Raw genomic sequence first — 50,471 nt, forward strand, 5'->3', positions numbered from 1 at the left:
GTGTTTGGCACCTGGGGGTGTGAATAAACTTCAATCCAAAAGTACTTATTTACGGCATATTTATATTTACTGGAGTTTGAATTTAGTTACTAAATCAACTTTAGTATCTCTAATTAGTTAGATATGTTATTTTTGACACAATGGTTATGATAAGCATGCTGAAATCTATGTTTTGCCCAAAAATGATGAAATTCCTAGTCTAGGATGGGCCACAAGTACAAGATCATGTCTAAGTGACTAACCAATGATTTTTAACCATTGATTTACATGGACAATGTTTGGATGGTGCTGATATCATTAGTGGGCCATGTGCCTAATAGAATGACATGCCAAAATTGTGGAAACCACTGTAATAAAATCACAAGCTAAAATCATATTGGTTGAAGAATCTTAACCTCTGATTCGTGGGTACTTGTTTGTTGAAATGGGATCGTTGGATAAGTTTCATTTTTGAGACCGTCCAATAAATGTCCATCAATCTGATTGTTAGATATAAGTAAAGAACTGTAATTTATTGTTTATGATATATCTAAACTTTGACCTTTAAATTGAACGGTTCAATTAGAATTTGAATGCCAGTTGTTCAATATCATAGTGCCTACGTATCTCCGTCACTTTCCCCGTGAGTATCAAAACTTTCCTCTTTAAGACACGTGAACGTCAACGGTCAATTTATCAATCTGTACCGTCAATCAGGCTCGACCCAGTTTCATGGGACGTGGTTTGTCTGGTGAACCCAACACGACGCAGTTAGCTGGTGTCAAAGCTCTGTAGCCCCACCATAATGTATGTGTTTTATCCCTGAGGTCCATCCATTTTGTCCGCTTATTTTCAGGCATGAACCCTAAAATAAGGCAGATCCAAATATCAAGTGGACCATACCACAACAAACAGTAGAAATTTAATGCTTACCATTAAAAACTTTGAGGGTCGCAAGTTTTGAATTATGATATTTGTATGTTTCCTTTATTCAGGTTTGTTTGACATTTCATCAGGTTAAATGGCAAATACACGTTACAGGATGCCTTGGGAAGTTTTTAAAAGTGAACATACGGTGAACAGGATTTACCGGAGCCTATCATGCCCTAAAATGAACTAAAAAAAATAAAATAAATGGTGTGGATAAAAAAAATACATCATGGTAGGGCCCACAGAGAACTTTGACAGCAGCTACTTTAGTTGGCTGATGTTGGGTTGACCAGCCAAACCACGTCCGTTGTCATGGGTCTCTACAAAAAATATATATTGATCGGAGGACGCTTGCGTAATGGGCCTTTTTGTTTCAAGGGAGCACAGACTAGGTGGGGCCCTGACCGTGGGCCCACCTTAATGCATGTTAGGTATATCGCACCATGTTTTTTCAAATCATTTATTGGCATGAGACAAAAAATGAACGGTACAAATTTAAGGTGGTGCTGTGAGATAAAAATTTCAGGGCATGAGAAAAAAAAAAAAAAAAAAGCAGATATAAATTTATGGTGGGCCATGAGATAAAAATATTGAATCAAATCCAAATTATTTAAGATATACCACACTACAAGAAATGGCGATAAGTGATCGGTAAAAGCCTATAGTGGGCCACAAAAGTTTCAGATCAACCTAATATTTGCTTTTTCCCTCCTTACCTTATCAACGGGTTGGATGGCATATTACCATTGAGGAAGCTTTTAACGGTTGGGATCATCTGCTAAACGGATGGACTGCGTGAATAAAATACACATACAAAAAGGTGGGCCCGGCAGGGTCGCGGTTTGCTCGGTGATGCCGGTTCGCGCTTAATCTGCTACCTCATTTCAAACCACGTTTGCATGACATTGATTGGAGGGAGTCCCTCCAATCAGCGGACGCGGATTGCGTCCTACCCCCAGCCATCTGCAGCTGGGAACGAATAGAAGCATTGAGTGGCCACCGTGATGTGTTGGTCTTATCCACACCGTCTATCCAATTTTTGGTATCATTTTAGGCAGAAATTAAAAATTAAAAATTGAGGCAGATCCAAGGCTAAAGTGGACCACACCACAGGAAGCAGTGGTGATAATGATAATCACTATTGAAACTTTTCTAGGGTAAACGGTGATGTTTATTTGCCATCTAACCTATTCATAAAGTTACTTGGACTTGGACCGAAAAAAAAAAAAAAAAACACAAATATCAGCTCCATCTAAAACTTTGGTAGGAGCCCTGAAGTATTTAATGGTAAGAGTTTAATCTCCATTTTATAGTACACTTGAGCGTCAGATTTGCCTATTTTTTGTCTCATAGCTTAAAATGATAAGTAAAAATGAATGGACGGTGTGGATAAGACCCATAAATCACGGTGGCCACTCAAAGCTCCTGCCCGTTCCCAGCTAGAGCCGGACTTTTCACATGGCCAATGAAAAGTTGTGATAATCCAATGGGTGGTCCAGCTCGGTGATTTGACCGTCCACGTGGCAAAAAGCATCGGCCTCACTGAGAGCGTCATTGTCACGTCCTATAAGAAGATCTGTTTCCATTTTGGAAAGCAAAAATTCTGCACCGTTATCTGTTGTATTGTAACTCGAGAAATGCAGTAGTATTTTCGATAATTACTCGTCCTCATCAATGGCCAAGATCAAAATATTGAATAGAATGGTCAGGGTCCACTTGATCAGATCGCCCGGGTAGGCTGATGGTAATTGTCCATTCGTCGAGAATGTTGGATTCGCGGGCCAAATCTTACCTACCAGATGATCCAAACCAACCAGATTTTGTGAACCAACCAAAGGCGAGTTGTTGATCGGATGGTTCTGAACATCCAATGAAGCGGACATTTGGGTGTGGTGATCCCAATACCACGTAGCTACAGGCCCACCGTAATGTATGCATTTTATCCATGCCATACATTCTTTTTGCCACCTCAGTTTAGACCATGAGCCCAAACTTGAAGCAGATCCAAATCCCAAGTGGACCATAGCATAGAAAACAGTGGGTATTAAATGCTTACAGTTAAAAACTTCCTGGGGCTATAGAAATTTTGGATCCAGCATATATTTGTGTTTCCCTCTATCCAGGTCCGTGAGCTTATGAGCAGGTTGGATGACAAATAAACATCACCGTGGGCCTAATGAAGATTTCGATTTGCTTTGAATCAACGGTTGATGTTACTATCCCCACCTTTTCCTGTAGTGTGGTCCACTTAAGATTTAGATTTACTTCAATTTTGTGTTTTTATTTAAAATGAGATGGAAAAACGTATGGACGGAGTGGATAAAACATATACATCACGGCGAGCCCCACAGAGTCCTAGCACCACGAGGCTACGTGATGCTGAGTCACCCCGCAATCTGCGTCCATTAGGCACGTGGAACTACATATAAGCCATTACATCATCAAGTTTTATATAGACAATCAATGATTGTGCTGTGCATGGTTTAGTCATCCAGAGCGTTGATATGATGGGACTCACCTTAGATGCCCAGGCAAAAAAAAAAAAAAAAACCCAAGATTGGAAGATCCTTTCAGACGCGGATGTGAAAGGATGCTGTATCTCTTCTTAATTATTTCTTTGTTGGCCATCCATTCAGAGGCTACGAGAGATTTCTGAATTATGGACCATCCTTAGTGGGGACCACAATCAACGGTTTGGATCAAAGAAAAATGGCCCCACTCGTATGGACTGAAACCGACCTAGATTCCGTACAGTTGTTTCCTGCGCGGGCAGAGTGACTATCCACACGCCTGCACCTATCCACTGTACGCTCCGCACGCGTTATCTCAATCCCAACCGTTGAAATGGCCGTTCCTAAAATAGTAGAGGCAGTAACTAAAAATATTACTCAGAAAAATTTGATAATTGGAGCAGCGTTCATCAGATGGATGGTTGAAACGAAAACTACAAACTAACATCCATCAATCAGAGGATCATCCAGTCCGTCAGACTTTAGCTATGACCACTCTAAGGTGGGCCCCACGATTTGAACTGAGTCAACTTACGTCACACCACATCTACAGTCGCCGCGCGCATGTTTTGGATCTTCCCGCTCCATCAGATTTCAAGGAAAACTTCGATACTCTGGCAGAATCCGATAGACGATACGCTGGACCACTCACGTAGTGGCACACACTTAATTCACGTTGAACTGGCCAAATTATGGGTCCTAGTTCTGATGTATCATAAATAAATAAAGAGGTCAATATTGCTCAACTAATCTAATTTTGGGACTGTTGGTTAGGTAGAATTCTAGGTGCCGGATCCTTCCTCTTGCTCGGGTGGTGGATTCTCCGGAGTTTCAACACCCGGTCAAGGGTTCGAGCATCCATAGGTGGTGAAATCCCACTACGGGCGTGAGTGTGTGGGGGGTGTGTGCGTGTGTGAAAAAGAAAAAGAAAAAAACAAGATAGAATTCCAGGTAGCATCATAGGCTGCCGGAGTATAAAAACATCCCCAGATTTTTCTTAAAAGACCAAAATGACCTTCAACTAAGAAAATGGAATATACAAATAGTAGCGGCTGATTTCAGCTCAATAGACCAACTTCTGCTAAAATCCTCCTTATCTTAATATACAACCACGATTTCTAATACATATATATATATTTCTTCTTCTGAATAAAAATCAAATCCCTGAGAAAAACAAACCCCCAAAAGCTGTGAAAATCACCCCTAAAACCTCCAAATCTCAAAGAAGAGAAGCCCACTCAACAGAAGCTACAGGAATTTAGACCTCTCTCTCTCTCTCTCTCTCTCTCTCTCTCTCTCTGCAATTTTCGCTACTTTCAAAACAGACCCACAAAAGAATCACAGTCAGAGAAGGAACTACAGAACAGAAAATTAGAAAAAAAACAAAAAACAAAAAACCCACCTACAAAAATCTCATGTAGAGCACCCAAACACCCCAAAACCCCACCAAATTGCATAAATTACAGACTCCAGGTGGAGCTCCAGACTTCTTCAATGGATGAATTACAGACCCTGTTCTGTTACTACCGCAGACACCGATGCCGATTTTCACACCTTCAAAACCTTCAGACCCATTCAAGCACAGCCCTGGATTCCCACTCAAATCCATATTTCTCCCCAATCTCTTCAAGAATCCAGCATCAAATGGCACAACACCACTGAGTAGATTCCTACTCAGATTCAAATGGTATATGTGAGATAGCCTGCTCAACCCCTCAGGAATCCCACCAGTCAGCCTGTTGCTCTGCAATGACAGGGTGCTGAGGTTCAAAAGCTGGGAAAAGCTGGCTGGGATTCCACCAGAATACCCTGAATTTGCAAGCCTCAGCTCCTGCAATCTCACCAAACTCCCAATCTCAGCAGGCAATGGCGTGAACATGGGATTGTCATCCATGATGAAATACTGAAGGTTCTGCAGCTTTTCCAGCCCTGTAGGGAATCTCCCCTTCAACCTGTTGTTGCTCAGGGCCATGAACACCAAGAAGCTGAGCTTCCCTAAGCTGTCTGGAACCCCACCAGTCAGCGAATTTGAGCTCAAATCAAGCTTCTGAAGAAGACCCATGTCTCCAATTCCTTCAGGGATGCTGCCTGTTAGAGAATTATAGCTGAAATCAAGGCCTACAAGGTTCCTGAGGTTTCCTACCTGAGGTGGGATTCTTCCTGTGAGGAAATTGTAGCTCAAATCAAGGTGCAAAAGAGAGATGAGTGTAGAGATTTCTTCAGGTATCTTCCCATGAAGGCGGTTTTGTGAGAGGGTAAGGATTTGTAGGGATTGTAGGGTGGAGATTTGGGGTGGGATGGGCCCCCATAGTGCCTGGTTTGATCTGAGGCTGAGCTGGGTGAGAGTAGAGTTAGGTTTGTGGGGTGGGATTGAGAGGATGGTTTTGGTGTGGGTGAAGCAGTTAAAGAAGAAGATAGATTGGAGGTAAGGGAGGTTGAAGATTTGTGGTGGGAAGGTAGCTGTTTTCTTGCAGGTTGGGTTGGGTGATGTCCCAAAATCCAGCCTTGAGACATGGAGGTGGTTGTCATTGCCTTGCTTGCATTCAATGCCAGGCCATGAAGGGCCTGGGCTGCATGGATTTGGATTGGTGAGTCTCCATTTCCTGTCAGATGACATGGTTTCCATGATGTGGAAGAGGGTGTCCTTTTCAAGGGGGTGGATGTCCATATCCATGGAATGGAGATCTTGAGACTGGTTGTTTTCATGGGTGGAAGAGAGGGAAGTGGAGGGTGATGGGATGTGTTGTAGGAGTAGGAGACAGAGAGAGAGTAGGTATGGGAGATGAGGAGACTGCATTGGAAGCTTTGACTGGTGGGGATGGGGTGGGGTTTTGGAAAGAGTTGGGGAGGCTTCGTGGGTGCTCTTTTTGCTGTTTTGAGCTTCTTGGGTTGGTGGTTTTCGTGTGTGTGTGAGAGAGAGAGAGAGAGAGGGGGGGGATGTGATAGAAGTGATGGGATGGGCATTGATGAGATTTTGAAAACTAGGTAGGGTCAGAAAGAGTGAAAAGGAGGTAAAGAGAGTCTTCAAGGGGCAGGATCGTAGATGATAATTACCCAAAGGAGGAAGAGAAAATGAGTAGGAAATGACAGGAATGTCCCCGCTGTTATCAGTTCCTGCATCTAGCCTCTTGGATGGGCAAAGATTCCGTTCTCAATGCAATTTAATTTGCTTTTCTTGAAGAAAATGATTCACAAGATATTCATGGGTCTGTGGTGCAACGGTCAGCATTTTTTTTTTACTACATTTATAAAAGAAGTACAAATTTTAAATGTTGTACATGTTGCAGCTGATATAGTAATAGCCATTGCAGTTTGAATACGGATTACGTAGTGCATAACACAGCACCAACGTTGGTACTGTGTATACGTGGCAAAACTCTGTGGGCCCCACTATGGTGTATGTGTTTTATCCACGCAGTCCATTTTCGAGCTAAACAATGAGCAAGATTCAAAGATCAAGTGGACCACACCACAGGAAACAGTGAGGATCGAACGTCTACCATTGAAAACTTCCGAAGGAAAACAAAAGTTTTGGATCAGGTTGATATTTGTTTTTGCCCTTCATCCATGTCTATGTGATCTTGATCTTATGAAGAGATTGGATGACAAATAAACATCATGGTAGGCCCTAGGAAGGTTTCAACAGCAGGCATCATTATCTCCACTTATTCTTGTGGTGTGGTCGAGCTGAGTTTTGGATCTGGCTCATTTGCTAGTTTATCCTCTAAATTGTTATGGAAAAATGAATAGACGGCGTGGATAAAAACATACATCATGGTGGGCTCACGGAATCTTGCCAGTATACACACGTGGGTGCCGTGTTCTGCATTACCATTTACCAACGGAGTACATTCCAATTTACCATTGATAAAATGATCTGGTACGCAGGGCATCAGAAACGTTCCCGTGCACCTAGTTGCGTTTGGACAGGTGTTAGTAGCTTATGTTATTAATCTGGACCGTCCACTTGATCTTTCTAATTCCTCATAGGCTGCATCAAAAAAATCATAGTAATCAGGTGATCAAAACCGTCCCGTCATGTTCTTAGAAGATATGTGAAGCACAGATTTTTACGGCCACCCAATCACTTTGATTTCTATGGTCCAAATGGGTGATGACAATGTCAATGGGTCCACAGGAAACTAGGTACATGAGAAGGTTTCACAATCCATACACAGCCCACTAGATCGTCTCTCTCAAATACACTTTGATTAGGCGTATTGTGGAAAATCCGCTGTCCATGTCAAAAATGGTTTGCCATCCTACACCACCATCTCCAAAATAAATAAATAAATAATAATAATAATAATAATAATAATAATAATCCTTTCGGAAATGGACGGTGTAAGATTGATCACGCATAAACAGTAATATATGTGAAAAGATCTGGATGGGGGGAAATCCCAACGCACATTTCCTGCTCACTTCTAGACAAGTTGGTGGGAACCACAGCTCTGGCCCACTAGGGGTAGCGATGGGATGGGCTATGCAGCCCTCAGTTCTAAGGCTTGAGCGCCCGAGGGCCAGGCCTAGGCTTGAAATCTAGACCTGGTGCCTGGGCCAAGGCCATGCCAATGACGACTAGCTCAGCCCAGTTTAATCATCAAGTGGACCACTGTGAGAAAAAAAAAACAAAGAAAAAAAAAGAAAAAACGAAAAAAAAAAAAAAGGATGGCCTAAAGACACCTTTGAGGTAGCTCCCATAGTTTAAAGCACTTGGATCCAGGGCCCATATCTAAGTGAACAAAACCGTTGTTGTAATGGGAGTCATTGGGGATGGAGAGGATACCCCGTAAATTTCGATAGATTGGAATATTTCAAGCCGCTGATCATTTCACTCTTTTAACTTACAGTTATGGATGGGCCCTATGCCAGCCCATTGCCGCTCCTATAGCCCACCACCAATGAATGGTAACAAAGTGAGACACGTGCCCATGGTTCTGAGCTATTGATCAGCAAAGGAAAAGTTCTGGATAGGGTATTCTAAGTTCAATGAGAGAAGTCTTGAGTAAAGGAGCTTTTGGGGTGGGCCACTTCATGGACATATCCTTAACTGTTAACAAATCTAAAACCTCTGTGATTTTTCTGCTCCTAAGGAGTGAAATCAATCAATGAAATTTCTGATTTGCGCTACTCTAACCACCACTCTCCACTATACACAACCATTTATATAACCAGCCCCACCTTAAAATATCAGTAAAGAGAGCGGATTAGGCATAGCCCTGGCCTCACCGAACACGGTGTCTGGGCCCCACCCCGATGTATGTATTGTATATCCATCCGTTAGGGAACGGAGCCCAAAAATGAAGCAGATCCAAATCTCAGTTGGGAATCAATACCAATACCTTATTTTGGGTTCATCCCCTAAAATAAGCTCGTAAATTGGGATATACAATCCATACATCAAGGTGGGCCCCACAGTCAGGGCCGCACCTGATCCCACCCGCGGTTACTGTGGAAAATGTCTTCCACAGTCGGACCGTCCAACATGGTGGCCCCCATCCCGGATAGCCTGGGTCGTCGAAATCTGCACGTTCTCAAGCAAAATGACCAAATGTGGACCCATCATGCAACAAATCATAGGGAGGGTGCGAGCCGGACCATGGCTGCCATCAACAGTTCAAAATCAACCAAGCAAAACTGACAAACTATGGTATGGTTAGGATCTTCCAATCACCATCAAGTAAAAAGTCATCATTGCCAGGTGGACAGACGCATGCATGGCATGGCATGGCCCAAGCATCATAAGAACAATCCCCCCTTTAAAAATTATAGATGCTGAGGAACAACAACACGGGCACTGAAATTAGTAAAAGAAAATTCATATATCCATTTTCCAAGAACAGGTCGGACTTCATTTTCCAACATATGATAGGGAAAGAGCAATGAGCTAAAAGCCGTGGAGTCCTTACTTCCAGAAAATGGGTCTTATCTAAAATATATATTTTTTTACCCTCTTCTTTTCTCATTTTTCCTTCCCAATATGTCAGTGTTTAATGGGGACAAAGAGATAGAAAAAAAAATGAAACAACACATGTCGTACCAGTGAAAACTGTACACGATCCAAAACCACTAACTGCACCTGTTGGATGGACCCCACACCAGAAACAGTTACTTCGAACAGCAAGACTCCTCTTGAATGGACACTAGGTCTCCTTACCGCCCCCCCTTTTTTTTTACCATGGCCAATCCAACATTGGGGGCCACAATGTGTATGGTCTGGATCAAGCATGTACGTGCTGCGTATCCTAGATTAACCCCAAACTTTCACGAATAAAAACAGTAACACACACATGGAGGCAGAGAGGCATGCTAACCTGCACACGTGTGCACATTTGCACACGTGTGCACATTTGCACACGTGTCATGGGTGTCTAATCCGAACGGTCCATGTGATCCGGCATCCCATGAAACCCAAGGGATCAATTTTCACCTCGAATGCTCACCTGTGCACCAGTTCGCACAGAACTGAACTTTTTGATAACTCAGCATGCGTGATGTGAGTCCAAAATCAGAACGGTCCACGTGATGCAGCACCCCATGAAACCTGGGTCATGAAAAATGAAAACAGTTTTCTCCCTTGATTTTGATTTGCATCTCTCTTTGCTACGCCCCACCGGAATTTTAGATCAAGGTGAAAATTAGTCCCTTCGGGTTTATGGGATGCTGCATCACATGGGCGGTTCGGATTAGACGCCCATGACACATGTGCAAAGGTCAGCACGTGAGCATGCCTCTCTCTCTCTCTCTCTCTCTCTCTCTATATATATATATATAAGAACGAGCATTTGAGTGCCAGAAAACAGAAAATGACCGCAAGGGATTTATTTCTGACGCAACTAAAATCGCCTATTGGAACGGTTGGATCTTTAAATACTTCTCCTCTGAATTGTTGGGGGCATTTTCGTCTAAAATTATGGTTAATGTGGAGCGCATTAACATCCTTGACTGAAGTTTGAGAAGAAAAAACGAGATGATGCTCTCTCTCATCAATCCTTGCAAATCAAGTTAAACTTACAGCTCCGATTCTGTGGCATCATCAATAAAGAGAGACATTGGAATAAATTTTCCTGCTACAACTTCAATGTCATCACAGGTTCCATGCTTCGATGACTATAGTGGCTTACATCCCATGCTCACCTCTCCAACAGCCCATTTCATCACATCTGTAGATTAAAGCGAGTAACCCGTTGGCCATGTGGAAAATAGTTAGAGAGAAATTCAAACAGCATGAGCTCCAATCCAAAGAGAGAAATCAAAGGTGATGACGGAGAACATGTTCCTACTTAACTGATGATACTAGCTCTGGAGCATGATCTGCCGCAACACAACAGCCAATATGCTGCCAAGGGAGATGTTGATCACGTTGACAGCATCATTGTTAAGCTGCAAAATGGAGATGAAATGGGTCAGATGCTTTTGTGGATATTCTGCTTTGATGAAAGTTTGCTTGAAGGGTTTTTTTTTTTTCCCGCAGACAGCGACAGTACGGTGTTAAGTGCACATATCTTGCTCACCAGTTACTTGTCTCTGTATATGGCATGCATGCACAAAATCTGGAGCGTTCATCAGTTAGGATGTACTGTGGATGGGTTATGATTCATGACTCATGCCCTAAAAAAAGGCGTCAAATGATCCTAGTTGCCTATGGAAGACTTTTACCCTTTGAATGTCCAAGTCCATTAGTTGGACTTCTTTCTTACCATCCATTTTAATCCTAAAAAATCTGTTAATTGGTGGCAAGGATCATCCAAATGAGGTTTTGCTAAGCAAACACGTATGTACAAGGCAGCTCATGTACAGGAGAAACATCTACCAGCACAGCAAATTGTTATGAGAACCAATCCCCATTCATTAAGGTGGTATCTCTATGTAGTTGCTCTTGCCCAAGAATCAGGTTCTATTATCCACTCGTCAGGTGGCTACAGTATATGAAACAAATACTGCTGAAAGAACACATGGCCGAAGTGTTTTTATCAATTCAGCTGCTTTTAAAATCATGGCCCACCTGCTGAATTGAACAGATTGATTTCCATGCAAGAGCAACAACACTGTCAAACCAACTGATGCACTGCTTGGATACTGCACTTGTACACTACACTGGGACATGTTAGTGTGTGCATGAGCAGCCTAGTACATGCATGTGTGCCTAGCAAAGCTCTCCAAACAGTATGATTTTGGGGCACACCCCATTATGTTAATGCCCAGTAGATGAACAGTATGGATCTCATACATGTGTGCCAGATTCCTAGGATTTTGTAACAGGCATAGATTAATCAGCAAAAGCCATATTAAACATTTACAAGCTGCCTCTCTTAATATGAAAGAATCCAGTCCAGGCAACCTCTGATCCTAGCTATCTTCAGTCAAACAATGGCCATTTGGACCATTCCTGTTATTAGAGGAAAATTTTCATCCTTGGAAGTCTTTTCCTGTTTCTGTCACTTTGTGTGTGTGTGTGGGCATGCGCATATTTGCTTACCCATCGAAACCCCTCCTTATCTTGGAGTGCAGCACCAATCACACTCTCCCCGAGATTTGCAATCTGGGAAGCCATCACACAAATAATAGCTTCTGGTACATTTACCTGCAACACCATAGCACAGTACAATCAGTATCTTTGCTGATACATTAAGGGGGTGTTTGGCACGTAGAATTAAGTGGTATTAAGTGGGATGGAATTGATATTTTGCAATGATGACATGGTGTCATGGTTTGTCCGCAAATCCCATGGTTTTGTGGATATTGTGTGTGTTATGTTTGGATTGTAAAGATTGAAAAGTTAAATCCTAGGATTCATCTGAAATCATGTTTGGATTGAGAGATGGGATCAGTAAATCCCACCGTCCACTTGTTGACACTATTTGGAAATGTCGCAGGCTTTCTTACTGTATTGATTTCAACAAGTTATTTGGACCCCGCTGTGATGTATGTGTTATATCCACACCGTCCATCCATCTTCCGTGATCGTTTAATACATGGGTCTAAAAATAAAGAAAATCAAAAGCTTACATGGACCACACTAGAAAGTAGTAGAGATAATGACATTGACAATTGAAACCTTCTTAAGGCCCACCGTGATGTATTTTTAACTATCAAACTTGTTCATAAGATTAGATAGACTTGGAAAAAAGGGAAAACACAATTATCAGCTTGATCCAAAACTTCTGTGACCCTCGAGAACTTTTCAATAGTAGGCGTTCAATCCGCATTGCTTTATGTGGTGTGGTCCATGTGAGCATTCGATCTGCCTGATTTTTTGGCTCATGCCCTAAAATGATCTTGAAAAATGGATGAATGGTTTGGATATATTCCAGATATAATGGTGTGGCCCACAGAACTTGCTGAGATCAACATACTCCTTAGTTGGATCGTCACAGAGCATGGGTGGGATGGCATGCTACATTTCAAATTTCAAATGGATTTGAAAAGACTCATACAATTCCAAGGAATTCTTTGTAATCCTCCGCAATACATGGCTCATTTTCCGATGCATACATACCTGGTAAAACAAATACGGTGTGGGATTTAATTGGTGGTATAGTCAATTCCATCCCACTTAATACCACTTAATTCCACGCGCCAAACACCCCCTAAGAGTATATGTTTGAATGCAGAAGCAACTGAATTGTGAAAATTCAATTGAATTAAGAGGAAGTCACAAAATGCACAATGAGGAAGTAATCCTCATTTGCAGTTATGTTCTTTTCAATTCCAATTTGAAAATTAATATAATCACAAGTCTCTCAATACAGTACCAACACAGGAAACAAGCAATTAAAAAATAATAATAATCTCATTCTCTATTCCATATGTATGGCTACACACACATCTTTCTAGCAAAGGCGGAATGGATGAACAGGTGATCGAGGATGAACAGGTGATCGACGGACTCCGCATCTGCATCCTTCATACACATGAAGCAAATGTTTGGAATAAACATCCCCTCTTGATAAGATTGTCCACAGTAAGGACCCAATTCCTTCCTTCGCCCGTCACTTCTATCAATCCATTTGTCAACTTTTCATCTAATCCTGCAAACTCTTTTGTCAATTGGTCTTCTGATCCACTTGTTGACTGCCCAAAGATTCATCTGTTAACATTTCCTCCAGATCTTGATTTCTCTTGTTCTTCTAAAGAGTTATGGACGTGCACGGGCTTCCTTGTGAACTTTCTATCATCCCGAGTATGTATTCTTTGTATCGTGGATGACTTTTCGATGTTATATTCAAGGTCTTGTAAGAAGAATGAACTGTGGAAGCGACTTTGCACCACACATCTGCTAAGTATTTTTATTTTCTCCAAATGAATGCTTTAAAAGGATCATTGAGTTGGATGTTCTTCAGAATTTGGAAATTATCCCAACTTCAAAATTTTTGTTACCAACGTCTCAGAGATGAATTTTCAAAAACTACTGTTCATTATCACCTTGATATATATATATATTGTGTACCGCACTTGTGGTTCCATTTGGCTAATAAGCATCAAACCAACTCATCACAGCATCCATCTTTTCCATCATTTGCTGGAATGTTTTCACCATCCCATCCTCCTAATTTTCACTCATCGTTTTAGAACCGAAAGAAGTCCTACTTCTTGGGAGCATCAACTTTTGATAACAAAGTGGGTATCAATTCTTCCTGCATATTGGGGGGACTTCCAAATGGGCCTTTTACAGGTGTTTATAAACAGGTATTATTTTACAGGTATATTGATTCTTGGAAAGATGGCATCCCTTGCGGAAATCTGACAGAATGAATAATTTATGAAATAGGGAAACCATTTCCTTTAAATCAGCATGATGGCAATGAACGTTCTTCAAAAGAAATTAGGCACACCTCAGACTATCATATCACTTGGGAAGGAAATGGTTCTTTTTCTCTCTAAGTTTAAATTTTTTGGTGATTTGTTCATTTGACTAAAGGAAAAGACAGCTTCTGAGATTTGCCACATATTTTTCTAGATAGTTTGGGTCCAATAAGCTGATGATCAGCATCCTCAACGACACGTCCTTGACGGAAGCTGCGAAGGCAAGTACTCACTAGTTGCTACATGCCTATACCTAAAAACTGAAGGCATTCTTTGAGTTTTTGAATGGTCGATGGAAATTTGGTTTCCTTCGAAACAGGTTATGCGTCTTCATATTTTCCATTTTAGCTGCTATTTGCAATTTCTAAGCAATTTCGAGATAGAGAATATTCAACCAAATAAGAAGGGAAGTACTTGGAGACATAAAAGGAGGTACCAACTATACCTCACCCATGAAACAAGCAATGGCAGCAAGAACAACTGAAGCTATAAGTCCAGCGACGGTGCCTTCAACACTCACAGCACCTTCTGTTCCTCTCGGGACTATCTTAAATGTTGTGACTAGATACCTGTTCTTGAATCACCAATCTGATACATTCAGAAGCTGTATATCCATTTTATCAGAAATGTTGCACTCCAAAATATGGGATGTGATATACTGACAATTGTTTTTAAAAAAATTTTAAAAAAAACTTCTTTTAGGAAAGAAATAATGAATTATATATATGGGAAATGATGTTCTGTTCAAACGTGCATCACTGTGATTAAAGAGACAACCATGAGCAGTCATGGTGCTCTAAAAGCAACCATCTACACTTTTAGGCTTAACTATTAAAAATTAACGTTTACACCCTCTCTTTTTGATTTAGACACCCTTTCCAACATTTGGCATTGTAATACAGAGGAGGATACACACTTCTGAAAGTATTATAATACCAAAAGTAGAAAAGGTAGGGTAGGTGAATAAAAGGCATAGGGTAAATATCATTTACCAGACCATATCAGTAAGTAGTCCAAGGAACAATTGGTAGGACTGCACCTTCAATGCTGAACCAAATGCAGGAGACTCCATGGATCTGCATGTGGCTCACTTATGCTAGGGCCTTGTAGAAATCCTTGTAAGACTTGGTCACTGGCTCAACTCAAAGAACTAGCCCACTTCCCTCGAGAATAGATCAAAATTTGTCATTTGGGGTTGCTCAAGCCAACTCCACTTAAGATTAATCATGCCAGTCTTGATTTTCTAACCCTTTATACAAACCTTTTAGTTCCCTTTTCTTCCATTCTCTCTCTCTCTCTCTTTTTCTTTTTCTTTTTTCTTGGTTTGAAAGGTATTTACAGCAAATTCCAAGAGGGAAACTCTGTAGGCCAAATGATAAAGGGAGATTCAGTAGTTATCAAGGTTCAGGACTTACCTATGGCATGTTATACATTCAGTTCACCAATGGCAAGGCTAGGCCCGATTTCAGAGCATGCCCATTTCTCATGTATTTAAGGAAATGAGATGGCATCAGGATTCAAGGGTTTTTCATTCGTCCCGTCTTGTTTTCATGGTCAGGGCATTTTCTATGTTTCTTTGTGTTGTTTTCTTTCTAGATTTTCAGTTGTTGCCTTGTGGCCTGAGGTGGAGTGATGAGGAGGGTTATCCTTGGCTTTTTGTATTTTCTTAAGCTTGTTTTATTAAAATTTTAATCTCCATTCAAAAATAAAATAAAACAATCATTCGAAGTTACTTAAACTACAGTAATGATGTCCTAACAAAAATGACACATTTTCATGACATTGGGTATGGGCAACAACCACATCCACATCCATAAATTGCACCAATATGGTCACCTGAAAATAAAAAACTTAAAAATAACTTCCCAATACACCGTAGATCAAATAGCCATGGAGAACTAGAAACAAGTGACATAATGAAAGGATGTGCAAACACCAATAACCTGAGGTATCAATATCATTAAATCTAGCATGACACAAACAGAAAGATATCTTAACCAAAACTTCTGCAGAGAACATTACTCTCTCTCTCTCTCTCTCTCTCTCTCTCTCTCTCTCTATGACGTCAGGGTGTCCTCACCTCATTTTGAGGCGAGACTATTCCATGCGGATGCACACACCCGCAACCACATGCATCAGATAATGCTGGGGAAGGGAATTGAACCCGCGTCTGTGGGGAGCAAACCCACAATGATGGCCATTCGCCCAAACCCCGTCGGGTCAATCTAACATGGGTATAGCTAATGTAGGCTTCTCAAATCTATCTGGGAAGATTTTAGAATTCTCAAGCTCATGTAGAAAGATCCTAGAGATCTTCTCCAGCATAGTTTACAAGAATACCCTCATTATAGATAGAAATTACAAGGATAGCCTCATAGAAATTACAACACTTTCTTAATAGGGTAAAATCGAACAGCGTCAATGCATCGATGACCAGAGGAAGTGAATAAAGCACACAAGGTTGACACTACACGATGGTGAACTACCTTGGCATACTAAGAGTCATTCAAATGTGACATTTACCAAAACCATTTGGAAAAACTTTCAGCATTGAGCAGAAGAATTAGCTATAAATAGCTCAAATTTGCAGTTAGTGGGAGGTAAGAAACAACAAAAGTATAGCTCTTGGGACCAGACTTACGTTGTTTTCCCATATGCTTTTCCCATCTCACTGGAAACCGTATCACTAAGCTTTGTACAGAAACTTGCTACAAATCCAAGTCGCCATAAATGCGAGAATGCTTCTCCCCCAATCCCATTTATTAATAAGAAGGCACAAACACACCCAGCAGCACTGGAACCAATAACACTACCTGGTCCTCTTCTTCCCCTCCGCTTCTCAGCAACTCCTAGAGCCTCCTTTTGTGATATCTTCAACTTCGTCACTGCCGTACCCTGCATGCTAAAAGCATATGAATCCAAAGCATGCATTTTTCATGTTATATGTCAAGCTTAAGGAGCACCCATAGGAAAACTATGAATAATTCTGCAATTTTCAAAACTATAACTTAGCACATTTATCGGAAACAAAATTAATAATAGTATGAATGACTAACATTACAAAATAGAAGCAGTTCGTAAAAAAATTCTAGACCCAAAAAGCAAAACCTGCAACAAGAACAGAAAAATTACAGAGAACTAGGTGTGATTTTGCTTACAATGGTGAACTATATTGCAATGGGTCGAAATTGAGACGCACCTAGAGCCGTCTAGATCATTTTAGCATGCTCGCAGTGGAAATAAACAGAAAAAATAAAAAATAGCAAAATCAATAAAGTTACATAACAGAATAATCACAGAAGCAACTGAGAGAGATTGGGAATTAGAATTTCAATCGCAAATTGAAATAATGAAATAGACTAGAAGGAAGAAAAGCAGTGAAATCATAACATTGAAGAGTGAGATGAATTAACCCACCACATACAAAAAGTCTCTATGGCTTTCACATGTTCACAGCAAAAGGCAATAAAAATAACCAAATTAAATAATAGAAGTATCTGATGTATAATCTTCTTTGCCCTAAAAACAAAAACAGAAATGATCCACTGCTCTTAGAGCACTACAAGACTATAAGTTAAAGTGCTCCGGTTGCATCATGGACATTTGGACGATCCAATTGATCTGTCTAGAATATTTATTAGGTCCATCGCCCAATTCATGGTCTACAATTACATGCAAAAATCACAGTGATGGGACCATTCTAACCATCGATCAATTTCCTATGAAATGCATGATCAAGATTTTTTACATATTAATGCGTCCAATCAACAATTTGAGACATCTGTTTATTGGGGCCCATCATGGACTGATTATCTTTTTCTAATCATATCATCCATGGCTTGAAGAATGAAATGCCATAAAAAGTAGGCCAACTTACGGATGGATCAGATCATCCAATCAGCGTTGTTTTTGCAAGGCGGCCCATGAAATGCATGATGGACCTAATGGAGAGTTCCGATCAGTGATTGGACTGTCCAAGTGCCCCAATAAGGTGCGCAGTAGCTTATAGTGCTTTGAGCTGGATCAGTTCTTTATTATCTTAAAGAGAGGATTAAAGCAAACCCAGATGGAAAAAAAAAAAAACAGATATTACAGAAAACCAAGATAGGAATTCCACTCACGATGACAAAGTACATCGCGACGAGAAGAAACCCGGGCGGCCCGAAAGCCCGCCAGGTCAGCGTCCCAAGCAGGAATGCAGCTCCAATCCCAGAGATCGACAGCCCGGCTAAGAGGATAGGAGAACCCACCAAGAAAATGAGGAGATTGTTGAAAATTGCAGATTTCCATGTGGGTGGGGAAGCTTTGATGAGATTAAGGGCTGCCTGAAACCCTAGCTCTGGTTTAGAAAGGGCCTTGGGAGGGAGCATCTTGGAAACCCTAGGTTTGGGGTGGGCCAGTCTTAGGAAGAGAGGGGGTTTGATGGCATTTGAGAGGGTTTTGATGGGCGGACGGGATGGTGAGGACTGCAGAGGTAGGAGTGACGATGGAAGAGCGTTGGTTGAAAATGCCATTTTTCACGATGGTGTCTGGAAGAAGGCTCTTGACCTCGTGACTACGGAACCGGAGAAATGCGCGGGCGGGACTCGTCATGCACGTCCGCAAACGGCACACGTGCCTGGTGGGGCAGGAGTTTATGCTCAATGAGGACCGTTACTTTCTACACTTCGTGGCGTGCCTATACATGATTAGCTGATAGGCCTAGTTAATGGGCCAGAGTAGATGCACTGTTGGAGGCTGTGTGATGAGCGGGGCTGGATGCGGTTCGGAGAGACCAGGTCTGGCTTGCTTGCAACCTTGTACGGTGGATTAAATCACCATCCAGGCAGACGTCCGGCCTGTCTCCAGGGGAAGAGGATCCTGTACCGTGTAACTCAATACGCGCACTCAATAAACTCTGTGGGCCCACCGTGATTTATGTCTTTCGTCCCAGCAGCCCATCCGTTCTAACAACTCGTTTTAGTGCATGAACCAAAATTTAAGTATATTCAAAGAAACCGGCGTGAATAGCACTACCGTTGAAAACATTTTGAGAGCACGGGGGCTAAGGCCATCTCGACAGGGTCTAGCCACTAGCTGACCTCAGCTTGGCTCGGTCCTCAAGCCTGACTGGCTAGCTTGGCTCAATTCAGCCAGCAGCTTGGGCTCGTTGCCTCCATGATATTTTTACAGACACATGCTGTGCACTTTTCATAGCTCACTGTATTTAAAACAGCAACTGCTATTTACAAATATTTCATCAAACACCTTATAGACAACATTAAAATTAAGAATAAATGGTATTTGTTTCATATACGTACATTCTTGGTTACTAGCCGACACTTCGTTGAGTTATTTCACTAAACCCTTGGTGAGCAACATTAATATCAAAGTAATCGAGTCACCGAACTAGTTCGATTCGAGTTTGGGTTTGATTTGAGTCAAGTCGAGCTTGGGCAAGCTTGAAATCGGTTCGAAATTTTTTCAAGCTCACAAAATCAGCTCGACTCGGCTCGAACTCAGCCATGAACCAAGTCAAATTGAGCTTTTTTGAGTTGAGCGAGCATGTTAACTTAGTTTGTGTACACCCCTAAACACAGCAATAACCTTATAAACATACCGCAACAAAAGGAAAACTCATGATCCAATGATGGGATTGTCAGGGCCTCTAGGAGAAAGGGACAGGTTCACCTACGGTTCAGGAAAGGCCGACGATGGCCTATCACGCAGATCACCCGGCCTTTGCAATGACAATAACTAAAATTGTGATGGTTGGAAGCCCAGCGGTGATAATGAAAACTGCAATAAGCCTTAGAACACAAATTTCTTCATATTTCACCATCTTCTACTTCAACTCAATGGAATTTTTATAGGACCATACAATGTATATATAAGGAAAAATGTTAATTAGCTGATATACATGGAAGGCAAAATCAATATGGTGAAAAGAATGCTTATGACACGGAAGTTTTGGACGAAGCTAATATTTGTGTTTTCCCTTCATTGCATGACCTTATGAACAAGCTAGCACCTGCATGACTGGTAAACAGGTTGGATGACAAGTAATAATCATTGTGGGCCTTAGGAAGGTTTCAACCATGAACACCATTATTCCCACTGTTTCTTGTGGTGTGATCCACTTGAGCTTTGGATATGCTTCAATGTTCGGTCTATGCCCTAAGATGATATGAAAAAGTAGATAGAAGAAGTGAGTGAACATATTGAATAAACTTGGTGAGAGCCCACTATAATTTCACGTGTTTTATGTGTGCCGATCCAACCATTTTATGAGCTAATTTTAGTTACAGAGCTCGAAACTTAAGTATATATAAATTTCAAGTGGACCACACCATAGGAAAGTGTGAATTGAATACCGACCTTGAAAACTTCTTAGAGGCCACAGTGATTCCTAGAAAGGTCTCGACGGTAGACATCATTATTCACACCATTTACTGAACACCCTACCTATGGGGCCAACCATGTACATGTCTTGTCTACACCATCCATCCATTTTAAGAGCTTACTTTAGGACATGAACCCAAAATTGAAACATAACTGAAGTTCAAGTGGACCACACTATAAGAAAAGTGTGAATTGAATGCCTAGCATTGAAAACTTCCCAGGGAGTCATTAAAGTTTTAGATCAACCTGATATTTGTGTTTTCCCTTAATCCATATCGTGTAACCTTATGAATAGATTGGATTGCAAATAAACATCACTATGAGGCCTATAAAAGTTTAACAATGGACATCATTACCCCCACCATTTCCTATGGTGTAGTCTTCTTGAGCTTTGAATATGCTTCAGTTTTGAAATGGTGCCCTAAAATAAGTTGGTAAAATGGATGAACAATATGGATAAACATATACATCATGGTGGTGTGAATGCCTTCCTATAGACAAGCGTGTATGCATTGCTAGATATACTACACGTAGTGGAAGACTGCATTTTCACAGGATGGTGTTTGCATTATCATGTGCAGTTAATCTTTTTTTTTTTTTAAGGTTTACAATGGATCTACGTATATGGTTTGTTTATCTTGTCTTGACTTTCTTGGCTATGCAATACCTTTCTAAGGTAGCCATAATAATATGTTTGAAATAATATGTTTGAAATGGTTGGAGTCGCCACCATCAGATTTGGCAAGGTAATAGTTCACAATCAATTAGGACCATAAACCTGTTTAGTAAGGCCGAAGAATCATGAATCCTTTGACTTGAATGACTCCTATGATTGGCTTGCGATCTTGGAAATCTGGATAAGGGTCAACTTTCTCTCGCTTGCACTCGTATGAGATCTTTACTTCAAGGGACCTACAATTTTTAAGGAAATCATATATCTGCAAGAAATGTTAGTCATATGATCATAATTCTACGAAAGGGTCGAGCAGGTAAAAGGAAAAAAAGTAAACATATATTATCATTGCTTTACAAAGTCAAAATATGAGGGTCTATATTTAGATTTTGTGTGTGATTATGATGCATGGGCTTGCCTTGAGTACCCTCGCGTTGAGTTAGATTGATCAAAGACTGGACGTAGGATCTAGCTATTCTCTCAATCACCAATTGTGATCAACGATCAAGCGACTTATGACATGATAAGAGTTAGCCATTCCGAATGGATATTTTTTATCTTATGTCTAAGTGCTTGTTCTTTCATCAGTATAATCGCAATACGCTTCTTAAAAGAATGAAAATGAACAAATAAATAAAGATGACTTAACAATGTTAATTTCATTAATTGAATGTGTGGCCCATTATACGTGACAGAATATTGAAAATAACCTAGAGAAATAAGCAGTCGAGAGATAAATACCTGACTCGTTTGTCAAAACAAACGATCGAAGCGAATGGTTAGCAAGATGCAACTGGATAGGCGTGATCGCTTAAGTAAGAACTTAGTTAATCAGGATCCAACAACTTTAGGGTTGTAGACATTTAATCTAATCCTATGGTACTGTAACAGTGGACGGTAGATGCTAGCAATCTATGCTAAATCTAAGCTAAACTATACTAAGATAAAATAAGATAAATTGAGAAGTAAATAGATGTATATGGCGTGGGCCCTCAAGCTCTTCATGGTGTGCTCCGTTTATAACTCGTTGAAGTGGCTAAACCCTTGTTGGGCTTCTTTGCTAATCCTAAATCTTCTGCGTTTATGATATGCATTCCGAATGGTAAGGACTCCAGGTAAATTCGAAATTACTAGCTTACTGAATCTTTTTCTTATAGTTAATCCTTTTATTAAAGATCTTTGTGGCCTACTAATTGAAATTGAGATCAATCGAAGGAACGCATCTTGCTGATCTTGGACCTCAAATTTATTATGGCCATGCATTTGGATGATCTCTCTACCTCTTCCAATTGTGATGTTGGACGAACCAAATCCACCTAATGCTAATATGTTATCGAATGGATCAGATTTTTCATTGAGGATTCCTATTCTCTTAATTCTAATTAATGTACGACTTATGACCCAATCTAGTTTAAACTTTTTCAGAAGTCACAAACTCTCCAAGCATTTTTGGGAAGTTACCCTATTTTAGAAGACCGTGAGAGACAAACTTACCAAGTATATCATAGCCATATCTATGATCAGACACGTTCTCTCGATTGGTTTTTTATAGATATATATTGGGCACACTACCTCGTAAATTAACATGCTAATCATGGCAACATGATATCTGCCTATTTGCTCCTCTTAGAGGCATGCGTGCAAATTTGTGCATTCGCATTAATAATAGAATGCATAGCGTCGAAGGCAAATCCGTTGATCATATCTTTGAGTGTGAGTAAGATTTCCACAGGTACCAAATATGTAATATCAACATGTGGTGGCTTTTGACCAGCCCATGTCAGGGTATTGAAAATAGGTGCAAATAGCTATTACCACTTCATTAGATTAATGTAAAACATATATTACATTGCCCTTCTTTTGGTTGCATCCATTAACCATCGGCCACTGGTAAATTAACAGGAAAACAAACAGCACACTTCAATTGTTTGAAAATGAGCCTTTTCACCAATATGCACCATCCATTGTGTGGTAAATTAACAGGAAAACAAGCTCTGAAACATCCATTTAAGACACATTATACTACGCAGGTCATTACAATAAGTTTTATGGATCAAGCTTTCACATCACAATGGGTACTCGAAGCCATGAGTTTGTGTTGAAACTCTTCGTAGTCTACCACTGAGGCATGAGTACGAGCTTTCATGTTATTTGTTTAGATGGAGTATCTTTGCCTATTGTCACTAAAAAGGAGGGAATAGTTTTTTTTATATACTCTACGCTAATGATAGTTTTGTTATTTTAAGCTAGGAGAGGGGCAAAATGGTACATGTGCACTCCCTGGTGTGTTGACGTCAAGAGGCTCCACCATGGTGCATGTGCTATATAACCCCTATTCACTTTTCCATATCATTTTATAGCATGGGCTAAAAAATGAGACAAATCCAAAACTCAAGAGGACTACACCACAGACATGATGAGAAGGAAGATTTATTTCAAGTTATTTTTGGAAAAGAACAGCCACTTGGGTAGGCTCCACCTTAATGTTAATGTAAAATCCACCTCAATCATTAGGTGTGTCCTACCATGGTAGGTCTTTGGCTGAAAAATCAGCTCTATTTAAGTGGGTTACACAATTCAAAACAGCATGCAGGGAAAGCCTTACCCTTTGAATGACAGATGGGCCTGATGTTTGAGTCCAATGCCTAAATACCGATTTGGCATTTCATGTTTGGAGTAGACTCTATGTAATCATCACAACAGTAGACGGCTTTAACAATTGTTTCCTTTGGTTTGGCCCACTTCAATCACAGTTAAATCTGAATTTTTGGCCCTTGGCCTAGCACTAGATTACACATCTAACATAGATTAGATATCACATAAACATAGTGGTGGACCCTTTTAAAAATAAAAGGTGTGGTTACTTCTTCTCCTCTCTCTCTCTCTTTTTAAGTTGTTACCCTCAGGCTCGGGCTGGTCTGGGCTTAGCTTCAAAGATTCGGGCCGGGCTTGTAGAGAGTAGGGCCCGGCCGTTGACTCCGAATATTCGGAGTGGAAATGGCACATACATCATGGTGGGGCCCGCAGAAGCACCGATCACTACCGAGCTGGGTATTGGAGGGTCACTACCGAATCCGAGTCCTTCTAAGCCAGAGAGATTTCCGGCGTTGGGGAGTTGCGAGGATTTCATTTTCATTCTCTCGTATTTGGAAGGAGAGACGGAAACGGTCGTAGCAGCAGACGGAGGAGAAATGACGGCAGTTTATTCGGTGTGGGCGACTCCCCCCGCGCACGTTAGCGAGAGGCTGAAGCAGCTGATGCGGAACCTAAGAGCCGAGTTCGGGGGACCCGAGTTCGAACCGCACGTGACCGTAGTCGGAGCCATGCGTCTGACGGAGAAAGACGGGGTGCGGAAGCTGGAAGCCGCTTGCCAGGGACTCAAGCCGTATACGGCCCGTATAAATACGGTATCCAGAGGGACTTTCTTCTACCAGTGCGTTTACCTCCTCCTCGACCCTACTCCCGAGGTGAAAATGAAAACAAGAAAGAAAAAGAAAAATCAGCTACGATGCACCGAAATTTGGTGTATGAGGCATCTCTACCGTCCAATTGGCGCGTCTTTCTGTCGATCCGGAGTGCCGATCGGGGTACAGTTATTCGTACTGATCCGATGTTCCTGACCATCCGATCAGAGCACTTCTTTTGATGGTGGTCCACAAGTAGGATTTTGATCGGGTGGTCATGACCGTCCAGTCGATCTGAGATTTATGTTATTGTTCATCCACGAGGTTTTCCACCAATTTGGACGGTCTGATCGATGGGCAGAGCTTGAGAAGGCTTATGCACTGAGTTTCTGTGTAACAGTCATCACTCTTTATGATGATTGACGGATGGATTGTATAAGTGGGACAGATGTTTTCAATGATCCGTATCGTTGGTCTGTTGGAACCCACCTTGGATGGACGGTGCATAAAAGATCACCCGGATTGGAAGATTGTAGCTACCAATCCTTTCTTCTTCTTCTTCTTCTTTTTTTTAAAAGTTGGATGTGGACCGTTGCTGTATTTTGGTTCTTAATCGTCAATTTTCAAGCCTTGAGGAGATTTTTGGGGTATGCACCCAACGACCAATGAACCGATGGCATGGATGGCTGAACTAGTGGCCCACTTACATATACTAAGAGCCCCAGTCCAGCAATCCTCCACATTCAAACAATCAGAGATAGGAAAGAAGTTATTTAGATTTAATTCCCCTTAAATCATAAGCATCTATGATGCAGGGGCATTTTCACACTGGGCTCAAGTGGGGTAGCATGTGGGATGCGGGGACTCACTCAGGGTGGGTGGCCCGCGCAAAGCGGAGCCCATGTGAAGTGGGACCCACAAGGAGGTTCGGCCAAGGTCCTAACCCATCTAATGTGGGACCTACGCTATGAGATAAAGCGGAGCTCATGTGAAGTGGGACCCATAAGGAGGTTCGGCCAAGGTCCTAACTCATCCAATGTGGGACCTACGCTATGAGATAAAGGGATTGATTCGCCATGCTCTATTAGTTCGAGCTTTTAGAGCAATTGGTTAATTATCCTGCATTGAAGTGGTACCACGAGACTCCTCACGGGGGGTGATTAATGTATGGGCATTTTCACACCGGGCTCAAGTGGGGTAGCGTGTGGGATGCAGGCAAATACTTGGGGTGAGAGGCCCGTCTGAAGCAGAATCCATGTGAAGTGGGATCCAGAAGGAGGTTTGTCCAAGGTCATAACCCATCCGATGTGGGACCTGGGCAATGAGATAAAGGGATTAACTCGCCATTCTCTATCAGCTCAAGCTTTTAGAGCAAGTGGTTAATTATCCTGCATCGAAGTGGTATCACGATACTCCTCACCAGGGGTGATTAATGCAGGGGCATTTTCACACCAAGCTCGAGTGGGTTAGCTTGTGGGATGCAAGGACACACTCGGGGTGGGTGGCCTGTGTGAAGCGGAACCTATGTGAAGTGGGGCCCACGAGGAGGTTCGACCGAGATCCTAACCCATGTGATGTGGGGCCTATGCTATGAGATAAAGGGATTAATTCATCATACTCTATTAGTTCGAGCTTTTAGAGCAAGTGGTTAATTGTCATGCATCAATCTAATTTTAAGTTGAATGGGCTTTCTGTGATGCCGAGTTTAATAATCAGTTTGGATTTGAGAACATGTGGCACAAATGAATATGTGTGTGAGAGATGATCAATCCCTACCCCGTCAACCTCATTTTTTGAAATAATGAGGAACAACAGCTTCCCCAACAAATGCTACCCTTCTGCAGATTTAATGAGAAATGAAAAAAAGGGTCCACCCACCATTAGATGAATAAAACTCAAGTCATATACTGTTGAATTAATTCAATGAGTTAAGATCTATGCTTGGTTTTGTAGGTGTTGGAAACCAGTGCACATACCTGTGGCCATTTTGCATACATGCGCTCAACCCGTGAGTCATGAACACCCCTAATTCTCTCTCTCTCTCTCTCTCTCTCTCTCTCTCTCTCTCTCTCTCATAATGAACATATATGATATGCGGTGGAACAAGTACATGATTATATATGTGATGTTTTAATGTCAGTTCTTTAAATCCATGTTGAGCTTTTATGTGCATCTGTATCAAAGAATCAATAGAAATGAAATTATCAAGGCTCTGTTTGCATTGGGGATCCTACAAAAAATCAGGATTGAGCCTAATTATGATTTTGGCAAGCCCCATAACCTCCATGTTGGATTTGTGTCTCAGAAGCAGTACTTTTTTTCTTCCACTTATGTGATGCAAATCTGACATGGTGTGTATGGGCTGTCCACTGATCCCAAATTTGTGGGATCTCCTAACCAACGGAGCCTATTAGAAATTTATAAGTACACCAGTCCACACATGGTTAGTCAAAATGCCTGAAAAAGCCTAGGCAACTGACTCATTTGTGCACTTGGGCAATTGCCCAGTGAATACGAGTCATTCAACTAACAGAAGCCTTGAATATCTTATTTCCACTCCCATGTCATCACTCAGGTGTTTTTAAGTCATACTTCTTTTTGTGTGTGTGCGCGTGTTTGAACCCGTAGCTTGTAAAAGCCTACATCATACAACCATTAGGGGTGCAACTCAGGTAGGTTGGGCTGGGTTGAGGGTCAACCTGAGCCTGGACCCAACCTCAAGAGGACCCAACTCGCAACCCTACCCAACCTGAATTCCAACCCTCGATGCTTAAACCCAAACCCAACCTGAAATCCTCCATATGCAATCCAATCTGACCCAACCCAACCCAACCTGATCTAAACACTTCTGATTATTCCCAACCCGACTTAACCCAACCCAAATTTGCTCAACCGGAACCCAACCCATTTTCAAATTGGTTTGGTGTTGGAAAACACGATCCTGACCTGACCTGGCCAGAATTTGGGTTGGGTCAATCGGGTTTGGTTCGACCCGAACCTGAACCCAAGTTGCAGACCTAACAACCATAGCCTAGGAATATACATGAGTAAGGTGGGCTAGGCAATCTCCACTGACTTCACTGAATCCAACTATAAAAACAATCTTCTGTTGTGCTGTCCTAAAATTGAAAACCTGCCATCAGCAGGTATGGCATTGTTGCATGTATATAAACGAATAAAAACAGACAGCATGCTCATATTTCAGTTAATTCTCTAGTCTCTACTGCTTTCATACATTTATGCACTGTTTAGAAAATGGCACAAATGGCAATTACTCCCTGTTTAAATGGTGCTCGCTTTAAATTGAAACTGGCACTTTGTCTGGAAAGTGCAGAAACCCCATTATGCATCAAGTGGAATGGAGAAAGTCTGTTGAACTAGCTCCAAATTGTGAGTGAGCTTGATTCTTAAATAGAAGAAATGAGCACAACTGGCCATTCCACTCACTGCAAATACAGTAACTTCCAGCCACACCCTTAAGGCTGCGTTTGGCTCTTGCCCATTTCAAGAACATAGAAAAATAATTTGTGATTGCACCAAAAAATTGAAATAATAACTGTGATTTTCCAATTTCTACTCTTAGTAGAATTTCCAAAAATCATGAAATGGGGTTCTTTTGTGTTGTTTGTAAAGGGAGAGACAGAAGGGAAGATGGACGACTCCCAACATTGTCAGGAGAAACAACTGTTTAAACAAATTCAAATTGATAAGTCCTCTAACGTTAAAACCATTTAGCCAAACATAGCTATGAATAGAAATTGTATAATACAGATACAAGCAAGAGCTTCTGATTTCACCTGTAAATAAAGAGCGCCATGACAGTTTCAGCACTTATACTTCAAAAGAAATCACTTGCCTGTTTAGGAACATTTTAGGCACATTCATGCCGTCCTACATTGTTATCATGATTACCATCATTTCTACCACCACTGAGATGATTATTGTAGGTGCTGCCTCTCCCCTGAAGCATGCCATGTCTTTCTTGCAGCTTATATGCCACATTTGAGCCTCCTTTATGGAGATTTAACTGATGAAGAGAAGGAGAAAGCTGTTGAGAGAACCAAATCCCATGATCCAGAGATTTGCAATCTGAGTTTCGAAGTCTCTAGCCTTACCTTGTATGAAACAGACACTGAAGATATAACCCTGAAGTCATGGAAGAAGGTGGCGGACTGCAATCTCGTAAAAGAGTAACTTCTTTCTGTGTAATTTTTGGGAAGGACTTATAGGTTATACAAAGCTGAAACGCATCTTTGTATCCAGTAATAATATCAACAGACACTGGATTTTAGTCCATTTCAGGCACACGTATAGCTGTTTTTATAACAGTTGTGATCACCAGTGATAATAGATCTAAGAAAAGGGTAGAAAACTGTTAACTACAATGAAATCTTGTACATCGTGACTGCCATACCTAATTTCCTGATAAATTTTAATGTTTTAGTTGGATCTTTGGTAGTGATGCCTCTGACAGATTATTCATATTTTCTCCAAAATATAATATCTTACACTGATCTGGCAGAATAAATGGTGTGGTAGAGCTGCCTTCATAGATACTTGGGTTGCTTCAGTTACCAAAAGTTCCATTTGGATACCCTTGTCCAGATAGTAACACTCTTTATACACTAGTATCCTTTTATCTAGATGCTGGCACCAATTGCAATAAAAATAGAGGGCATTACATATGGTGATGCCCACATGTGCCACATCCAACCTTCCGGTGTCCCACATGCCAATGCCCACATGAACATGTGTACCATAGATCTTAAAGTGACTCACGTGTGCTAGTGTTAATCCACATGCGCTTTGCACGTTCATATGCTAATGTGCAGCGGACAAAAGTCATGTGATTGTTCACAGGTGTATGACAAAAAACAGTGAGTACAACATAATGGTATTTCAATACAAGCCTATTCAAACAGGCCGTAAAGGGCATGTTTGGGGGCCACTTGAAATTGAATTCATCTCATTTAAGTTAATCGTAAGTCTGCATTAGAGATCATGATGGTTGGTCATCAAGATTGTTTTTAATCCTTACTAAAGAGTAATATGATCTCCCGTACTGTAATACAAAATTAGAGATTAACTAAAATAAGATAAACTCCTTTATTGAGTTGGAAAATGCCCATCTCCACAGGAGCATCAAGGTAGACATACATATCAGAGGCACACTGGTTTCTCATTTACAGGCCATTCATATTGTCAAATCACAGATCCTGTCATGCATCTTTAGGTTGTGTTTGGATGCACAAGGGAACTGAATTGCAAACACTCTGTGTAATCAAGAGGAAACTGTGGAAAATGATGATGTTTCCAAATTTCCACCATGGGCGAGTAGCCCTTGAAATGATGTTTCTTTACTTTCTAACATGGTGCAATTTGAAATCCATGGCCCTCAATATGAATACTAATAGGGAACTTATCATCATCATCTAAGCCTTATCCCAATTAACTGGGGTTGTCTACATGAAATCCTGTTCCGCCATTTCACTCTATCAGGGGTTAGATTTTCAATTAGATCATAGGTCATTGTCTTTTCTTACAGCCTCCATCAGCGCCCTTTTCAGCTCCCCTTGCCCTTTTAGAGCCTTCAACTTGTACCAAGTCACTCGGAAGCAACATAGTTTTTCATCTTCATTGTATATGACTAAACCATCTAAATTTACTTTTTTTCATTTTATTACCCATTCATACTATAAAGTTCCTCAAATGCATTCATGTTTAATTCTGTCCTTATCTTGCTACTCATCCATCTCAACATCCCCATTTTAGCTACACTTGTCTTATGAACACCTTATTCTCTAACTGCCAAACTATTATCATATAATGCATGGTTACTCTTATAGCTATCCTATAAAATTTTCCTTTCAATTTGAGTAGTATTGATGATGATATAAAACTCCAAAGGCACATCTCCATTTTTTCCACCCAGCTTGAATTATGTAGGCAACATCATTTTCAATCCCTCTACTCTCATGAATTATTGACCAAGAGTATCAAAAGTAATCATTTAAAAAGATTTCTTAGTCGACAATCTTAACTAACTCTTCATTTTCACTCATATTATTACTCAAATCACACTCCACATGCTTTGTTTAGTCCAACTAATTTTAAATCCTTTAATTCAAAAGCACACCCTGAGATCTCTTCTTGCAAACGCCCGTTAACTCATCCATAACCAATTGAAAAATGTACAAGCTCAATGCCAATCCCTAATGATAAGCCTATGGTAATTGGAAATGCATTCATTCCTTTACTAATGATCCTCTCATTTGTTACTACTCTCTCATACATATCATTAACAATGTCAATATATCATCTTTAAATTTCATTCTTTTCCAATACTCACTAGAATAACTCTCTACAGACCATATCGTTTGCTTTTTCTAAATCAATAAAAACCATGTCAAGAACCTTCTTCCTCTCCCTATATTTCTCCATTAATTGTCTAATCGGAAATTGCAATTACATTATCACCACCTCTTTGAGTAATTACCACAATTCAATTTGATGGCGCATCCAAACACATTCTCCATGGTTCTCGAATAATATCATTCACTGACAGGCTTGCAACCGTTGGCTGCCAAAGTCAATAGCTGTCCATAAAAAGTTCGAGCCTCTCATATATAAAGGTGAATAAGATCGTTTGCTAACAGGCTTGCACCCGTTGGTTATCAATAGCTGTCCATCAAGAGTTCGAGCCTCTCATATATACAGGTGCTTGAATCAACGTGGGACCCAACTCAAGTTGAACACTGATAAGAAGGCAGACTGAGTGGAGATACCTCGTTTCAACACTTGAGGTCTTGGTATTGATCCCTAGTGGGGGGTGGCTAACATGGAGTGTGGGTACTGACATGGGTGTGTACTAACAAGCTAACCACACCCCCCCCCCCCCCCCAAAAAAAAAATTAAATTAAATTAAATTTCAAACACGTGTTTCCGACCTTGTATCTTTCTTAAATCATTCAATCAAAGAATGCCATGTGGTGGGCCAATCTCAGTCAGAGCCCATCAACAGTGGGATGCAGAGGTGGAATAGAAGGTAGGCAGGATCCTGCAATCTCCCTGCATTTTGCTTCTCCTCGTGATTGGGAATTGATGAAAAGATATGAAGATTAGCAAATCCCGTATTAAACTTAAATGCTAGTTTCTCACGGCATTGCAATAAGAGCTGAGTTTGGACCCTGGGATCAAATGCAGCATGGTGCATACTTCCACTTACCAAAATTTTAAAAAAAGAAATTTTTTTTTTTTAAAAAAAAAAAAAAAAGAAGAAGAAGAAGAAGAAGGAGAAAGAAAGAAAGAAAAAGAAGAAGAGAGAGAAATGAGCCAGGCAAGTTGCTACAAGAAGAAGAGAGATAGAAATGAGCCAGGCAAGTTGCTACATATCCCCTTATCATTTCGAGGGAAGCATTCGACAGGCATTTGCAGGATGTGCCAAGCAGCTCTATGAACATATTGCATTAGATTTCATTTTCTCATCATGGGTCCACCCAAAAGTCTCACATGCAACATATTAGTAACTGATCATAAGAGAAGGTTGACACAACACCAACCAGGAAAAATTCTACAAGACAATTGGGCTGTGGTTTAGAAAGCAGCGATGGCAGTAAACATAAAACATGAGCAGACGAGGGTTTTGAGTCCAGAGATGAGGACGTTGGCTAAGTGGTAAAACTAGAAAGGATGAAATTGAGAGTGGTGTCATTCCAAGCAGCCTGCGAGTAATCGCAATGGGGGAGAATAATGGGACGAGGTTGGAATGGTTTGGACAGTTGCAATCAACAGCTGGGCAGAGCTTTAAATTGGAATGACCGGTGCATCAGACCTACAATTAGAGGCGTACATGAGTCGAACCGAGTCAAGCTGCCAAGCTCGACTCGGCTCGGCCACTTGCTGACCCCAGCTTGAACTCGGCTCAGCGCGGTCCTTGAGCCTGACTGGCCAGCTCAGCTCGGTTCGGTCAGCAGCTCGGGCCAGTTCGAGCCAAGATCGAGCCGAGTTCGCCTGTGCAGCATTTTCACAAACACAAGGTCTGTACCTTCAAAATCTCACTGTATATAAAACAGCTCGACTCGGCTCGAACTCAGTTTCTAACCGAGTCGAATTGAGCTTTTTCGAGTCAAGTTGAGAGAGCTACCGAGCTAACTCTACTCCTGTACAGCCCTACATAGAATAGGTGGGACAGGTCTACAGTGATGGGGATGAAGACTGTAACAAGTGATGTTAGAAGGTTGTAAAATTGAGTGCAGCAATAGGCCAAGTAGCAGGGTCAACTAACAAGTAACAAGAACTGATATTTTTACAAAATAACTAGGTTCCCTGCCAGAACACGTGTTTCCGGCATACAGATTGGCAGACCGCTGCACTATGAATGTCAGCTGTGGACGCATGTTTCCAACTACCAAAAGAAAAGGATGATGAAAGAAATAAGAATAACACAATCAGATAGCGTGCACCACAAATGATGCAGGATATATCAATCCAAATCAAAATTAAAACGAATCTTCCTCCAACATCATGTTCTGATGCATAACAAAAGCTTGAGAAGGCAAAACCAAATAACAAATAACGAAGAAAAGTTATTAAAAAAAAAAAAATCCTACATTTTACATGGGCCTTTGTCGTTTGATCAGCGCCTTCTCCAGCACAAACTTGTCACAAAAGAACGCAAAACTGATGCGCAAAACTGATGCCCAACCATACGTAATGATAACAGAGGGACTGGAAGATGAGGGGTGAAGGACTTTACCCTCGTGGCACTAAAGCTGCATCAACCCAGACTGATTTCTTCTTCAGGCCTCACGCAACAGCCACACGTGTTCTACAAATTTCTGACAATTTAAGGGCTGGAATAAAATCACGGAAAATCTAACTGTAAGTACTCTGTTCATTGGATCAAGAGAACATTCGCAGAAAGTTGTTTGCATATGCCATTGGCTTGACATCCGGATGAGGCTGCACATCAAGTGATTTGAAAAAAAAGAAGGAATCAGCATACGATGACACGTGCATCTTCATACTAGATCATGGTTGGAAATGTTTCAATTCTTCATCAGCCAACGCAACTTGCAGCTTACATCAGCCAATGTGGCATACATGTGCACAAGATCCAAACCGCCAATCAGGCAGGGCCCACCAGGCAGAGACCCATTGAAAGAAAGCTAGGCTAGTTCATTTGGTGGATCACAAATGCATTGAATGTGGACCAATAATTAATTTGCCAGTCATCTAGTTTTTTTGTATGGATGCAGCTTCCTACTGAGTTGACCTGCATGATCTTAAGAAAATGGCATCTACTCAGTAGTGCCGTTCAATGAGTGACTTCGATCTCGTACACATGCCATGTTAACAGGCATGAGTAACAACAGGAAAAAAAAACACACAATACGAGCACACTTCATTAGGCTCAGTAAAATATATTAAATTAAAATATTATCAAAAGAAACAGTAGATCTGGCAATGGGTTGTCGACTGGCTGGCCAACTAACTGGACCCACTTAAAAGCTGGGCTTGGGCTGAGTTCAGTGGGTTTCAGGTCAGGCTCAGATTAGAAAACATGGCCAACTTAACCAAACAGGTTGGACTCAGGTTGACCTTGGTCCACCCAACCTGCCCATATATGAATAAATAAGCAATATTCACCAACAATGCACTTGCTTTTTGGCATACATGTGTAGAAACTTGCAAAAGGTCTAGGGTGTGAGCCCCAGCACCCAATTTCTTTTATAAATGTGTTGGGTTAGGAGATTGGTCTTAGGACTCTACTGATGGATCAGGCTTGGATCCAATGCAGCATGTTTAGATAATGAGTTGGGCTTAAACTGAGCCTGACCAGATCTGAACCCAACCCATTGCCACTACTAGAAAACAGTGCATTTCCCCAGAAAGTACAGATATTATAGTATGCAGTATAAACAAAATAACAATACGAAAAAAAAGTTAGTATGGTACGCCAAATTCATGCAGTGTCCTGACTCCTGCAGCACCCTAACTGTATAAAAATCATATCATCATGGATACTGATGCTCCAAGCTTACACAAGTATCCGGAAATCATAGATACTGCGTTGGGCCTGGTCATCTCATCTGATGCAACCCATTGAGTAAACAAGTGGGGCTTGCGCTTCACCTGACACAATCCGAACCCAACCCATTGCCACCTCTACAAATCAGCGTATTTCACAATTAAATATAGATATTGTAGTGTGTAGTATAAACAAAATATTTTAAAAAATAGTAGGGTATGGTTACGGCCAAATCCATGCCATATCCTGCAGGTACTTGTATGCATATGATATTTCTGGATTGCGGAGACTGATGCTCCAGGCTCACACAGCCATAAATTTATTTATTTATTTATTATTATTTTTTTTAGGAAATGAGAAAAAATCTAAAAAATTAGGAAAAATTATGCCTGATTACTACAAGTGATTGGATTGGGTTCTTTTAACTATTTCATTCGTAGTTTGAGTGTTTGACAAAAAATAAGTTATATATTTAATTACTTATATTATATTTACATAAAATTTAACAAAACAATCAATAAGTTAAATTAAGAGAATTAATTATTAAAAACTTCGAACATTGAAAATTGATTGATAACTAGAACAACTTATAAGTTACAACTTAATTTACAAAAAAATAAGCACAAGTTACAAAGTTACATGTTTCAACTTATTTTAAAATATAGAAAATAAACATACTAGCATAGGCTGCCATACACATAAATGATGTTTGGATACATGGATTCAATGGTCATTTTTTTACCATTAGGACCTATATGCAATCGCATATGGAGTATGCCATCGCAGCATACTATCCTGGATCCTGGATCGCATGTGCCATTGATCCTTCTGAAAAAAATGGCATATGCGATCGCACATGACAACAATGGTGTCTAACTTTCAAGAACATGAAATTATTAATAATTAATATGAGCTTTTATCTAAATGAAAGACATTTTATTAAAAGCTATTTAGATAGACAAGGGTGTTTGATCCAATTTAAAAAGTTCATAGGCAATGTTGTCATCCACAGGAAAGATAAACGGCGCACACGAGTACAGTGAGTTTGAGACAGTATGAAACATTTATGAATTACACTAGAAAGTAATGACAAACTTGCAGATAGTAAAAGGAGCTACTCACCACTGCATCGAAAGAGACAATATCTGGCTTCATCTCCGGGGCTTTAAAACGTATGAATGCACCCTTGTTACCCATCTGTATAACACGGATCATAAACATATTAAAGTTTCAAAACCAGTACTCTATGTGAAAAGAAACCAGTAGCCATAACACAAACACCAGTAGAAAAGTCTGATCAGTGGCAATTGGACCTAATTGTAAAATAGAGCATTTTCAGTTCCTGCCAGTATTTAAAACAGAAACATTGTCCTCAAAATATATTTTGCAAATCATCATTATAAATTTCACAAATTTTAACATAAAAAGCTTCCATTTGACAAAGAGAACATACAAACTAATACCGTTTCATGAAACATGGACTGCATCATGTCAACAAGAGGACTAATTCAGGTATGCTAGTTTGGTCTCAGCTTTCCAGGGATTAGTGGTTGGTTTGTCAATTAACTGGAAAAGAGATCCAAAAGAGGTTGATTAAGAATTAGTTATTTTTGTTTGATACCAATCATATGCACATCCCCCACCTTTTTATTTTGGAGAATGGCAATGGTGCTCTATTGATAATTATACCGATATCAATGGATAGTGAGAATGCATGTGTGGGAATGGACTGTTCAGTCAACCAGCAGTTTCATGAAGCAGAAGATGTCAGGGTGAGGGGAAGGGGATTATCTAAGGTGAATATAGAAAATAACAATTTGGAAACAAAAGGAAAATCCTAGAGGATATTACAGAATCACAAAGATAGGAAGTGTCTGTTGCCAGTCTGTTCTCTCATCAATAAACATAAGCATCGAAACAAGAAGCCTAGCACAGATTTGATCACTAGTACAAACATAACCTAAGGAACTAACATTGGCTATGCAATGAGATCAAAGCACTTGCTATTGCAAATTCCTTCTGTGATTATCCTAAGACCAACATCTTTCAAATAAAAATAAAAAATCGTAAGATCCACAGTCCAGCATGACTGCTTTGAAGATGACCGGCAGATGCCTAAAGATGATAGCACAGTTATATCCTAGGAACAAATATACACAGACAAGTTTGCCTCCATCAATAACATCTGAAGAAAATGGTAAGTAGTTGAAAAGACCATTCAACGGTATCTATTAGACAAACAGGGAACAATGCTTCAAATTGTGAACCATAAATGAAATCATGGAGCTTGCATGAAAGGTAAAATCAAGTTCAAGTGGCAGCTTAATTATTTCAGGGAGGTGATTGCTAGCAGCCAATTCATAATTTTAGTTTTGCTTCTTTAATAATCATTTATGAGGTAAACAGCCTCGATCACTGGACACAGATGAGTGCTACAAACATGATAACTGGGCAAGAGAAATTCCTGTACTAGTGCATCTCAATTGCATGCAAAAAACCAAAACCAGTCTGCAGCCTAGCTTCCAAACACCTTCATAAAATAGCAAGCCATCAAGGGTCATTTTCAAATTTATTTTACACTTTGATCAAGACATACAGCTTCACTCAAATTTTTATAACTAACCAAAAGGTGCTTTATTTATTAGTTCCATTTTTTAATACATAATCTCTACAATTGAGCTATGAGCTCAAACCCTCAAAGGTGCTCTACTCCCTGGTCACCCAGTAAAAAGTGGAACAAGAATAAGATTATACCATTACTAGAGCTGTACATGAACTGAGTTAGCTCAGTTAACTCGCTCAACTCGCCTCGGAAAAGCTTGACTCGACTCGGCTTGGAACCCGACTCGGTTTGAATCATTCAACTCGGATCGGGTTCACTTAATATATATATATATATATAAAACCGTAAAACCTAAACTCGAACTCAGCTTGTAAGCTCGAACTCGACTCGAAAGATTGAGCTCAAGCTTGGCTCGAGCTGCCACAAGCTGCTGACCGAACCGAGCTGGCAGTAGGGCTCGAGGATCGAGCCGAGCTGAGTTCGAGCTGAGGTGGCCTGCTGGCTGAGCTGAACTGAACTAGGCCAAGCTCGACTCGGTTTGGCTCGCGTACAGCTCTAACCATTACACAGCACATGTTGGGAGAGATATAAGGCAAGGTTCAATTTGTAGGAAAAGGAAAATAACCCCAAAGGCATTTGACAAAAGAAGTCACACACATTCCAGATGATGTTCACAAAACAATCAAATGTAATTCATAATTAAGAAATACCTACAAGCAATTTGATTACCTGGTCACAGTAGTTTGGAGCAGAAAATACAGTAATAAGCCTACCATCATGTTCAATCTCATAGCCCTCATCCTTCACTTCATGGGATCGAACAACTAGATCTGCCAAAATTGTTGTGTATGTAACTAGCCATTATAGACAAGCTAAAATCACAAATAACAGAACGCATGGTACCAAAAATACCTAGATTATTTTCCTGTAAAAATCTCTTCGTCACATCACCACCGAATGAAAGACCGACACCACGCTTGCTGGGGCCTCTTCCAGGAATAGGTTGTGGATCACTCCAAAGTAATTCGCACATCAACCCTGATTAAAAACAGTACAAAATATGAACCCTTGTTTAAAACATGGTTAGCTTAATTGAAAGTTTAACAATTTGCAAATTGCTTCAAGGAGAGTACACCCAAAAGGAAACACAAGAAATTAGTCCAATTACATCAAGAAATCATGTTCCTATGTTTGTTTGACATTTTTGGCCAGTAATAATGGAGCACACGTGGTAGTGTGAAATTAGCAAATGTGTCATTATCAAGGAAAAGGGACCAACACTAGCAGAATTAAGGCTGAAATAACCAATAAAACAGATTTAGGTGCATGCCAAAATAAACAGCTAAGAACTACTAAGCATACAAGAGTAAGCTGAGGGGTCAGTAGACTGCCACAAGGTGTCACACGTAATGTCTCATGCACTTGCAGAATTATGAATGCGCAACTTTATTAAAAGGAGAAAAATCACAAGGGCCAAGAATGAAGGATTCAAAATACAGCAATAAAACAGCACAGGGTAAGCAGCAAGGCATTGTTGGAACACACTACAAAACAGACATCATCTCCTATCGAAGATAACTCAGGCCTACTAGCTCCGTACTTGGTGAAGCAGTGCGCTTTTATAATTGGCCTCTCTAGGTGCATGTGCAAAATTAAGAATGGCCAGTGCAGAGATCTCCCAATTCCTTGATTACGTCAGCCACCTTCCATGTACAAGAGAGACCACATGCTGACAAAACAGCATTGCTGGAATCACCTTATAAAAAATAATTTTTTTTTTTTTAAAGGCCCGGCTACTCTCTCAATAGCGATTTTGCAAGCTTGAAGAAAACTGCAGCTTCCGCAAACATAGAATCTATAACCCAATGGTCCTGAAAATTCCAAGATCACGCAGCCCTGTCTTGGAGAATGCCACCAACACAAGCTGGCGCTGGGTTCCCCCAAGAGCACCCATCAAAATTGAACTTCAGAACTCCAGCAGCAGGGAGGCTTCCAAGTAGGCATGCTGACAGGCTTTTCCCAAACACTGTAGAGAACATGGTCCCACCCTGCTCGGAGCATCAACAATGGCATGCCCTTGAACTTTTGATTCACCTATGCCCACAATAAAACAAGAGAACTTCTTCACAATTGCTTCCACCAATGAATTCTTGTCGTTGAAAATTCTGCTGTTCCTTTCCGGCCACAGATTCCACAACCCAGAAGCTGGAAATGACCATATCATCTTGAACTTAAACAGCACCCAACACTTTTTTTTTAGATGGAACGGTGCATTATAAATGGTTTGACTGATTCTTCCTCGTAACAACTTGGTGCTCTTGCCACTGGTCTGATGGTTCTGGGGCAGACCTCCCAAATTTTGGCTGATTCAAAGCCGATGTCAGCACAAGTCAGCATAAAGTCAACTCAACTAGCTTGAGGTTCTAAATGCAGACCAGGAACCTAGACAAGATGACAAACCAAGCCCTGCACCGAATCTGAGCAACATGAGGGGCAACAGGCTATGTGCAAGGATGACAGAGAAATCATTGACGACCAATAATATTCTGGGCCCTTTATATGTAGAAGGAGAAAGCCCCTTTGTATGTAGAAGGAGATTCCACCCAGATGGTTATCCCATCCAGTTTGACTCCGATCTATTATTTGAGGCTCTGTAATAAACTTTACATCCAATGCGACATCAAAGGCTATTTTGCCATTAGAGCAAGAGGTTGCAGATCCCACTTTTACTAATCAGCGAACTATAGCAGACTGAATTTTCAAAGGCATTCTTGCCTTAGAGCAATAGGTTGCAGACCCCACCTTTAAGGATCAGCAAACTATAGAAGACTGAATTTGTACCGCTCAATCATGAACATGATCTCATAAATCTTCACTGCAGTTCATATAACTGAACATTTTTCTCTTTTCATATAACTGAACTTTTTTCTCTTTTACCTTTTCCTTTCTGTTTCTGATTTTTTTACAGTGGATGCACGAACCAAATAACAGATCCTAATATGATGTAATCCTAGAAAATATAATTTCATCACAACAAACTGAATTCAAGTTAAAGAAGTCAATATGCAAGTGAAAGTCAACAACGCCAGGAAAGCAAAAAACTGTGTCTAAAAGCAAGAGTAAAAAAGGGAATTGGAAGGAAAAAAAAACATATGAAGATGTGGAGATCATATAGAAGTTACCTTCCTCAGGAGGCTCACAAAACCGATCAATCGCTCTAATGTCAGAGAGTTTCACCCCATCAACACTAAAAAGACCACCATGAACTACAAAGACCTTTTCATTTATGACATGAGCTAAAGGTAAGCAACAGAATACTTCTGCGAAGAGCTCAACAAATATTTCGCTCAACTTCGATCTGACTTCGCCCTCAAAACCATATATTTTGTTCATGCTCTTGCTCTCATGATTTCCTCTAGCAAGATAAATAGCTGAAATTTTTTAAGAAGATACAGCTATTAGAATGCAATGCTCACAAAAATAACAATTCAAGGTTCATATGAATGGATGAAGTCCAAATAAACAGTAAGATGGGTGACATCTCAATAGCATATAAAATGAAATAATGAAGAAAACATTGAAACTCTTCAAAAAGAAGAATAAGAAGAAGCAAGCATTCTAAAATGCTCGGAATGGACATCAAACATATAGAAAGAAACATGGAAAGACTTTATCACAAATTTATTTATTTTTACATGGGAAGATTTTTCCATTGCCGTGATCCAACAATCGGAAACAAAAGTAGCATGCAACAAATCATGCGAAGAACATGACAGAAAATGAAATAATCAAGAAAACCCTTCAAATAGAAGAACAAGAAAGCATTGAAAATTGCTCAGAATGGACATCAAACATATAGAAAGAAACATGGAAAGACTTTATCAAGGGTTTTTTTTTTTTTTTACATGGGAATATTTTTCCGTTGTTGTGATCCAACAATCAGAAACAAAAGTAGCATGCAAAAAATAATGCAAAGAACATGATATTTTGGCAAAAACAATCAACACAGAAATGCAAATTTCAGAAGGAAAATAGGGGATTTAAATGAATGCGGTGTTATCCTTACCAATAAAATATAAAACACCCATTTTAAAACAAATCTACTGAAAAAATAATCTGATTCTGGAACCAAAAAAATCACTAGTAATGAAAAAGCAATCTATGAGAAAAAGCAATCTCATGTAAAAAAAAAAAAAAGTCAAAAAGACTGTAATTCATTTAGCTGTTGTTCCCCTTGCATAACCATTGGCACCTCTGAAATGTATAGCATTGCTTAATGAAGTTGATTATGCATTGTAAATAGCTTACAGCCTCAAATATAAAGGAGGGGAGGCTGTGACGCTTCAGAATGTATCCTAGGTCCTGTTGCTAACCAATTCACAAAGTAAACTTAAAATGTTTCTACAAGGTTCCTACTGCAGAATATGGAAATTATGTGTTTAAATTATCATTAAAAAGCGTTCCACAAGTTTGAATGGTTCAGAATGAAAAAAGGCCAGCTTGTTCCATTTTCACTCCACCCAGCACCAATCTAAAGTTATTATTCTCCTGACTCTATTTCAAGCCATCAAATTTTGTTTAGCAGCATTTTCATGTTTAATGCCATCAATTGATGTTTGCATATTGTACATGTCATAGTTCTTTTTCATTTTTTTTTTTTTTAAAGCATACAAATCCTAGTTCTCACGCGAAAGGATAATCTAGATGCATCCCAAGCAGTGTTGATCATACACTGAGCTAATTCTTAGTTATAATGGATAAGAAGAAAAAGGGAAAAAGAAGGGGGGAAAAAACTTCGCAAATTACCTTCAATACACCCCCTCAAGTAGAGATGTGCATTGATGCATCGTGAAGTCATTAATAAGTAAAATAATATCTTCAAAGCCTATTTGTCATGATATTTATTATTTGGTCTTCAAGTGCAGGATGATATTGTTGTAAGAAGTTACCTTTAGCTACATTATCTGCAGCCATGGTTAAAAAGCTTGTCCAGTCAAAACCCAGAACTCAAATGAGTAGAGTTGACATAATGAAATTTCAGGTGGAATGGATCAAAATTTCTAATTGAGTGTTGATTGGGGGATTCACTAAATTTAATGAGCCAAGCCAAGAACTCAATAGAGTCAATTAAGAGTGATTCAATGATGTGTTCGCCAGGCAAATTTTCCTTCTATAAACGAAAGACAAGGGTATCGGTATTATTTCTGGCAAGGTGCTCAGGCACTTCTTTGCATCGAAGGATCCATCGCAAGAACATTAAACCATAAAAACAAGCTTTAAGGAGAAAAGCTGTAAAGCTTCTCTTTTGAGTGCCACCATCTAGCAATTGTAATAATGCTGAAGGATTTTTTCAAGGCAGGAAGCCCCATCCCAAAAGAGCAGGAACTCCATCACCAGAGCATTGTGGATCCCATTGCTGATATCTATTATTTTCCATCTTCTGTTACCTCTTTTCTTCTCCTTCTACCCTTTTATTGTTTGACTTTAGTGGTGGCTCGATCTCTTTTTCTTTTATTTATTTTTTTAATGGCTGTGGCTGGATCTCATTAACGTTACTATTTGAAGCACTGGATGAATAACACTAGCCAAAGCTATTTTCCCTCAAACATTTCCTATTCTCTCATATTTAATGATTATCCTATATGTTTTACTATTTTTTTTTTTCATGCATTTAACGAATATCAAGTCCTGAATATTGAGACTAAATTGAGTCTTCCAGTTGACAGTTGACTCGGGTCACTTGCAAGTATGGTCGAGCTTCCAGGATTTCAGCTAATCCGTAAGCCTAAGAGATTATTAGCTAATACCTCTGAAAAGATTAGCGCTTAGAGATGAGCAAGTGTTGACGAAAACCTCAATCTTGACATAAAATAGGCCTAGAGCCATCAGTTAATGGACGTAATTACCTAATAGATAGAGCTAACAGAATCATTGGTGTACTGTTTTTCATTATTTTTTACCAATGTAACTCTACCGTAGTGGCCAGGCTAGGGCAATGGAGGCAGGATTTTCTTTGGCAAGGAGCTACCAATGTTCATAACTTCCACTTGATGAGGTGGGAGGAGGTGTGCAAACCTTTGATTGGGAAAATGGCCATGGCGGTTTGGTACAGAGGAAGGGGGTCTTTGGAGAAATGTGATAGCTAGTAAGTATGAAATCAAGGATGCAAGATGGTGGATTAGGGAATCATTGTTATACAAGGCTTTTGAGCTGTGGAAGGCGGTTGAGCATGTGGCCCACATATTCAAGAGGGTGTTTGCTTCTCGATGGGGGGCAAGGACAGAATCCGTTTTTGGAAGGACATGTGGCTTGGCAAGGGGCCGTTCCAGGCCAAGCTCCCAAGGTTAGCAAGGGTTGCAAACTTGCAACAGATGTGAATGTTTCCATTGCTCGGTGTTTCCTTCATGGGCGTGAATGCAGTGTAGACCCCTCTTGTAGAAGGAATCCGACGAAAGAGGAGCAGGAGAGTTTATTCAGTGATTACTGTGATTCATGGCTTTCAGCCCTCGCCTTGCTAGAAGGATGCATTGGCATGGAGGATGAATGAGTCAAGCCAGTTTTTGGTCAAGTCCAATGGGATGCTCTACAACCTGTCGTCATGTGCACTCTTGAGCCTGGCAGCTTCTGCATGATGCTATGGTGCTCCTCCTAAGGCCACGGCCATTGCATGGCTAGTTGATTGGAACAAGGTTCTCACTATCGATAGGCTCCATAAAAGGTCAATGATCATTCCGCCCCATGTCGTTGTGCAATGCAAAGTCAGTAAAACTTGTTTATACATTGCCTGCTAGCGCGGTGTGGGAGAGGTTTTTTACACTGTGGGTGTTTCATGGAAGCATTGAAGGTTTATTCTTGGTTTGCCATGGCGAAGGTGTTGGGAAAAGTGGTAAGGTTTTATGGAGGGTTTCTTTGCTAGCCAGGTTATAAGCTATCTGGGGGGAAAGGAACAACCAGTGTTTTTGCGATCAAGGTGGCTTGGCCGCAGGGGTCTTTTGGTGTGCTAAGTCTAACATGCTGAAGTAGGCTTCTTCCCTAAAAGTTTCTAATGAGTGTTATCTCCACCTTTTGAGTCAGGTTGTGGTAGTCTTTTTTTTAAGGTGTGGTTGTCGAATTTTGGTTCCCATCTTTTGGCATTTTTCAACCAAATTTCATTGCCTTAAAAACGCTTTAGCAAGTGCAAAAAATTTATATTTTGTAACCAACATTGTTGCCATGTGGTTCCCCATGGATGAAAGAATCTATCAAAGATTCGGATGTTCCAAAAGCAAACAAGATTCGGAGCTAAAAGAGAGAGTTCAGATAGAGATAATGTATGATCAACAAAAAACAGGGCAACTAAAGTAAGATAAAATTAAATATCCGAATAAGGGAAAATGCTTTACCTGACGGAGACATACACTTGAATGCAAATAGTGTGAGAATGCATTCAAGAGAAAAGGAACCACGATCCACAAAGTCGCCATTGAAGAGATAGGGATTCTCTTCTGAGGGGAGCCCATTCAGCTCAAATATGTTCAATAGGTCGTAATACTGCAATTTTGCCAAAATAGAGAATCTCAGCTCTTCAAAGTCTGGCATTATGAAAGAGATCAAGTATGCAAATGATGATCTCGATCGCTAAGGACATTGCTTCTAATCCCTGACGTCTACCAGTTGAGTTGAAGAAGGAAAAAACAAAAACCAACAAAAAAGCTAAAAAAAGTATGTCCATAGAAGAGAACCTCAGCAGAACACAAATTGTACATGCAATACAAAAGAAATTATTAAAATCCAATTAAAACTTGGTAAATATTAAAGATGTCATGTGCATCATTTGATTACTGCGGAACATGCAGGAACCAGGAACCAACATATGACAAAGTGAATATAGGATAAGCACACCCAGCTGGGTATCCCAGCTGGTGCGTATCACTCTGCTGACACAGTGTGGGCCCGGATCAAGTCTTACCAAAATATTAAAAAATAAAATAAAAAATTGAATACACGCTAGGCTTCATGCTCCACAAATTGAAATCATTTAATCGGGCATTGTACGAGGAACGCATCCCAAATTGAGATCAAAGCTTCGGTAGATGAAGCCATCTCTTATGATTTTTCGTTTTAGAACCCACAAAGAAAGATCATACAAAATATTGGCCAACACTAGCATTGCTTAACAGCAAAAATAATGCAGAATCTTGGCTCATGCGAATATCAGATATGGCAGATTTCCACCTATCATCATCATCATAGCCTTATCCCAACCAATTGGGGTTGGCTGCATGAATCCTTTTACGCCATTCCACTCTATCAAGGGCCACAACTGACCATAGGTCATCAAGTATCTCCTTACTACCCCCATCCAAGTCCTTTTGGGCCTTCCCCTTGCCCCTTTAGAGCCTTCAACTTGTACCAACTCACTCCTAACAGGAGCAGTTCTTCGTCTCCACTGCCCATGATCAAACCATCCAAGTCTACTTTCCCCATATCTTATTACCCATCAGTGCTACTCTTAAATTCCCTCGAAATGCATTCATTTCTAATTCTATCCCTCCTTGTCTTGCCACTCATCCATCTCAACATCCTCATTTCAGCTATACTCATCCTATGAATATAATGTTCCTTAACTGCCCAACATTCTGTCTAAAGCGCGGCTGGTCTTATAGCATTCTATAAAATCACCCTTTCAGTTTGCGCGGTACATGACGATTGATACAACTCCAGAGGCACATCTCCATTTCTTCCACCCCCCTCTTGGATTCTATCGGCAACATCCTTCTCAATCTCTCCACTCTCATGAATTATCGCCCCAAGATGTCAAAAGTGGTCATCCTGGGAATCTTCTTGGTCAGCAATCTTAACTGATTCCTTATTCACACTCCCACTATTACTAACATTACACTTCATATAATCTGTTCTAGTAAGATTAATTTTAAATCCTTAAATTTCCACCTATCAGTAAATGGGAAAAAAATCCCATTCATGGTTGATACTTCCAGTGGTTCTTTTTAATTTATGACCAGCAATTAGCATAGGTCTCTCAGTTTAAAAGCAAAGGAGTCAACAAGACTGAACCAACACAACTATGAACAAGGCAAGTGTTGATGAGAGTTCAAGGGTCCATATGATGCCTAATTCTGCTGCTTTATGTGGACTTGTGGATGTATAAAGGGATAAATTTTCTTAAGTTCAAACTCCAGCTAAAAATTTCTTTAACAAGCATAACATTGAATCTTAAAAGGAGAGGGATGGGGTAGGTATACCAACCTGACCATGTATGTCACCACAAACTGTAAAATGATTGCCGACTGGAACAGTTATATCAACAAGAGAAGGCAAAGCTCGCAGCATTTCCATGGCTTGGAAGACAATCTGGTATGCATATCTATGACAAAGCACGTGCACATTAAGGAAATAATGAGAAAGCTATAAATTTATAAAATTATGATGCAACAAATCAGCATGGCATAAAAATAACTAAATAAATAAAAGCACAGGGCATGAATTAGCATTCCCATATACCCATACCGTTTGTGTATGCACTTCTGGTTTTTGAAGTCATCCATCATTTTCTTAACAAATTCCAAAGTAACAACATCTCCCTCTATCCGTGCACCAGCATACTGTGGCTCCACATCTGTTATTTAACAGAATGTAGAAATTTCAGTACTTGATGCTAATAGCAGGATAAGCACAGATCAGCAACAGAAAAATGATATCTTCTGACCAAAGGTAATTTCAGGCTTTCACTTCCTTGCCATTTAATCATGTCTTCAATACGGAAGAGCAAATACCTATGGTATGAAAATCTATAGATTCAGCAACAGAGCGTCTCTCAGAATCTTGTACAGCAATGGCTTCTTCAAATCTGAGTTTTTGTACTGCTTTCTCACATTCCTTCAACTTCTTGGTAGCATCAGGATCATTTGGACAAATTCTTTTGACCTGATGCGCATTAAGGGAAAGGGGATGAATATATTGGACTATCACATTGAAACTATCCAGTCCCAACTAACACTGAAAATACAGTAGCCAACAAGAATACATGCACTATGGGTGTAAAAATTCATACTTTCTACAAAAAAAAAAGGTGCACATGTTGTGTGATGATTGACAGTTCACTCAAATTAAATCTAACATAGAAAGTCAAGGTAATTGGTTAATTTATATTAGACTAACAATAACATTATAACGCTTCTAATTCTACTATCTTGTAAGTTTATAAAGTAGATTCAAATGACAATAGATTGACAAAATCCATGTTAGAGACGAGCCAGAGAAAGAAAAAAAAAAAGATGCCTGGAAGAGTCAACGAGGCAATGTGATCTCGGCCATTAGTATGAAGCTACCTGCCATATGCATGTAAAATATTATGAAACTTCATAAGATCAAGCTACTTTGCTTATTGAAGCTATATGGGCCTGCTGAGAGGTTTTGGGATTGACCGGCCTAAGTTGGTCTTGACTCACCTTTAGGTTGAGGATGATAAACAAGTTTCGTGTGAAGCCTCATTAGAGTTGGTGCTTTGAAGCCGTCTCCGGCCTCCATGAGAATTTGGGGAAAACTACGGGTAGGAATTGTGGCATATCATGTATGTAGTGGACATTAACTCCTGGGTAGACTAGATCAGATGAATAGAAAAAGGACTTTCGACTTCTTTTCCTAATAAGCTAATCATTGAAGGGATCTCTTGAATGTCTTGTCGTGTGAAAATATGGGACCTGAGTGTCACGACCCAAAATTTGGTACCAGGTGCGCATCCCAGACCTGAGTTCCGTGTCACGACTCGTACACCAGGTGTACTTAACCCAGCAAAATGTATAGTTTATTCAAAGGCATTGGTTATATTGATTCTAAGTTCCATTTACTGTCATTCACACACAATAAGTAAAAACCACCTTCTATTCATGCCAAACAATTATAACCATCCAAAAACCCACCCATCTGAGGTCATTGTTCCAATGCAACTATCAATACAATGGGAGATAAATTCATGTCCAGCACAATCCATTCCATAAATGCGGTAATTAAATAGAAATTAATCCAAAATGAACAAATATAAATACTTAGTAATGAAATAGAAAGACCAGTAATCAATCCAACATAGCGAGTTCCTCTTCAATTAAATAAGGCCATGTGTCCCGTGGATCGTTCACTAGCTTGACTGCATCTTCCTATCCTTGTGCCAACGATTCAGTCTCAGTTACATCTATACGATTTTTCATCAGGCTTAGTGAGAAAAAAACATTAAAGGTAAGTGGGATTTTAATTTAAATTTTAAATTAAAGAGGAGAGAGATAAGTGGGATTGGTTGTAACCTCTCTTCCCTATCTCATAGAGTTTTCCGAATTTGGATTCCTCCAAATCTCTTCTAAATACAGGGGATTCCCCCAGACCTCTACCAAAAGAGAACCAGAGGAAACCCTAGCGAAAAACGAAGAGAGAGAGAGAACGTAGGAAGGACCTTGATCCTAATTGGTACCTTTAATGTTTTTTTAGTTAATTGCTATTATTTCTCAAATCTTCATGATGAATGGCTTGAAGCAATCCAAATTCCTCTTCTTAAGACGAGAAAAACTCTACGAGATAGGGAAGAGAGGTTACAACCAATCCCACTTATCTCTCTATTCTTTAATTTAAAAATTAAATTAAAATCCCATTACCTTTGATGTTTTTTTTCTCACTAGGCCCGACCAGCTTACGTTCTATTGATGAAAAACCATACAGATGTAATAAAGACTGAACCATTGGCACAAAGATAGGAAGATGTGGTCGAGCCAGTGAACGATCCACACGACAAATGGCCTTATTTGACTAAAGAGGAACTCGCTGTGTTGGATTGATTACTGATATCTCTATTTCATTACTTACGATTTATAGTTGTTCATTTTAGATTAGTTTCTATTTAATTATCATATTTGTTGAATGGATTGTGCTAGTATGAATTTATCCCCTATTGAATTGATATTTGATAGTTACATTGGAATAATGACCTCAGATAGGTGGGTCTTTAGATGATTATAATTGTTTGGAATGAATAGAAGATGGTTTTTATTTATTGAGTGTGAATGATGGTGAATGGAACTTAGAACCAATATAACCAATGCCTCTGAATAAATTGTACATTTTGTTGGGTTAAGTACATTTGGTGTACGAGTCGCACACGAAACTCGGGTCCGGGATACACACTCGGTACCCGAATTTCGGGTCGTGACAGTTACATGTAACTGAGATTGAACCATTGGCAGAACGACAGGAAGATGCGATCAAGCCAGTGAACGATCCACTGGACACGTGGCCTTATTTGACTGAAGAGGAACTCGTTGTGTTAGATTGATTACTGATCTCTCTATTTCATTACTTAGGATTTATATTTGTTCATTTTAGATTAGTTTCTACATAATTATCGTATTTGTGGAATGGATTATGGTGGACATAAATTTACCACCCATTGAATTGATATTTGATAGTTACATTGGAATAATGACCTCAGATGTGTGGGTTTTTGAATGGTTATAAATGTTTGGAATGAATGGAATATGGTTTTTATTTATTGTGTGTGAATGACAATGATGGAACTTAGAACCAATATAACCAATGCCTCTGAATAAACTGTACATTTTGCTGGGTTAAGTACATTTGGTGTAGGAGTCGCAACACGGAACTCGAGTCTAGGATACGCGCTCGGTACCCGAATTTCGAGTCGTGACACTGAGCCACTTACATTTTGCATCCTAGAGATAAAGGCTTCATGACTAGTTTGAAAGCAACATGCTCTAAATGTTATGCTTGATAGGATCACAAAAGTTAGAGTTTCATTTGAAGAAAGTGAAAGAAATGACAAGCCCACTTCATCCAGGTGTGCTAAAGCTTAAATTTGCTAGGTGCTCTATGGCAATCTCAAGTTCTAGCATCCCGCTCATATTGAGGGGGTGTTTGAGAAATGATAATGGGGATGTCTCGGTGCCTTTGTCAAGGTCTTGCAGGGATGAAGGATCTCAATCTGAAAATGCTCTTGAACATAAAATTTTGCCTCACGTCAAATTGTTGGGGGGGGGGGGGGGGGAGGGATGGATTCTCTGGAAGTTGCAGCTAAATGGATGCTTTTGATACTAACAGCAGGTAAAAAGCCTAAGATGGTGCTTCGTGCATGAATTATCAACAACGATCAAGTTGCAGATATCCAAGATAAAACTAAATTATACTAGAAGGA

The 50,471-nt window shown here is 40.2% G+C and overlaps 4 protein-coding genes across 5 annotated transcripts in view; 1 reads left to right on the forward strand and 3 right to left on the reverse strand.

The window, feature by feature from the left end:
* Positions 1-4,430: 4,430 nt before the first annotated feature.
* Positions 4,431-6,689, reverse strand: LOC131245491 (receptor like protein 29). Its single transcript, XM_058244994.1, has one exon. It carries the CDS (start codon positions 6,214-6,216, stop codon positions 4,822-4,824), a length of 1,395 nt encoding a protein of 464 aa, XP_058100977.1. The 5' UTR covers positions 6,217-6,689; the 3' UTR covers positions 4,431-4,821.
* A 3,693-nt stretch (positions 6,690-10,382) lies between these two features.
* On the reverse strand, positions 10,383-18,896 carry LOC131245492 (protein VTE6, chloroplastic). Its single transcript, XM_058244995.1, has 5 exons — positions 18,350-18,896; positions 16,870-17,123; positions 14,674-14,797; positions 11,902-12,006; positions 10,383-10,805 (listed from the first exon to the last, which is right to left on the reverse strand). Exons 1-5 carry the CDS (start codon positions 18,740-18,742, stop codon positions 10,719-10,721), a joined length of 963 nt encoding a protein of 320 aa, XP_058100978.1. The 5' UTR covers positions 18,743-18,896; the 3' UTR covers positions 10,383-10,718.
* Positions 18,897-24,318: 5,422 nt separating this feature from the next.
* On the forward strand, positions 24,319-29,135 carry LOC131245493 (cyclic phosphodiesterase-like). Its single transcript, XM_058244997.1, has 3 exons — positions 24,319-24,749; positions 26,640-26,694; positions 28,675-29,135. Exons 1-3 carry the CDS (start codon positions 24,474-24,476, stop codon positions 28,878-28,880), a joined length of 537 nt encoding a protein of 178 aa, XP_058100980.1. The 5' UTR covers positions 24,319-24,473; the 3' UTR covers positions 28,881-29,135.
* Positions 29,136-33,138: 4,003 nt separating this feature from the next.
* Positions 33,139-50,471, reverse strand: part of LOC131245494 (serine/threonine-protein phosphatase 5) — a 24,241-nt gene continuing 6,908 nt past the window's right edge. For both annotated transcript variants that reach the window (XM_058244998.1, XM_058244999.1), the window contains exons 5-13: positions 47,053-47,203; positions 46,787-46,895; positions 46,526-46,643; positions 44,662-44,809; positions 40,462-40,710; positions 38,192-38,317; positions 38,009-38,109; positions 35,839-35,913; positions 33,139-33,647 (exon numbers count right to left, since the gene is read on the reverse strand). In XM_058244998.1, coding sequence (XP_058100981.1) covers positions 33,588-33,647; positions 35,839-35,913; positions 38,009-38,109; positions 38,192-38,317; positions 40,462-40,710; positions 44,662-44,809; positions 46,526-46,643; positions 46,787-46,895; positions 47,053-47,203 — 1,137 coding nt within the window. In that variant the 3' untranslated portion in view covers positions 33,139-33,587. The remainder of the gene's footprint in view (positions 33,648-35,838; positions 35,914-38,008; positions 38,110-38,191; positions 38,318-40,461; positions 40,711-44,661; positions 44,810-46,525; positions 46,644-46,786; positions 46,896-47,052; positions 47,204-50,471) is intronic.

Source organism: Magnolia sinica, chromosome 5, assembly GCF_029962835.1.
Source record: "Magnolia sinica isolate HGM2019 chromosome 5, MsV1, whole genome shotgun sequence".
NCBI lineage: Eukaryota > Viridiplantae > Streptophyta > Magnoliopsida > Magnoliales > Magnoliaceae > Magnolia > Magnolia sinica.

Excerpts from the sequence above, each read along its gene's own strand:
- LOC131245492 (XM_058244995.1), bottom strand. The coding sequence starts at position 18,742 with ATGGCATTTTCAACCAACGCTCTTCCATCGTCACTCCTACCTCTGCAG. Across the intron at positions 17,124-18,349 it reads TCGCGATGTACTTTGTCATC|GGTACGGCAGTGACGAAGTT; the intron begins GTGAGTGGAATT and ends TTTAGCATGCAG. Across the intron at positions 10,806-11,901 it reads ATAAGGAGGGGTTTCGATGG|CTTAACAATGATGCTGTCAA; the intron begins GTAAGCAAATAT and ends TCCATTTTGCAG.
- LOC131245493 (XM_058244997.1), top strand. The coding sequence starts at position 24,474 with ATGACGGCAGTTTATTCGGTGTGGGCGACTCCCCCCGCGCACGTTAGC. Across the intron at positions 24,750-26,639 it reads TCCTCGACCCTACTCCCGAG|GTGTTGGAAACCAGTGCACA; the intron begins GTGAAAATGAAA and ends TTGGTTTTGTAG. Across the intron at positions 26,695-28,674 it reads TGCATACATGCGCTCAACCC|CTTATATGCCACATTTGAGC; the intron begins GTGAGTCATGAA and ends TCTTTCTTGCAG.
- LOC131245491 (XM_058244994.1), bottom strand. The coding sequence starts at position 6,216 with ATGCAGTCTCCTCATCTCCCATACCTACTCTCTCTCTGTCTCCTACTC.